Source organism: Tripterygium wilfordii, chromosome 20, assembly GCF_013401445.1.
Source record: "Tripterygium wilfordii isolate XIE 37 chromosome 20, ASM1340144v1, whole genome shotgun sequence".
NCBI classification, from domain to species: domain Eukaryota; kingdom Viridiplantae; phylum Streptophyta; class Magnoliopsida; order Celastrales; family Celastraceae; genus Tripterygium; species Tripterygium wilfordii.
The window spans coordinates 4,279,147-4,351,235 of NC_052251.1; the positions used below are offsets into that span (position 1 = coordinate 4,279,147).

Consider the following 72,089-nt stretch of genomic DNA (forward strand, 5'->3'; position numbering starts at 1 on the left):
CCAAATCGATCCCATGGCTAATGTCTCTCTCCAAATGAGTTTATGTTCGCTATTTCATGCAATCGATCCCCTGGTTAATGTTGCTCTTTCCTGAGAGGCTATTACTCTTTCTTCCTCACTCTCGCACTCTCAGATACAAGTTCTTTGTTTGGCTTTTTGTCTCCGAGGCGAGGTTTGGCTAATTTGGTAAGCTCATTAATTAATTTCGTTGGGTGTTTGATTTAGTTAGCTCATCTTCACTTATTGTTGGTGTTGCATCTGTGATTTTTGATCTTCGTCGTCGTTCTCTTCGTGAGCTTTGATTATTTGTGTAACGACGTCCATGTATCCAAGCATATATCACATATGGAGGAGATGTAAAGCATTGAATACCAGCTTTAGCAAGAGTATGAGCTAAACTTTGGTACTCGCCACCTCCATCGGTGTAAACCTTTTTGATGGTTGTTTTAAATTTGTTTTTTCAATTAACGTTTGAAAACTCTCAAAAATTATTGGAACTTCAGATTTGAGTTTGATAAGGTAGAACCATGTTTACTTTGTAAATAATAAACAAAAATCACACAGTACTCAAATTTATCAAATGAAGTAATCGGGGACGGCCCCCAAACATCTGAATAAATAACTTGAAATGGTTCCTGATATTTGATAGACGAAATTTTAAAAAATAACTTGTGACTTTTGTTGCTCAAACATGAGTCACAGTAAGACTGAGATGTAAAGGTTTGAAAACTGGAATGTGATGACTTATAAGAAGCTTTTGCTGAATAGGAAAAGATGGATGATCGAGTCGTTGGTGCCATAAATCAGAGGTGATGGTGAGACACGCAGATGGGGGAATATAGAAATGGATGTGAGCCATTTGTATAGATTATTCCTACTCCGGCCTTTCGCCAAGGATGCCCCCAAGCTCAAATCCTTCACAACGAAATGATTAAGAAAAAATTCAACAGATGCATTATTTTGCCTACAAAACTGAGACACAGAGATGATAATTTTGTTAATCGAAGGTGCACTCAAAATATTGTCCAATGTGATGGTGGAATCATGAACACGGATAGTTGTGGTAAGTTCTTTGAATTCATCTTCAAGACCATTAAGTGTGTGAGCTATCACCTCCTTATTGCTCAAGGGACGACCAATTAAGGCTAGGTCATCAATAACACTCTTAACCTTAGTCATGTATTCATCCACTGCGATTCCTGCCTTAGTTGTCTTCATTAAGGTGGATAACAAAGTGAGCATACGGGTATTAGAACGATTCACATAGCTTGACTCAACCCAGAACGATTTGCATAGCTTGACTCAAGTTTCTTCTAAGTTTCTGCAAAAGTTGTGCAATTGTTTATGGTAAGATCGATTTTACTATGGACAATTATCTTGAATTCCCATAAGCACAAGTCGGTCATGTCGAAACCCATATCGATAATATGGATCAGTTGTTGGTGGACATTGTCTCATGCCATCAACAAACCCTGGAAGTTTATAGCCAAACAACATATTGGTCATTCGAGATTTCTAGGAAGAATAATTTCCTCCTACCTTCAAAGTTTGAAAAGAATATGAGATGAGGCATTCAGGGAGATTAGATTATCTCTAGAGGAGGTGATATTATCGGGTTTAGTACGTACGTTTTGAGGAATAACCACGGTGTAGTGGTATTTGATCCTGATCCTAGAGATGAAGGACTCGACATTATGGCATATTATACTGAAAGAAATACGTGGATCAACTATTCTAAAGAAAATTCTGCGCCGATACCATAAACAAGTAGAAGAGTTGTGTACTACTGGCATAATTTTATTCAAGATATTTCACCAATATAAATACATTTACGTTCAACAAACATCCTACAACAAGGGATGTGAGATACAATATGTGTTGCCTACAACATAAAGATGATACATGATAAGATGTATATGACAACACAGAGGTGTCCCAAGGGAAGGACAAGACGGGAGGTCGCTCGGGGCTCCTGAGAACTCAGGTACACCACTGTATCAACAACCTGATACAATACAACAACCATGTAAAATTTTTCAAAGGGGAGAAGCCTTCCTTTCTTGGTTCGTTGTTGACGGGGACAATTTGACCGTAAGGCCAAGCTTGTTGCATGTTGTAATTTTAAGCAAATTTTGTGAACCCCTATTGATTTGAGAATTGCATAGTCTTTTGGATGCAATTTCTGTAGGAAGACTTTTCTCTATTTTAATTTTGATAGTCGCGTAGCTTGACTCACTCTATTGCCGGGTCGCCTAGGGTTGCTTTAGTTGAATGTGCAAGGGAAGCAGTTTTTCAGTATTGAAATTCTACATTTCACCGACTTGAACTTTCCTGATGAATTTCTCAACAGCAAATGTTAGCTCCAAACACATGCTTTTAGACACCTCTAGCAATAAACCCCAAATATTTTCGTCTCAAAAAAATAAATATTTATAGTCTACTCTCGAAAAAAATTATATTTATCAATAATGGACACAGTTTCTTTGAAAGTATTTTTTTTTATAATTTGGTGTTAAAAAACAACATATTCATCATTGGATTTTGACTCTAACCATTCAATGGTAGATTGAATGAGAGATTTTAATATCTTGAACTTTTTGGCAAAGAATATATTAAAGTTATACGCAAGTAAATTATCCACAATAATCATAATTATCCACAATAATCAAGTGTTTTTATTTTATTTTTCTTAACATGGGAAACGACCATCCTTAAATTTTTAGGTATGTACTAAGTAAATCGATGGGCTCGAACAATAGCCTTCAAGCTATGTGTGTTAGGCAAGCACATGGAAGTTACATATAAAGGATGAGTTAGGATGGAACCAAAAACTCCTTTATAACAAACCCTCAATGCTGACATTTAGTAGCGTACTTTTTTCTAAAAAACAATGGACAGATTTAACGTCGAAATCTTCCTACACACTGAGTAAAAACAATATATATATAGAGAGAGAGAGAGTGAGAGAGAAGCTAATATGAATTTTCCACACATGCTACCACCGTGACACGACTAATTCAACCTTTGTTGTAATGTTATATATATATATATATATATATATATGTATATGTTTGTTTGGTGTTCAAGGTCCGCGTCTTTGATTTTGCAGATTCAAACTTCAAACCGCGGCTTAAAGTCAACTTCGGCTTGTCCCTCATTAAGGTCAATCTTAAAATATATGTACGTATTGCATGCTTATATATATACACCCTCTCCTCCACTAACACAACACACAAACTCACAAGCCATCTCTGAACTCCTCCTAGTTGATTCATATACCCTCCAAGAAACCCATTAACTTCCTCCAAAACCCCAGATTCATTTCTCAAAATCCCAAATGGGTTTTCACAAAAACAACGTTTGTGGAACAGCATTCCTTGTTATCATCATCATCATCCATTCCATGTCATGTTTGCAAGAAACAATGGGAATTAGGACACTAGAGGGAGATCAATGGCTGGTTTTAGGACAATCTCTCCAGCGGGGTCAAGTTCCACCTTCCGGTGGCAATCCTTGCACCTATATACCCAAGCGTGGGAAGGGTCGATGTACTTTGAGTGAGATGAATATTGCTGGTCGTGCACATCCTAAAACATTTTCCAATCATATCTTAAATTTTGCGGCTTCGATTGCCGGCCGAAGTCAGAAGCAGGAATCTGAGATCTTCTAATCAACACCGTTCACAAGGAGTTATTGGGCAAGTTGTACATACATATAGTTGGCGCAAGTTGGGGAATCGGCAAGGCCAGCCCGGTATTGTCTCCACACGACATATATATATATATATAGTTGGAAGCAACAAAAAGCAAATTAACTATTCTTTTATTGTAGCCTTCATTCATTTTTTTTTTCTCGTTTGAGGAGCAAGTCTTTCAAATGAAAAAGACTTGGATTTGTAATATATGTAAAATTGTTGTAATCCATCCAGGGAGATTTAACCAGTCTTATGAATAATAAGGTCATACATGTTTTTAAATCTCACTGAAAGATTTTTACTTGTAATTTGCTTGGTCATGCTTGGGCAATCTTAAAAATTTAACCAAACACTAATTTGACCATCAATGAATGTAATGGTGAACTGACTAATAAACTTGAGGCCACATGGAAGATCCCGCAACCCCAATAGACCAATTGAAAGTTGGGCCGAGACCCAGAGCGGAAAAATAACGTAGTGTAACAATATTGGTAAACGCTGAGCTGAATAAGGGTTTATCTTACAAATTGTCATAATGAAAACACCCAAGGAATATGAACTCATGACCTCTTACCGACAAGTTCACCATTTCAATCAATGACCCCGTTGTTGTAATGGTCAATTTTTATGTGGCATAGAAATTCTGAAATAGACTTTGAAGCAATGACCTGAATATTTTTTAGAAAAAATAAAGTCCCACATGGAAAATAAAAAATAAAACCAAAAAGTATTCAGTCGACTTGTAGTAATCTTAGGTTGTAAAAATCAAACCAGATGACCAGTCATTCAACTTGAAATTTTATGATTCATGGTTCAATGGTTCAACTAGGATTAGATCGGTTACAACCGATTCAGCATAATGAAATATTAAACACATAATTTAACATAAATAATAATTAAAAAAATTCATACTTCATAATTCTCCCAGTATAGAAACGATTGTACTAATATAGGATTTTGCTGCTTGTTAGAGGTAAGTCGTACAGGTATAAAGTAAAGGGGTTTTTGGCCATAAGGACAAAACGTAAAAGTTATATTCCAACAAGGACAATCTAAAAAAACTTTAGAAAAAATGACAAAACCTAACAACTTACCAAAATACCCTCCCTCTTTCTTCTTCATCATCCTTTCTTCTTCTTCTTCTTCCTTGCGCCATCATATCGGAAGTTGACCGTCTGACCATCATTTTCGACGAATGAACTACCAAAATGAAGCTCTAGGTCAGCCCGATCAAAGTTCAGTCATCACCAACAGTAGAAAATCACTTGAGTCGCCGAAAAAGCTTCTTGAAATCAAGGCCACCGTTTGAAAAAGAGCTAGATCCGGCCAATACGGCCGACGTCGGCGACCATCAACACCTCCAATCAACTCCACAGACCAAGGCGCATCACCTTTGAGGTTTTATTGCTTTTTCGAACATTTTTTTTCCATTTGAAATTGGATCTGAATTTGCAGATATTATATCTGTTTCGTATATGATATTATATCTGTTTCGTATCTGTCAATATTATATATGTTTTGTATATGTCAATATTCTTCTGAAATCGAATATGAATCTGTAGATATTATATCTGTTTTGGATCTGTTCTGATATGTTATCGATTTTGGTCCTTTTGAAACTTCAAACAGATAACATTTCATTAAGGACAGAAAACATTTTAATAAAACAGATACATTATAACAGATATCAAATTAATCGAAACAGATAACATATCACATGTAGTCTGCAGATCTCACATTAGAACCAAAAGACCATGAAAATCACCATAGAAACTGTCGAAAATAATGATGTGATGACAGATAGAAGGAAAACAACAAGATCTACAAGTCTCGTGGTGAGTATGAGTAGATCTAGTTCGAACACAACAAAAATTCGATTGCAAAATCACTAAAAAATGCTATAGAACTCTCGAATAAGCCACGAGAGGCGGAGACGAAGCTTCCGGCAGAGAAGACAAAGCTTCCGACGGAGGTCCAAGATGAATCATGTGCAGGAGGCATGTGCCATGTTTGAGGATAAAGATAAGGGTATTTTAGGCAATAAAACCATATATTTTGACTTTTTATGCTTCTTAGAATATTAGTTCAAACTATATGGATTTTATTGAATAAGACTTTTAAGAGTGTCCTTATTGAAACAAAGCTTTCTAATCAGGGACTTATCCTTAATTTTCCCTAAAGTAAAAACTATAATTCACTACCCATAAGATGTTAGAAAAATATCTTAATGAAATAATATCTAAATTGAAACCAATTTTAATAAATTAAATATGTTGACTTAGGTTTTTTTTTTTTGCACATTTGATTTTGATCATTCCAATCAATTTTGATAAAATAAATATTTGAACCACATGTTTGTGTATATATATATATATATAGTTGTTTATACATTTTCGTATATGTTACTTTTTTTAACGATTCATATCAATTCAAGTACGTAGCTTCAACATCTCCTGGGCAACGTAATTTTAAAAAAAGAATAGTCTATTACTCCAAAGGAAAACTGCACCGAGTGTGGAAGTAAACTGAACATTTCTATTTGGGGGTTGGGGAAGCAACGTTGAATTCAGCGACAATGTTAATCGTTGTTGTTTTAGGTCAATCAATTACTAATCCAATCCATAAGGATGTCCCCGATACAGATCGAGATATATACATACGTAGTGCGAAAACAATGTAAATAGCAAAAGCATTGACTTGCAGACGTTTGATCCTGGTGGAGGGTTATGAGGCATGCCAGCTTTTATTTTATTTTTTTGTCAGTGGTGCACAGGATTCCTTATTGATATCTCAATATGAGATAAAGTTGGTTTTACGCCATGATTTGGTGACTGATTCAAAGTTGGCCTCTAATTCAGTGTCATAAAAATCAGAACTTGCTGGTCGATTAAACCGTAAAATCGGTGAATCCGTCATTAGGTCGGCACAGTTCAACTAAAATACAACATAAGTAATCAAACCCGAAAAGCCGATCAATAAAATCAGACTATTTTGTTTGAAATATTACATAATATTGTGTTGAATATTTGTTACATATTAATAACTTATGATGTGAAACTTGATTTACATATGTATTGGGTGTATTGTTTTGTATTAAATATCATGTTAACTTAATTTTCTGTTGTCTTACTTTTTTGATGGATGATCATATGATATTATTCTAGTATTTACTTTTAGCATCATTTTTAATATTAATATTTTTAATGTTTTTTAATTGAACCTACTCTTCGATTAATGACCACTAGTTGAACTAGTGACATGATCCCTTGGCCGGGTTGATGCCCGACATGATTTTTATAACATTGTTCTATTGAACACGTGTGGGTTCAGGTGACATTCAGGAGGAACAAGATCTATTAGAAATTGCAGAATCAAATTTGCAAGTCAGAACTTAATAGTTTGGATGCAATCGTGCAGGCGACACAAAACACGATTCACAATTTTATTGTAAATACAAACACGTCTCCACGAATAATTAGGAAGCAAACATATGATCATTGAGACACCAACATGCATACAATCAGGATTTTAGGAAGCCAATAGCGATTAAAAAGTGCGGAGTTGTCTTTTGTCCAAGCTAAATGATTAGAGCATCCACATCATATTTAAATAAAATAAAATAGATTGGGGTTATCTCCTCTTCAAAAGATAACTGGAGCCAAGAGGATTCTTGCTTTTGGAGTTGCTACAGATTTCATGGACAAGTACGTAAGAATTGTAGAAAGCACAGCTATAAAGAGTTTGAAAATGTGAAAGCAGTTATTTCTATCGTTGGCAATGAGTATATGAAGAAACCTAACAATGACAACATTGAAAGACTACTAGCATTAAACGAAAGTCGTGGATTTCCTGGGATGATAAGAAGCATTGATTGTACGCATTGACAGTGAAAGAATTGTCCGACTACATGAAAAGGTATGTATACTGGACATTGTCATGACCCAACAACGATTTTAGAAGCTGTTGCATTATATGATCTATGGATATGACTTGCATTCTTTGTACTACTAGGGTCTTATAACAACATAAATGTGTTAGAACGATCCCCTGTTTTTTTTTTTTGCACTAGCTCATGGACGTGCCCCTACAGTTCACTATTCAATTAATGGTCACTATTCAATTAATGGTCATAGCTATACAATGAGATACTAGCTATCACAAATAAACCCCTAAATAAAAAAAAAAGCTTAAAATAATACAAAATCGATTTTTTAATATTAAAAGAGAGAGAGCAAAACTACAGTGCTCCGCTAGCTAGTAGAGCTACAGTGTTCCGCTACATCTAGCGGAGCACTGTAGCTGCTCTCTATTTTAATGGGCCCATCCGCTAATATGCAGGAACCAATGGAGTGACCTTTTTGTTATTTTTTGGATCTTTATCCTGCAAAATAGGATACAAGATCATTTTACAAGAGCTAATGTGGCTGCTCTTACACACATAATACTGTTTTGCATTCTCAAGCTCTCTTTCTTCACATGTAAATACACCAAAAAGAAAGGAATAGGAGCTAAATATGAAAGGACAAAAAACACAAGACTGCTAAAAGGTAATGTCAATGGCCACACAAGTAACAAAATGGGGTTCATTGATTAGATGCCAAGGCACATATCATGATAACAGAAATTGAATAAAAGCAAATGAAAGAAAACTCTTATGAGGGTGAGACTGGTCATTCCTCTCTTAAATAAGGCAAGTAATCCCTTGCTTTATTCTTTACTCCAATTTGTAACATAACTGACGTGACTTCAAAATCATAGAGCTCATAACACCCACCTTTCCCATCTGGTGGTGTTGTGTTTGCATTGCAATGTCTGCTACTATCATGCTCGTTCACAGATCAAATCAGGTGCACCAAATCAATAATCACACCAGAGCTTCATTCTTCACCCTTCAAAGAATCATGTCTAGTTGTACGAAACAATATGAAGACAGAGCATTATGGTATATTTTGGTGCAACCTAATGATTTAACTTACAATTAAGCACAAACGCAGCTTTAATGTTTCACCAGTGTCGGATGATTCCTGTTTTAGATGGAATCCATATTCTGCATCCGATACAAGTACCAATTCTACATGCTCATCAATGAAAAGAATGTGAAAGAACTAGAAGATTACATTGCAGAAGACTGTCTGTTTGAAGAGTGCTCGTTCCCTTATCCATTGCTGGGGGAAAATGTGCCTGTCTCTACTTCCATATACTAATTTACCTAGTCTTATTTAGACCAGACAATTCTAATAATATTCGTCCCAGGAGGTCATGCCTTTTTTTGAGCAACTCACAAGCAGTATGGGCCATAACATCAAGTTCTGTATCGAAAATATTTGCGAAGAAAATGAATTCAATGTACAGCTGTAGGTAGACTGGTGCTCTATGAGATAAAAATGTATCAAATTTTGCGTAGATTATGCATAGAAAGTCCCACAATTATGCATGACAATGACTCAATTCTGGCATAGTGGAGAAATAAATCAATTCCCTTCACCATAGGATGCAGCTTCTATGAATGCACAATAGAAGAGGAAAGACAAGTAATTAGGTACTAAATATATGAATTTCACATTAGAAATGCCAATTCATCGCAGGACAAAAGTTATTCATAACTAATACTTTTGATGCAGGAGGGCAAGAGTTGTGATAGAGTCACCAATAAAACCAGAAGGCATAGTACCGGTAAGTGCACAATAATGATCCTTAACAGGATCACAGAGAAAGTTTTCTGTTAAAATTTATGCACTATCTAACTATGACATCAAATTCTGATAGATAACAAATGTTTTTTTTATTGTGTGAGTTTCTTGTTACATAATTCACACTTTGTTGAAGAATGTGACAGCACTTTTCGATGAATTCCCAAAGGCCACCAAATGTATGCCTAACCTTTACACAAAACTCTCGACATAAAAAAAAAATTTCAGTACTGTTGACTCTTTTTCTCTTTGCAGGATTCCTGAGGAGTTATCATGTCATTTTGCAGTTCTTGTCAAGGATATACAATGTTTCTTTTGTTCCTCTCATCAGTCTAGCTCTGTCAAGATAGGAAACCAAATCTAATCGCTCAATTCATCGGTTTTATATTCCACATGTTGCTCTACATTGTACAGATGTTTACTAGGTAGATAAAACCTACTTATATTTATTTATACGGTAAAACCAACATGAGTGAATAGATTTGGGTCACCTCTCAGTCCCTGTCATCATCACGACTTGACCACATCTCGAACAATGAGAGAGCAAGCAACGGTCCAACAACAGGTGGGAGTGGTGGAGGCCTGCTGTAGGCAACAATAGGACCAATCTTCTCCTTTGTCACTACTCCTCCTACTCCCGAATCATTGTCCCCTTGTTTCCTTGGAATTGAAATGGTCATTGCTCCTGATTCAATCAATATATATTGTTATTGTTGTGTGTAGGCAAAAGGAAATCATTGCAACAAAAAAGAGATATTCGAGGAAGAGAAGGCATTACCCCATGATCCTGTCACAGAATGAATTTGCCCAAATTTGTTTCTTGCAGCCAACAAAGCCCCTATTCCACGCATTTTCGACTGTAAACACCAACTAAGAACCAAGAATGCAATGACCTAGCAAAAAGGCAGAACAGGCACACATATTATTAGGAACTATACAAAGAAAAATCCTTGTTCGGATAACAATATGTTTCAAGAAAACATTGACTTATGAATACATAATTTCACGATCCGCTGCTAAATTTACTCCAATTTCATTATTCCAACAATAAGAAAAATTTAAGAGTAGATATAGAAAGAGATTGGTACCATTCTCTAGACAAAACAGGAACTGCAAATTAAAAGGAAACCTGCATATCACTCTCTAAGCCCCGAGGTTCTGTTTTTTCATCGAAAACTCCATCTCTCGATCAAGAAAACTTGCAAAAACCAGTAAGGAGAATCAAAAAAGCAACTCTCGCATACCAGTAAAATCCGATATTGTAGAGAACAAGTACTGGTAGAATGACAAGCGAGGAGAACAATGCCTTGAATAGAGAGACAAGAGAGAAAGAACAGTTTGCTTCCCCTGAATGCGAACGAAAGAGAACGGTATCGGCGGGGCGCGTGTTCCCTCTGATTTCAAGTCCAACAGAAGGTTCGGGAGTTTTTGGGTGCTTACGCGGCAAATGACCGACACCAAAGTGTGTACTTACCCCAAGTGTAGGGTATCGTCAAGTAATAAACCGGTAAGTCCGGTATCGATCCACGAGGAAGCAATGCAAATTTGAAGTGAATGATATGTACATGATTAGCCAACACTAATAAACACAATGAATATCAAATAAAAGCAAGTAAATGAAATGGGTCAAATGACTCGGTAACAAGAGCGATTTTGTAATCAAAGTACGCACGAAATGGATTTAAAACAATTAGTTAAAAACCTAGTCTCTAATCCGTCCCGGTGGCTACTCGGTTCTCATACTCAAGGTATCATTGCAAACACACACAACCATACACAATGCATTGTGTGATACTATCAATCATGCATATGCAAAGAGAATTAGGATATAAGACTTCAATTCATACATGTAGGCCATCGGGTCTCCTAACCTACGATGAACACAAAGGGATAAACACCTAATATTATGGATTAATGTTCCCCCTTGGGGCTCGGCTTGGCTAACACCCTAGTTTCACACTCAAAGATCAATTAACCATAACTCTCCCATGCACATTCCTAAATTAACCCAAAACCCCATCATCAATACACATAATTAATAGCCATGTAATGGAAAACTCAATTAATTAAGGAAATCATGCAATGGGTTTAGCAATCCTCAATCGAACACATTAGATGCAATCCCTAGACTAGACAATCCAAGAACACAATCAAATATGTCATTCTCATATATCCACTCACACAACTATCACAAAATTAAAAGAGAAGAATTGAAGCTACGATTCTTTGAACATACCTTGAGTAATCGAAACCTTCCATCCACCGTTTGGGACTAGAAACTAGAAAGGGAACTTAGCCACTCATCATAATGAAAAGAAACATCAATTTTATAGATGAAAACCAATGTTACCAATCAAGATCACAAGAACTAAGTAAAACCCTAGAGAGAAATAGAGAGAGAAAAACTATGGAGGCTAGATGTGAAGTAGTCTATGAATGAGGAAGAAGACCCAATCTTAGGGTTTTCCTCTCTTTTTACAATGAAAAATACCTAATTACCCTTACAATAACGTCCCTCATTGGTTACATAAATGATTTTCCCCAAATGCCCTGAAATTTCAGTGCAGAAACTTGCAGATTCGCGATAGGTGTCCGGACGGGTGTCAGGACACTTCATGCATCCTTCAACTTTGTGAGCCTCTGTCTCGATTTGTAAAGAAAGTGTCCGGACGGCTCTTGATGTGTCCGGACACCCACTGTCCGGACAGGTGTCCGGACACTTAGTGAATTTCAGCTTCTTCATTCAGCTCCAAAAGTTCCCAATTCAGTCATTTAAGCCCGATTTCCTGCAAAAGCACAGGAAAACATCTATAAGGGTAAAATTACTTTATTTAAACACAAATGCATTACTATAAGCACTAGAACCTCCTAATTAGATGGTATTAGGACCTCAAAATAGAGGTCCGATCACACCCCCCAACTTAGACGTTGCTAGTCCCTAGCGATGCAAACACTACCTAAAAATAAAAACCTAACTCACTGACGTAGGAATCACGGTTGCATTTAGCCTATGCAACAAGCCTTTAAACCCCTAGGTCACCCTAGTGGACGAGTTGTAGTCTCGTGAGGGCTTATCAGAGCGATACCCACAAACACTTGCCAAGGGATCCACCATTACTTTGAAAGCACCATAAATGATTCTTAAGTTCTCGCATGCAAGAAATAGAGCTAATCTCCCAATTCCCCTGCTTAGTCAAAAACATGCAAAATCTTTGGAAAATCAATCTCAATCCCCTTAAAAATGACCAAGAACATTTTATACTATGAAAAATATATGTGCAATCAAACTAGACAACTCAACACATTCACACAAGCAAAACCTTGTTATGGACCCTTTTGGTGTTCATAAATTCTCAATCCCAAATGTACACAAAAACATGAAAGCATTGTGCTAAGTGAATGACTTACACAATTGAATTAAATGTATGTGTTTATGAAAGATAATTTTGGATGGGCATAACTTTGAGAAAGAAATCACCTACAAGAGCAACTAATGCATTCACCAACTCACTTGCTTACCTTGGATCAAATTCATCAAAAGGTTAACTGGGTTGTAATGTAGTCATGGGACAAGGTAGGAAGAATTTGGATCTAGGTAACAAGTTGCAAGGTTAAGTTCAAACATGTGAGCTAAATTCTCATTTTGTCACCCCTTCCATTGTACCACAAATTCAAACACTTCTCATCCTTTACACACAAAGGATTCTTTATTGCATACATCTTCTTCTTTTTTTGATGTTTTTCTTCTCTTTTCTATGCATTTTTTTCTTTTCTTTTCTTTTTCTTTTTCTTTTTCTTTTTTCTTTTTTTTTCTTCTCGAAAATGAACAACATTTATACAACAACCCTCAATTTTTTTCAACATAAGAAAGGGTAATATCACTACCAACTTATCTTTTTCAAGCTCATACTCAACCTTGCAACCAAAGGTGGGAAGTATTTAAGGAAGTGGTTTACACAAGGCTTTGTAAGTGAAATCAAAAAACTTAAAGAAATTTAGGCTTATAATCACTCACAAATGAATAGGCTAGGCTCAAATCTCTCAACCTAATGAATCATTCAATCCTAAGTTCACAGGCAAGTGGCAAAATACAAAAATCATACTTCTCAGTAATCAAATGTAATGGATGCAAAGCTATTGAAGAACACGCACATAAGATGTCAAATGAATATCAATGAAAAGCATCACCCGAAACCCAATGTATATCAATGAAGAATGGTTCAAAAGAATGAGAAGGGTAAAAAGGTAATTTTTCAGACAAAAGGATCCAAAAAACGCAGTCATACAAATGCTTCAATGCCAAGATGTCTGCTTAACTACACAATTTTATATCAAACTAGGTCCCAATCATCCCAAGAAAGATTGATTACAATTATCCCACTCAATTTCATGCATCGATTTAGCAAAAGAATCCAAGGAACCTACTTTACACTTGCACGTGTGAACAAGAATAAGAAATTAACAGTCAAATTGGTAGTGAATCCCCAAAAGCACCTACCCGTCCCCTCCTAAAGTCCATCTAGCATGTATGAACAATAAAGCACAACACAATAGGATAGAGGGTAGGAAGTCATACCATACTCTTTAAAAGTGGTCAGAATCATGAGAAACGAAGCATGTCCTGAAAAAGTTAATACCAACCACACTATCCAAGCATGACACAACAAGACTTTTTTTCTTCCAAATTTTCAAATTTTTGATATTCACAAAAGCACACCAAAATAAAGCAAGTTTCACAATGGATTCACAATTCCCTCACCCCCCAACTTAATTGAGACATTGTCCCCAATGTCAAGAATGGAAAACAAGGCAAGAACAAATTTTGAAATGCATTGTGAACATACAAAAACACACCAAAATTAAGGGTAAGAAAATCACAACATAACACACAACCATTTCACAATTCTCACCCCCCAACTTCAATGAGTGCACAAGGCGCGGAAATTGTGAAATAGATTGTGAGCAAAAAAAACACACACAAAAATTGAAATCAAATCAAAACTAATCACAACCATACTATGGTACAAGGGTGGAGTCTCCCACAACTAGGTGGGGGTGGGATCCTTTAGATCCCGGGGAACAACCAAAGCATCAAAGTTCTCCATGAATGGTATCAAACATTGGTCATTCACCTTAAACACTTTTCCTCCACTAGTGTCCTCAAAATCACTACTTCCAAGTTGAGGAACATGACGAACATCTAAAGGTCCATTCTCCTTGGGCCTCAAATCTCCGGGAAAAAATTGTACCCGAGATATGGGCCGCCACACCTTCCTAACTTTTTCAATGACTTTTGGCACAAAGTGGCATTTAGGAGACTTTTTCACTCCACTTACTAAAGGTTTTCTTTCTGGTCTTGGTGGATGCACTTGGGATGATTCAACTCTAAGTGTAGGAGGCTCTAATTCCTCAATGTCATCTTTCTCATACAAAGGTTGACTAACTTTCGCACCCAATGCTAGCACACCTTCAACCGAATCCTTTGCAAGGGTTAACTCCAAATTATCCTCAACATGGGCATGGATAAAATCTACATCCCTTATATCCTCACACTCACCCATAACCTTAGTCACACTAAAGATATTCATTTCCATGGTCATATTCCCAAAAGAAAGTTGTAGCACCCCACTCCTACAATTAATTAAGGCATTGGAAGTTGCTAAGAATGGGCGACCTAAAATGACCAGAATGGAAGTGCTAAAGCTAGTGGGAGGTTGAGTATCTAACACAATGAAATCCACGGGATAGTAAAAATTGTCCACTTGTACTAACACATCTTCAACAATACCCCTAGGAACCCTAACGGATCTATCGGCTAATTGTAGGGTAATCCTAGTGGGTTTCAATTCACCTAACCCCAATTTTTGATAGATTGTGTACGGAAGGAGATTCACACTTGCTCCCAAGTCTAACAATGCTTGCTCTACCCTATGGTTCCCTATGACACATGAGATAGTAGGGCAACCGGGGTCTTTGTACTTAGGGAGGGTGTTGATTTGAATAATAGAGCTTGCTTGCTCCGCTAGAAAAGCTCTCTCCTTAACATTTAATTTCCTCTTTACCGTACATAAATCCTTAAGAAACTTGGCATAAGAGGGTATTTGCTTAATTGCATCTAAGAGAGGTATATTGATCTTAACTTGTTTAAATAGCTCAAACATCTCCTTATGCAATGCCTCATTGGTGTTATTTCTTAGCCTTTGGGGAAAGGGTAGCTTGGGGATGTACTCACTCTCCTTGCTAGGCTCTACTGTATCCTCGCGGTCTCTTTGTTGCTTAACTCTTTTTTCACCAAGCAAAATTTTCTCATTTTCACTATTCTCTTCCTCTTTCTCTTTCACACCATCACCAAAGTCTTGCACCACATCATTTTTATCACTATTCTCAAAGGGTATAGGTCTATCCACAACTCTTCCACTCCTTAAAGTAAGAATGGATTGCACTTGCTCATGTCCACTAACCTCTCTACTCCCACTAGATGAATTTATCAAATTGGTTTGCTTTGAAGGATTGGGGTAAGGTTGAGCCAGAAATTTTCCTTTTTCATAGGTGGTGAGAGCTTGTGTGACCTTGGTGATTTGACTCCTAATATCCTCAATGGCCCTGTTGGTTTGTTCTTGAAATTTGTTGGCCTTTTGATTCTCCCCAATTTGAGCTTGCATGAAAATGTTGAGAGTGTCTTCAAGAGATCTCTTGGGGGGTGGAATATAAGGTTGTTGAGTTGGTTGTGCAACACTTGGAGGAGGCAATTGTTGTTGGGGTGGATTGGGGAATGATTGAGATTGATCATTCCCATCATTCCTCCACCCAAAATTTGGATGATTCCTCCAAGGGTAATTCTCATTGTAAGAATTGTTGCCTTGGTTATTGATAGGGTAGGGCTTCCTAAAGTTTTGAGAATTGTTCCCATTGTAACCTTGCCCAAATAGGACTTCCTTACAAGCCGTAAAGCATTACACTCATCCGTCCTATGTTCCCTACTTTCACACAAAGTACAAGCAACTTGTCCATCAACCCCAACCACATTTATAGGAGCCTTTAGGGACTCTAGGGACTCCAATTTCTTGGACAACAAAGCAAGTTTAGCATGTACATCATCATTTTCATTCAACACAAACTTGCCACTAGAGTTTGGCACAACATCATGTCGGGTTAGTGGAGGAGCTTCCCAAGATCGGGATTCCTCCGCTAACCCATCAAAGAAAGTAAAGGCCTCATTGGCATCCCTATTCAAAAAGTCACCTTGAGTCATAGTGGAAACCAATTTCTTCAAAGATGGAGTCAAAGATTTGTGGAAGAAATTCACAATTTGAAAATTTTGAAATCCATGGTGGGGGCACATAAACAACAAATCCTTAAACCTCTCCCAAGCTTGGAAAAAGGTTTCATGCTCTTTGCAATGAAAATTCATGATTTGTGTTTGATAAGAAATGGTACAATGGGAAGGAAAATATTTGTTGAGAAATTCTTCTTGCATTGCCGCCCAAGTCGCAATGGATTGGGGGCGCAAGTTCTCAAACCATTGTTTTGCATGATCCTTCAAAGAGAATGGAAAAAGTTTGAGTCTCAAAATTTCTTGTGAGCATGTGACATCACCAAAAGTAGTACACACCGATTCAAAATCACGCACATGTGAATATGGTCGTTCCGATTCCATTCCATGGAATTTGGGAATCATTTGGAACATTGACGGTTTAAGGCTCACATTTTGTTGGTTCGGTGGCATGATGATGCAAGAAGGTTGGGTTTGCCTTGCGGGATGTGTAAGCTCCCTCAAAGTGCGATGCTCTTGGGCTTGGGCATGAATGTTTTGCCCATAGGGAGCATATTGTGGCACATGTGGCATTTGGTAATACATGGGATGCATATAATTATATGGGGGAGGCATATGGTATGCGGGAGGCATATTGGGAGGTGGGTAGACATTTTGTGGGGCAAATTGCGCCGCATTGTCTTGTTGAAGTGGTTGAGGTGCATTTTGCAAAGCATGCTCAACTTGAACATTTTGCAAATTTTGGGCATTTGGTGCATTTTGGGCATTGCCAATTTGGACATCTTGCCCTTGCACCGGATTCATCAACTCATCAATATTCACATGTTGCAAAAGGCGACGCAATGCATCAAAATTCATATCACCCCCACGAACACTCCCCGCATCACTCACATTTAGATCACCACCTCTCCCATCTCTATTAGACCCACGCCCACTAGCATTATCTCTAAGTTGAGACATGATGGCAATGAACAATAGCAAGTAGCACACAAAAGTAGCAATCAACCAAGTCAAGTAACACAAGATTTTCAATCAACAACAAGAACAATATCAAGTAAGAACAAGAGCAAGGATAGGAAAAGAACAACAATCCACCTTAGAACAAAATCACACCAAGATGTAGCAAGTAGTGATAGAAATAAAAGTGTGCAAAGCTCTCTCAAACAACGTATCACTACCAAGCAGCAAACAAGGTGGCATCCATCGCCCACAGGAATCTAAGTTAGCCCCATCCGCCAAGTTCTCCTCAAAATTTTTTTTTCTCTTTTCAGCAACTACTCTAAATCACTACACTAGAAAGCAAGTAAAAGGGCGGAACGAAGTTACCCTTGAAGCGTGACCGTGCTCCTTCCTTATTTGATGGCGTTTAATAGTATAAAGCTAGCATCTACAAGCCACCCAGCTCCGTCTTTGACACTCGCTTCCCCGGCAACGGCGCCAAAAACTTGACCGACACCAAAGTGTGTGTGTGTACTTACCCCAAGTGTAGGGTATCGTCAAGTAATAAACCGGTAAGTCCGGTATCGATCCACGAGGAAGCAATGCAAATTTGAAGTGAATGATATGTAAATGACTAGCCAACACTAATAAACACAATGAATATCAAATAAAAGCAAGTAAATGAAATGGGCCGAATGACTCGGTAGCACGAGCGATTTTGTAATCAAAGTACGCACGAAATGGATATAAAATAATTAGTTAAAAACCTAGTCTCTAATCCGTCCCGGTGGCTACTCGGTTCTCATACTCAAGGTATCATTGCAAACACACACAACCATACACAATGCATTGTGTGATACTATCAATCATGCATATGCAAAGAGAATTAGGATATAAGACTTCAATTCATACATGTAGGCCATCGGGTCTCTTAATCTACGATGAACACAAAGGGATAAGCACCTAATATTATGGATTAATGTTCCCCCTTGGGGCTCGGCTTGGCTAACACCCTAGTTTCACACTCAAAGATCAATTAACCATAACTCTCCCATGCACATTCCTAAATTAACCCAAAACCCCATCATCAATACACATAATTAATAGCCATGCAATGGAAAACTCAATTAATTAAGGAAATCATGCAATGGGTTTAGCAATCCTCAATCGAACACATTAGATGCAATCCCTAGACTAGACAATCCAAGAACACAATCAAATATGTCATTCTCATATATCCACTCACACAACTATCACAAAATTAAAAGAGACTAGACAATCCAAGAACACAATCAAATATGTCATTCTCATTGCCGGGATATGGGCAAGAACATAATTGGACCAAGAAGAGCATCTTATGGGATTTGCCTTATTGGCAGAATAATCAAATACGACATAACCTTGATGTTATGCATATTGAGAAGAACGTCTTTGATAACGTTTTCAATACGTGTATGGACATTAAGGGAAAAACAAAGGATAATGTTAAGTCACGATTAGACCTTCCCCTTTACTGTAAACGCAGAGTTTTAGAGTTGGTGGAGAATGGAAATGGCAAAACTCTCAAACCGAAAGCACAATTTTGTCTCAACATGGAGCAAAAAAGGGTTGTTTGTCATTGGGTCTCAAGTTTGAAGTTGCCAGACGGCTATGCCTCCAACCTCGGCAGGTGCGTAGACATAAGAGAAGGAAAGCTGTTCGGGATGAAAAGTCATGACTGTCATGTTTTCATGGAGCGACTTCTTCCAATTGCATTTAGGGCATTGCTGGAGCCCATTTGGGCTGCCATTACTGAGCTGAGTCACTTTTGTAGAGATATATGTTCAACTACATTGCGCGAGGATCAATTGACCATCATGGAGGTGAATATTCCTGTGATCCTTTGTAAATTGGAGCGTATATTTCCCCCATCTTTCTTTGATTCTATGGAACATCTCCTTATACATCTACCATTCGAAAAAAGGATGGGTGGGCCTGTACAATACAGATGGATGTATCCGTTTGAAAGGTATTTTTATTCATATTATATGATTTGTCATATTATTATGTATATGTCAATTGAATTAATTTTGTGGTCAATTGATTTTTGTTATAGGTTCCTTCACTTCCTAAAGAAGAAGGTTAAAAATAAATCTCGTGTAGAAGGATCTATTTGTGAAACATATATAGTCGAAGAGACATCAACATTTGCTTCGTATTACTTTGAACCACATGTGACCTCTCGACGAACCAGAGTGCCTCGAAATGATGAAGGTGGTACTTTCAACCCGGAATTCCCTACCATTTCAATCTTCAATCAACCTGGTCGTCTTGCTGGTGAGGCTGGTAGGCGCTACCTCACTGATAAAGAATATGATGCAGCAACATTATACATGTTTCTGAATTGTGATATTGTCCAGCCATTTATAAAGTAAGCTACTATAAATTGTGTTCGAATTATAATGTGATCATATTGTAAGCGAATGATTGATGTGAAATACTACATGTGTTGCAGCATGTTTACAGGTTTTGTGCGAGCATCAGCACCTACGTTTAATGACGATGAAGTGGACTATCAAATTGAGAAGGGTTTCGCATCATGGTTCAGACAATACGTAAGTATCTGTCTATTTTAATAACATAATTCCATTTATTTAATTGTACCAATATATTGTCAATAAATTTATCATTTTTATGTTTAAGGTATATGACCCACAAAACATGATTGAGGATGAACTCATACGAGATGTGTCCAGAGGACCATTAAGGAGGGTTGAGATCTAGAATACGTATTATGTCAATGGATACAAATTCGACACTGATGCCAGAAGTACTTGTGAAGGCAAGTCAACAATCAACAGTGGTGTATGCATATGAGGGACTGATTATGGACAATCAGAATATGACTACTACGGAATATTTGAAGGAGATTGTTCAATTGGATTTTTTAGGACTACCAAAAAAAAAAATTGTTCTTTTTAATTGTGAGTGGTTTGACCCAACTCCTAATCGAGGTACGCGAATCCATAGACAGTATGGGCTTGTCGATGTGAAACGTAGAGGGAGGTACAGAAAGTTCGATCCATTTATAATTGCACAACAAGCGGAGCAAGTCTACTTTGCTCCTTACCCGGAAGGGATACGTGATCGGCAAGATTGGTGGGTCGTGATTAAGACAAAAGCGAGGCACACAATTACTGCACAATTAAAGCAAATGGATGATGCCTTCCAAGACAATGAAGTACCAGTTCAGACAGTTAGAGGAGATATTGATCAATTAGAGTCTCTCGTTGATAATGAAGCTGAACCTGATGAAGTGGATGAAGATTCTACAAGGCAAATAATTGAGGAAGATACTGATGATGACGATGAAGAAGAAGAATCGGAATTTGATGATTCTGAGACAGAGGAAGAGCCCGAAGATGATTAACATTATGTGTTTATTTATTTGACGAATATTAGACTTCCGTTAACTTTTATGAATTCCTTGTTAATTTTAATTCGTATGACAAAGATGATTGCAGTATATGTTATAAAAGGCCTTTGGGAAATATATGTTATACATCCTTATTTTAAAAAATATTTTTTTAAAAATTCCCAAATAAAAATAATAAAGGCTTTTATAGTCCATATTTTTAAAAAATTATTAAAATAAAAATAATTAAGGCTTTTAGGGACTCAAGTGGATGTGGTCGAAGGTATATATATATATATATACATAAAAAATATATCATATAATTTTAATTACTTTCAAATTTCAATTAGTCTGGGCGGTATTAGTAAAATACCCAAATTTTCAATACAGTACCCACACACTCTATTCTCCCTCTCTGCGCTCAAACGATTGCGAAACCTACACTTTTTCCTCTCTCCAAGCTATCTCATCGTCACTCTCACAATCTCTCACTCAGCCAGACACTCGCGTCTCTGGCTCTCATCTCTCGCTCTTATCTCCGGCTCTCGTCTCCGGCTCTAGTCTCTGGCTCGCATCTCTCGTCTCTCGAATAGTCTCTCGCTGCTAGGGTAAGTGATTTGTGGTTTATTGGGTTCTATGTGGGGAATAATTTTGGGTGCTGATTGTAGACAGTGAATGATACCCTTTTGTTTTGGCCTATTCTAGGGTTTTGAGCAGAGCTTGTTAACTGTAAAAGAAAGTTGCTTTTAGGTCCTCAATGCATGATTGAAACACAGTTTTCGCTAACTTTAGGACCTTAATTATTGTCAATATGATTGTGATTTAATTGTTTTGAAAGAGGGATTTGGCCCCGTTTCCCGTTCTTAATTGGAATTCCTTAATGAGTTCTGACATTTTCCCCTATCAAATGTCAGTTTACTTTGACATTTGTAGAATGCTTCTCTGCTTGCAAACCACATTGTCTGTTCTCATGCTGCATATGTGATATGTTCAATCTACTTGCATTCCATTCATGGGCTCAATATGATGTGTTTTGCACTTGCAGTATTAGATGATTTGCAAACCCAGCTTTGATATGATGGCTTACTGTTTTCCTTGTAAATGGCAAAATCATGTTTAATTGTTCTCGAACATTATATGACCTGTTTTAGTTTACTTCGAGCCACCTTACCTGAAACAATTCTAGTTACTTTGACATTTGCAGAATGCTTCTCTGCTTGCAAACCACATTGTCTGTTCTCATGCTGCATATGTGATATGTTCAATCTACTTGCATTTCATTCATGGGCTCAATATGATGTGTTTTGCACTTGCAGTATTAGATGATTTGCAAACCCAGCTTTGATATGATGGCTTAGTATTTTCCTTGTAAATGGCAAAATCATGTTTAATTGTTCTCAAACATTATATGACCTGTTTTAGTTGACTTCAATTTTGAGAGAGGTGGCTTATATACTTAGTATATCGAGTTTAACGTTATATGTATTCTTTCTTTCTCTATCTTTACATACATTCCAAGTCATTACTAACCGAGCCAGCAGGTATCTAAATATATTTATATTTTTTTCATCATTTTTTTTAATTATTTTGGCTCCCCTAGTTTTATCAGAACCAAAATCTGTTTGTATTTTTTTTGTAGGATATGGATAGTGATCAGTCCATCGACCATGGCCATACTAGGTCCGGTCGAGGTCGTCCCTCTCGCCGTGGTAGACCCATCATAGCGAATGTGGAATATTCACCCACTAATGCCATAGCCTCCTCACCATCCTCTGTAAATTCTATTCAACCAACCATCCCATATCATCCTACTTTATCATCTCCTAGTCACTTCACTGCTGATATGTTGACAGGGTCTCCACCTCCACCTAGCCCCCATATCCCACATGCACCCAGCACGCAGGGCCCACCGCTGGACACACTGGGTGCCAGTGGCTCTTCGTCCCAGAATATTGGGGTTGTGCCTCCTCAGAATAGTCGTATCTTGATACGGCCTGTTTCGGCTGCTCTGTAAGTACATTTTTCATTACTCTTATTTTAGTATACATTTATTACAAAAGCATTTACATCACTAATATGTTCTCATTCGTTAATTCATAGTTTTGATCCTTTTGATGTTACTCGGAAGATAAGCGAGATCATAAAGACCAAGTATGAACGAGCCGTGACACAATGAAGTTATTTTACTCCCGAGGAAAAAGAAGGTTACTTTAAGGAGTTCAAGGTGAGTATAAAATATAAATAATAAGTGTTCTCCTTTAATATATTTTTTCACCAATGCTTCACAATGTTAACTTTTTCTTATCTTGCAGAGTAAATTTACATGGGACCCTGCTCATGATATTGCAATAAAGAAATTATGGAATAAGAAGAGTGGAGAATTATTTTGGGGCATGATGCATAGGGCACGAGAAAACCCCACCAAAGCTGTTTGGATCCCCACTGCAGTCCTTTCTGAACTTCGTCGTATTTGGGATGGACTAGAGTACAAGAAGAAAAGGGAACAGGGAAAGAAAAATCGAGCATCTGAGGATAGTTGTTCTCACACTGGCGGCTCTATTCCTCACACGGAGTCTAGTAAGAGAATGGTAAATTTTAAGTAAATTTAACAATTTCAATTTTTATCTTGTTTAAAATTCAAATATCATATGCCTTTTGTAATTTTAATTGTAGAAGGTGGAACTTGGCCGGGATCCTACCAAGGCGGAGGTGTTTGTTCGCACTCATCGAAAAAATAATACACAACAATTAGTCGATGGACGAGCAACAATTACATTTGTAAGTATTTAAATTTATATATATAGTACTAATATAGAGCTAGGTTGTTGGCATCTCTTTTACAAAGCTACAATGAACCCCACTAGTTTGTTTGGTGACTCTTACTTTTTAATTTCTCTCTCTAATTGTACCTTTTTAAAAACAATTCTAGTTACTGGTGGATTGGATATGGAAGCTGAGCTGGTCCGTATGTTAATTGATTTTGTTGATAAATGGCCTTTTATTGATTTTGTTCAAAAACAATTCTAGTTACTTTAACCCCTTTCCATCTCCTAGATTAGTTTCATTCAATGTTTTGTGATCTCAATGCTTTTTTTCCATTGAAGCTATATGTCTCTTGCTGCCAATATTGTGAAGATGTCTAAATTTATTCTCTCCTTATGCTCAATCCTTGCATTAGAAACCTATCATCATGAGCATTAGTATCTTCTTTTGCAGGAAAAATTTAACAAGCTGAAGGAGGACATTCTGACACAGCGATCAGTCTCCTCCACCAGTGAGTCACCTCTTGAGCCGTTGGACGAGGATCCTATATTCCTTAAGGCAACTGGTGGGAAGAATAAGAAAAATCGCATCTACGGGCTTGGATCTGAGGCAAGCTTTTTGCCTAGTTCTTCATCTTGCTCCAATGGACATTCCAGATTGTATACTCAGGCGGAGTTGGAGCAAGAGGTAGAGGAGCGCATCGCTCGGATGAACTCTGAGTTATTGGATGAGGTCGGTGACTTGCGGCAGCGGATGCAGGATCAGGAGCGGATGGTGCAGCAATTATTTTCTCAGATGCAGATGCGATCCCCCAGAAACAACCCTGAAGTTGATCGTGCATCACATGGACACCTTTCTGATGAAGATTAAATTGTATTTCTTAAAAATTATTGAACCACTTATGTATAATATTAATTTTTATTACATGTTATTTCTTGCACATTTTGATAATATATTTTTAACGGAATTATTAAATTGATAATTATATTAAACTATAATAATTTCGAATTAAAAAAATCATTATTATAAAACATAAAATGAAAAATAATATAAATATAATATTTTTGTATAAATAAAATATATTTATTTAAATAAATTAAAATTTAGAAAATAAAAATTTTGCTACAGAAATCCCGTCGTAAAAGTCGTGGCAAATTTGCTCCACAAAAAAATTTAATTTTTAAAAATAATATATTTTGCGACGGAATATGTAGTTGCAAAATGCGTGGCACATTAGAGACGGAATATTCTGTCGCAAATATTTAAAATTTTGTTTTTATCTATCAATTTGCGACGGAATATTCCGTTGCAAATTCCGTTGCACAATAATTCCGTCGCTAAAAGTCCGTCGCTAGTCCATCGCTAATATCCGTCGCAAATAATCCGTCGCAATTTTCCGTCACTAATTTTTAGCGACGATTGTTTTTGCAACGGAAAAAATTCCGTCTCAAATAGTATTAGCGACGGAATTTTGATTATTTGCGACGGAAAATTCCGTCGCAAAAAAGATGTTTTCTTGTAGTGGTCTATGGATTCGCGTACCTCGATTAGGAGTTGGGTCAAACCACTCACAATTAAAAAGAACAATTTTTTTTCGGTAGTCCGAAAAAATCCAATTGAACAATCTCTTTCAATATTCCGTAGTAGTCATATTCTGATTGTCCATAATCAGTCCCTCGTATGCATACACCACTATTGATTGTTGACTTGCCTTCACTTCTGGCATCAGTGTCGAATTTGTATCCATTGACATAATACGTATTCCAGATCTCAAGCCTCCTCAATGGTCCTCTGGACACATCTCGTATTAGTTCATCCTCAATCATGTTTTGTGGGTCATATACCTTAAACATAAAAATGGTAAATTTATTGACAATATATTGGTACAATTAAATAAAATGAAATTATGTTATTAAAATAGACAGATACTTACGTATAGTCTGAACCATGACGCGAAACCCTTCTCAATTTGATAGTCCACTTCATCGTCATTAAACGTAGGTGCTCATGCTCGCACAAAACCTGTAAACATGCTGCGACAGATGTAGTATTTCACATTAATCATTCGCTTACAATATGATCACATTATAATTCGAACACAATTTATTGTAGCTTACTTTATAAATGGCTGGACAATATCACAATTCAGAAACATGTATAATGTTGCTGCATCATATTCTTTATCAGTGAGGTAGTGCCTACCAGCCTCACCAACAAGACGACCAGGTTGATTGAAGATTGAAATGGTAGGGAATTCCGGGTTGAAAGTACCACCTTCATCATTTCGAGGCACTCTGGTTCGTCGAGAGGTCACATGTGGTTCAAAGTAATATGAAGCAAATGTTGATGTCTCTTCGACTATATATGCTTCACAAATAGATCCTTCTACACGAGATTTATTTTTAACATTCTTCTTTAGGAAGTGAAGGAACCTATAACAAAAATCAATCGACCACAAAATTAATTCAATTGACATATACATAATAATATGACAAATCATATAATATGAATAAAAATACCTTTCAAACGGATACATCCATCTGTATTGTACAGGCCCACCCATCCTTGCTTCGAATGGTAGATGTATAAGGAGATGTTCCATAGAATCAAAGAAAGATGGGGGAAATATACGCTCCAATTTACAAAGGATCATGGGAATATTCACCTCCATGATGGTCAATTGATCCTCGCGCAATGTAGTTGAACATATATCTCTACAAAAGTGACTCAGCTCAGTAATGGCAGCCCAAATGGGCTCCGACAATGCCCTAAATGCAATTGGAAGAAGTCGCTCCATGAAAACATGACAGTCATGACTTTTCATCCCGAACAGCTTTCCTTCTCTCATGTCTACACACCTGCCGAGGTTGGAGGCATAGCCGTCTAGCAACTTCAAACTTGAGACCCAATGACAAACAACCCTTTTTTGCTTTCGGTTTGAGAGTTTTGCCATTGCCATTCCACCAACTCTAAAACTCTGCGTTTAAAGTAAAAGGAAAGGTCTAATCGCGACTTAGCATTATCCTTTGTTTTTCCCTTAATGTCGATACACGTATTGAAAACGTTATCAAAGACGTTCTTCTCAATATGCATGACATCAAGGTTATGTCGTATTTGATTATTCCCCCAATAAGGCAAATCCCAAAAGATGCTCTTCTTGGTCCAATTATGTTCTTGCCCATATCCCGACAATGATAATAGACTCGTATCAGTAATCTTTGGAAAGTCCAAACTCTTGCCAACACTTCTTCCCCATAAAAATATGGAGGAGGTTCTGATATCTCAATTCGATTCTTTAAAAATGCATCTTTATTCCGTCTAAATGGATGTGTCGTGTCCAAAAACTGTCTGTGACAATCAAACCATGAATTTTTCCTACCATTTTTCAAAGTAAACGCCTTTGAACGTTCCATGCAGCAAGGACATGCTAACTTCCCCTGTGTCATCCATCCAGACAGCATACCATAGGCAGGAAAGACGTTGATAGTCCACATTAGTGCAGCTCTCATAACAAAATTTTCTTTCGCACGCACATCGTAGGTTGTCACACCTTCGCACCACAATTGATTGAGCTCGTCTATCAGTGGTTGTAGATAAACATCGATTTTACTCTTCGGATTTTGGGGACCCGGAATGATTACTGTCAGCAACATAAACTCCCTTTTCATGCATATCCCAGGAGGTAAATTATAAGGAGTCAAAATGATAGGCCAACATGAATAATTCTTGCCAGATTGTTCGAAAGGAGTAAAACCATCCGTGCACAAACCTAATCTTATATTTCGTGGGTCTGAAGCAAAATCTCGATATGTTCGATCAAAGTGTTTCCATGCTGCTTCATCTGATGGATGACACAGGATATTGGACTCGCTTTGATGCTCGTAATGCCATCTCATCTCCTAAGCTGTAACTGTTGAACTATAAAGCCTTTGAAGCCTTGGAATTAGAGGCAGGTACCACATACGTTTAATCGAAATATCCTTATAATTTCCTCGTCCAGTTCTCCGAGGTTTATAACGGTCTGCCCCGCAAAATTTACACTGCGTCTCATTCGCATCATCCTTATAGTATATCATACAATCACCGTACAACAATCGATTCGTTCATACCCAAGTCCGAGTTTAGACACCGACTTCTTAGTTTGATAGAAGTCCGCAGGCATCCTATTATCTTCCGGCATAGTCTCTTTCATTAGATGAACAACTTTATCGAAACAACCTTGGGGCATATTGTAGTCAGCTTTAATGCTTAATAACCTCATTGCAGCAGACAACTCTGAGTGCGACTCGCATCCGTCCCATTGTGGAGCTTGGGCAGCAGACAACATGTCAAAGAAAGCTTGCTCATCGGGATTAGGAGGTTCCGGGACAAAATGTTGGTTGTTATCCTCTCCTTGTAAGAGCTCATTCCCAACCGAAGGTCCAACAGTGTCCATCACCATCTGCTCGTATGGATTGAAATTAGTCTAATTATTGTCTTGCCAATAATAATTTACAGCATCTGCTTGCACATCGCATTCACCATAGTGGGAATTTCAGGCATTTCTTCACCATGAGCTGTCCAGTAATGATATCCAGGCTGAAAACCTTTTCTGTATAAGTGCACCCTTATATCATCCAACCCCTGAAATCTTGTGCATTTACACCTCACGCATGGACACCTTATAGTTCTTGTGTCCACAAATCGTGGATTATTTTCACACGCATAAGAAATGAACTCCTCAACACTACTAAAAAACTCATCACTAGGTCCCATTCGATTTGGACCGACCCTGTTGTACATCCATTTACGAGACTCAGGAACCTCCATTATCAAAGGAAAAAGATGAAGCAAGAAAGATGAAGGGGAAGAACAAAATGAACAAAGGAAAAAATAAGCAAAATAGGCAACAACAATATATTATAATAAATTTATGACATATTAGCGACGGAATTTGCAACGGAATCAAGTCCGTCACAAACATTGTGATAGAAAAGTATATTCTTGTGTCAGAAGATAAAATTTCGCAACAGAATTTGCAACGGAATTATTTTCGTCGTTAATTTGTGTCAGAAAAAGAAGATTCTTGTGTTAGAAGATAAAAATTAGCGACGGAATTTGCAACGGAATTATTTTTGTCGCTAATTTGTGTCAAAAAAAGTAGATTCTTGTGTCAGAAGATAAAAATTAGCGATGGAATTTGCAACGGAATTATTTCCGTCGCAAATTTCAACCATAAAAGTAAGATTTTCTGGGAATGGTGTCAGAGGATAGGATTTAGCGACAGAATTCGTGTCCGTCGCTAAATGCGTTGCTAACGTCCATTGCTAAATATGTTGCAAATGTTAGCGGGAATTTGCTCGATAAACTGCAACGACATTTGTGACGGATTTATTTGCAACGGAAATTTATGTCGCAAAGTCCGTCGCAAAATGTTCTCAAATTTTAATAAACTTTAGCGACGGAAATAATTCCATCGCAAATTTCCGTTGCTAAATAGCTGTTTTCTTGTAGTGAAATGCGTTGACCTTCTATGGTTCAGACCCAGTCACAATAAGGTCATTTACGTACACCAAAACATAAATTATGCAAGCAGAGGAGCAATGAATAAATAGGGATGCATAAGAGTGACTATGTCTGAAATTCTGAGTTTGAAGAAATGAGCTGAGTCATTGGAACCAAGCGCGAGGAGCTTGCTTAAGCCCATAGAGGGCCTTATGAAGACGACAAACATGTTGTGGACGAGAGGAGTCATGAAAACCAAGAGGTTGTTTCACGTATACCTCTTCCTACAAGTATCCATTCATGAATGCATTTCGAACATGAAGCTACTGAAATGGCCAGTTATAGGAAATAGCGAGAGCCAAGATGGTGTGAATAGTGGCAAGTTTGACCATCGGGTTGAACGTTGCCAGTGGTTGTATTTAGAAGTTTGAGTGAAGCTCATTGGTTCAACGGATAAAGGAGTATAGTCTTCGGAAACTTGTAATCTCATTAGCAAAGAAGTAGCTTCTCATAAGGAGACGTGTTGTCAAGCTGAGGAGTGGGTAAACGATTTATCAAAAAAATCACTGTTGAGAAAGCCTGCACCCAAAAATTAAAAGGCAAACCGGATTGAGCTAGCAAGCAAAGGCCCATCGTGACAATATGACGTTGCTTTCTCTCCACTACCCCGTTCTGTTGTGGAGTGTATGGACAAGATATTTGATGCCTGATGCCACATTCCATAAGAAACGCCAAGAAAATTTTGCTTGTAAATTAACCATGGCCATCTACCTGCAATTGTTTGATTGTGGAATTAAACTGATTTTCCACCATCCTTTCAAACATAATGAATGTAGACAATACATCTAATTTCTTTGCCAAGGGATACAACCAAGTAAACCGAGTATGATCATCCACAATAGATAAGTAATATCGATATCCAAAATTTGATGAAACTGGTGCAGGAACCCATAAGTGAAGATGTAAAAGTTCTAATAGAGATTGAGTATTAAAATTTCTTCATTCAAACGATAATCTACAAGACTTTCCCAAGGGGCAAATGTGATAAATTTTATTCGAAACCATTCAACCTTCAAGTGGTAAGTGATACTTATGCAGCAATGTAGTAAAAATAGAATTAGATGGGTGTCCAAGCCGAGCATGCTAGATGTCTTGAGTCGCACGTTCTCCATAGAATGCAATCTGACTGGGAACTTGTGAAACTGTCCGAATATGATAGAGACCGTCAGAGCTACGACCAGTAAGGAGTATCGTCCCCATCTTGTTGTCCTTTACACGAAAGCCATTAGTATCCAACTAAAAAAAATAATCATTATCACAGCAAAAGCGATGAATAGATATCAAATTCTTTCTTATTGTAGGTACGCATAATACTTCATGTAATTTTAAAGGATGTTGTAACCCAGATAACTTAGAATTAGCAACATGCGTTATTGTTAGCTGACTCCCATTTCCAATAATAATAGTATCAGTACCTGTATAGGGTTGAGCATATGACAGTGAAATTGAATTAGTTTTCATGTGGTGAGTCGCACCAAAATCAAGACATCAATTGAGACTTGTCCCATCAGGTGAAAACTTGGTAGTTTCAACCATGTATGCATGAGGACCATGATATGGACAGAACCGAGTGATGTGTCCAAGCTTGTCGCATCGAAAACATATCACAGTGGAGCGTTGGGTAGTTGGATTAGATTCATAGGGTGTTGGAAGTAGTGGGGGCGTCCATCAGTAAAGTGTACAAGAGGAGAAGGAGATGGATTTTTCTGCCATCACGGTTTGAAAGCCAATCTCCTTGAGTTGATTTCCATTGATCAATTCTCCCTGTTCTACAACCACCATGTTCTGTACTCCAATTGTTATTGCATCCACATCCTCTTCCAGACCTGTGATGTTGGTTTGGATTTCCACCATTGAAGTGAGTTTTGTTGTGTGTGAGATCAGCGGACATAGCTACTCCGAACGCAACATTAAGTGACATTCTTTTCTGTAAATGATCCTCTCTCAAAACAAGATCATATAAGTTGTCAAAATCCATGTCTAGATGTAAATGAAGCATTATGGCCAATTCCTTGTATTTGAGACGAAGTCCATCTAGGAAATAATTGATGAATTCATCATCATCCATTGTTGCACCTGTTTGTTTTAGGGAGTCAAAAAGAGATTTTTTGCATGATTACGATAATCAGGTACCATGGTGTTTCTATCTTTACGAAGAGTACGAATTTGATCTCGAAGGAGTAGCACATGACCACTAGCAAGTGGTGAGAGATGCTTGGCCAACAGGTTCCAAGCTTGGCTAGTGGTAGTGTAGTGGATGAGAAGATTCCTTAGATCTCTCTAGTTTCTTCGACAAGATTCACGGAGTAGTAAGTCTCTCTTGTTTTTCCTCATCTCCTCTGTTTGGGTTGTATTCATTATGCAACCTTAGATTTCGATTAAGTTTTTGAGCAAGGCTCAATCTGTGGTGAAACTCTATGCTTTGATTTTGACTGCCTCATACTACTCGCGTGCCACACTGCTATTTGATTTTGAAAGTCTCGGTGATCTATCATATGTAAAGTGTACTACCTACCGCACTACTATCATATTCGTACCAATTGGGGCATTTGCATCCAGATACGTAATCTGTGTGAGTATTCTCTCCTTTAATTAGATTTAATTTCTTCAATTTTGCCATTAATTCCTTCAATTTTCTTCCATTTGTAGGGCAACAACTACTTAGAGAATTCATCTATTTTTTACTTTAGCTTCGCCGATTCCCATGTTCTCTGTAAGTATTCAACTAAATTTTTAGGTCTTAATTTGGTCGCTACGATGTTTTACCAGTTTCTATATGTTTAAGTTTTTTTATTGATTTTTTTATATTTTTATCTGCTTTTATTAATCATTTTAGGGATATGTCTTGTGTTTTCTATGGCTTTCTGGTTGCTTGAATCCCTTTTATGTGATGTCACTGGAACGGGTGTACTTGTATAAATATGAATTTGTGATAAGTGGTGATTGATGCCCTTTTAGAAATAATTTCTGTGAAAATTTCAATTTGTGGATGCATTGTTTGTTTCGTGGTAGGTTGTTTGTGGCTCTTTGTTAAACTTGGCCTTCTTTGGTTAAACTTATTAGTTGCATAGCGATTACTAAATTATTGAGGAATTTCTTTGATTGTTAGGCCTTGTTCAATTTTGGCATTTTATCTTCTTTCAAATTAGGATTTACTCATCAAAATAACTTAATCAAACTTTTTATGCCTGCTTACCAAGTATAAAACTAGATACAAGTAATATGGGGCAAGTTGAATATGTCCGATACCTTTTATAATAGAAAGGAGAAGTTAGTGGCTTCAGTTGAATCTGCATGATTACTATTTGAAGGTTACAGTTTTGTTTCCATTCTTTTGATCAACCAGCTTTGAGGGCTCCCTTGGTCCAGAACATCATATGCATCTGTTTTCATTTTTTTTTCTTTATGTGGCTATTGAAAGTCATCAGACTTTGTGTAAGTTCTTATTAGAGTATGTGGGAGAATGGATTTTGGTTAGACTATCTTGTCTTTTGAAGGGATGAAATGTTAGGTGTTTCCTACATTTTGGTACTTGTAACTAGGTCATAAAAACTCTACTAACTAATTGTAGGTATTATTGCATGTCCATCAATATGTACAAAACAATCCAAAGAGAGTATAATTCTTATTACTTGAACAATTGAATTCAACTAAAACAAAGGCACAACAGAGATGCTCACTGGATGTTAATACTGCCTTGAATTTACTTGTATATGAGGAAGCAAACGCATAGTTCTTTAACTTTTATATGACTCGTTGTGGTCTAATCTTTAATGCTTTTCATCTGTCAAATAGTAATTGGATGAACACTTATGCTTATGCTGTGATTGAATTGATTTCAGTGGAGAATGTGAATTGATTTTGTTGATTTAAAAGAGTATTTTTGATCCCTCAACTATTGATCGGGTTTCATTTTCGTCCCTTAGCTTTTTTTTCCCTTTTTCATCCCCTTTTTTCCCTTAGCTTTTTTTGCCCCTTTTTCTTCCCTCAACTATGGGAAAAAAAAGCTTAGGGACAAAAATGAAACTCACCCCATAGTTGAGGGACGAAAAGTATCTTTTTGCCATTTTTTATTATTTCTTAAAATTTAAAGTGGGTGTTCTTGTACAAGAAATCTCCAAATTTTGACCACTAGAGATAAGAGTGTTTGGATTGTTGATGATGTGTTTGTTTAGATGTGCAAGTAGGAGATAGAAGACTAACACTGGAATGAAAGAACTTATATAAACGAAATGAAAAGAAACTACACATCGCTGGAATATATTGGGATTTTTAACTCGGAATACATTCTAGAATGTATTGAGTGGCGTGCTTTACAAGCTAAGACGAAACATTGTCGCGGAGGCTACAACCATGAAGGCTTAAAAGTAAATAAATGGGCTAAAAGATAATTGACTGGAGTCATGCTAAGAAAGTAATAAAATTTGTAGATGCCAAAATTTGTGTTGGATGTAGGGTGTTTGTGAACTTCTCTTCTTCTTCTTCTTCTTCTTATGGTCTTCATGATCTTCAATGGTTACCATTATCTCCTATTTTCATCGTTGTCATGGTCCATCATGGGAAACCATCTTCTTGCTTGGGTAAAAACTCTTCATAATTATGACATCTTCAGTTATCCAGCTAAAATCTCCTAAGCCTTCTCTGCAGTTATCCAGCTAAAATCTTAGTTTTCATCTAACAAATTGGTTTAAAATAGAATAAAACAATTCTAATAATAAATCACTTGATTGTAACCTTTCGAACATAACTCTTCAGACAGTCTTAATTTCTATCAACTACCTCATGGATTTTAGCTCAAATAATATTAGAATATCTATAAAATGAACAAACATTAGTTTAAAATCTCCTTGACTTCACCAATTGTCACGTGTTAGTAGGTGACTAGAGATAAGTTATGGTATAAACAATGTTCCCCTTAAAACCTTTTTTTATTTAAGGAGAAGGATTTGAAATTTTACTTGTTGAAAATGATAGTTATCTCATAACTTTTGAATTTTTAGCCTAATATTTTATCCAATCAATAAGTTGTCATGCTGTTAGCTACCATTTACTGTAGACGTTTCACCTCCCCAAAACCTCTAACAAGCCTTAAACCATTTACGCTTCCCTCCGCCTCTTCGTTTTTCACTATCTTCCAGTCTATTCTTTTCTATATTCCCCTTCTAAATCCCACCATTGTTTGTCTAATGGAAACTCGTAGTACCAGCCATCTACCTTTAGTCCTGGATATCAAGTTCAGGAAATCATTCTAAAAGAGGAAATACCTATCAATGCTCACTCCCTTCTTACGAGTGTCAATCCTTAATTTTGGACCTGAGTGTTATGGCCTAACTCCTTCTTTCCCTAGCTTCTTTCCTAAATCTCTTGAGCCATACTATAGCCTATATGGCTAGAAAGCTTCTTTTTAAGCATACCCACTCATGGAACACCTATTTCAAGTTCTTTTCTCTCCACCTCTGGCCTACCGAGGATCCCCGCTATAGAGCCTGGCTGGTCGCTTGTACACTCAGTTTGAGAATCTATGAAAAAGTTGGCCATGATTTACTTTTCATCAATGAACAGAAGATTCACGTAGACAAAACCCTCCCCTGTGCTACTGCTCAATTTTGGAATGTAGGTACCAACTCTTTTCACTTTTGGGTCAGATTTATGAGCCTTACTCTTCAAGACTTAGCCTTTATCCTTGGAATGCATCTGGATGGCCTAGAAGCCACCAATGCCATAAAAGCTCCATAAGGTACTTCTTTCACTTATCCTAAGGTTAGGGATATGTCCTACTCCTACTGGCTGAAAACCTATGTAGAGAGTTAATAAACTATCTCAGAAGAGGAACATAACTGATTTCTAATTTTTTGCCTCAATAAGTTTTTATTTTGTGTGAGCTTTTTAAAGATCACCTAGGATTTCACTAGGCTTACCTTCTCCTAGGCCCATGGCATTGTATACTCCTTTGCGCCAATGGTTCTAGTTTTGGTCTACAAAACTATGAGGACTTTCATAGAGTCTAGTTTTGGAAGCTGCCTAGGACCTATTTGCATTAAGCAACTCTGACTGTGGGTATATTTAGACCTTTTTCATTTAGAGCATAGCCCAAATGCCCGTAATCTTAATTGCTTTGCTCCACTATATAAAGGACTGACCCCTCTAGATCATGACTTCAAAGATTGCTTCTTCTACTTTTATTAAGATTTCACCAGTAGGGATGACTTCTCTTGTTTCCCCTTTGACCACAAATAGGCTTTAGACCGGCTCAGCACAGATCCAAGTGATATTGAGTTGGTTGAAGAACCTGTGAAAATTATGCTAATGTGGATAAACCTTATGTCTTCACGAGACCAACCATACTACTTCAAGGAGTCTCCAAACAACAACAAAGTTAGAGTGGTATTCTACAATGTTACTAAACTGGACCAGCAGTTTGGGCTTGTCCAAATGGTTCGTCTGCCTCCATGTCTCTCATAGAACAAATTCATTACAAGTATGGGGTGTGGTCAGCTGATGTATTGAGCAATATTTATTCCATGTCTGCCTCCATCATTTCTTCTGTAAAGATTTCTTCTTTCATCGAATGTCATCGTGTTACCCCAGACTTCAGCCTCTAGTGGATAGAGTATTTCAACAAATAGTTTGCTTATGATTTGGAAAAAGTACTGGCTGTTGTGTCCTCTGACCCTAGAGTGAATGGTCTAATGTCTTTGGTTAGCTTATGATACATACTACTTTTTGATCATTTGGTATAAAGCTTGATTGCTTCTTTTTTTTTACAAGATCCTCCAATTACGCCTCCAAAGGTGATGACAGTTAGGATGTTGAGGTTGACTCTACTGTATCTGTATGTACTCAGGAACTGGATTGTAGGATGTCTCTAGTATGACTATGAAATCTCCACATGAAAAAATCCAGAATAGCAAAAGCCCTTCTCTTAGTAGAAGGTAATAATCATTTCTACACTGTAATGGTTCTAGTAGTTGCCTTGTGGTATCTTGACTCTTGTGGCCACATGAGAAAGCTCGTTAGCTTTTGTATTGAATCTCCTTGGAACATGAGAGACAATTGCATCGTCAAAATCTTCTGACAATTGCTTGGCTGCCATATAGTGAGCTGTATGGTACGGACTATGACATTTGTAGGTGCCTTCTAAATGGTTGATCACCAATTGAGAATATCCAATGATTTCAATGGATTGTGTGCCTAGCTCTCTTATGATCTTTAGGCCAATGATGACTACCTAATACTCTACTTGGTTATTAGTGCACTCAAAATAAAATTAGAAGAACATAAGAGTTTTCTGACCTTTAATTGAAATGATAATGATAGCACATCCTGACACAAAGTTTCTTATGCAACCGTCAAACATAACCGTCCAGGGAGTATAGAATATAGAAAATGTCCTCAACTATGGAGATTATGTTTCTTCAATATCTAGACAAGGATGATCAGCAAGAAAGTCTAGAAGCGCCTATTCTTTCACCGCCTTCAAAGGTATGTATTGAAAAGAAAATCCCATTAAAGCGATAGATCATTTATAATGCAGCGCGACCTCACCGAAGGCATATTTCTCTTCCTTAAGGAACGTCACAACCCTTACTCAAGGAAGACTAGAATTTTTTTTGGAATTTAGTTATTTTTTATTTAATTAGAATTTATTTTTAATCTAAATAGGGTTTCCTTAGGTTTTGCTTTCACTATTTAAGATTTTCGCAAACCTTACTTTTCTTTAGTTCTTGGTAGATTGAACTAGTTGAAGTTGTGTTACAATCTTGAAATTCTCTTAGTTCACATCAAACACTCCATCAGTTGGTATCAGAGCTTTGCACATTCCTAGTCATTCCGTCAAAGAGGCAAGTTACAGTCAGGCAAGCACCTTTGGAGGAGATGTAGGCATGGGAAGAAGCTACCAAAGAACCACAGATGAGCAAATCATCAAACGAAAGATGTAAACGTTTGTGCAACTGATGGATCTGGTAAACCAATGGCTTGATGCGATGTCATTCCAACTACAAACCCACCACCAAATCTGCAGAAGGTAGACGAGGCTGAATTTGACGTAGTCTTCTCCAACCTTTTTTGATGACGAGGGCACAAGAGAAAGGAGACAAGTTAAAAATCCCGATCCAAGATGGTGGGAGGTAGGAGTATGAATTTGATGAAAGTCAACCAATCTATGATTCGATTCGGAAGATGAGGAGGATGATCTAGATGAATTAATAATACCTGTCTTCGATGAAGAAAAAAAGATGAAGACTTGAACTTGAAGTTCAGTATTGAATGAGTATCCGGATGAAGAAGATCTATTAGTACAAGAGTATATCAAAGAATAAATCGTGGAGGATAAATCTTTATGTGCATAATCAAATATTATTATGGTAGCAAATCACAATAATATATGGTGTCTAGAGGATTCATTGAGTTTGTCATTCCATAATGGTTTAACAAAGTGGAAAATATCTCTATTCTGTAGGAGATAGCAACCTACTGTGGTAGTATATCGCCTGTTCTTTGCGACTCTCGTTGTCTTGAGTTAATAGACAACCAATAGATCATTCTGTTGTTGAAATGTAGAGCTTCAGAACTTCCCTTGGTGCAAGAGGAGTATGTATAGGAGGTAGTGCTAGATACTCCTTGATCTTTTGGAAAGCGTGATGATGCCTCGTTTCCCAGATGAATAACTCTTCTACTTGAGTTTTAAGAGTTCAGAGGATATCTAAACTTTCCCAACAAGATTGGAGATGAATCTTCTGAGAAAGTTGATATGCCTCATAAATCTTTGGAACTCATTCTTGTTGCTTAGAGGTTGAGCTTCAATAATCGCTTTGGCTTTGTTTTTTTTTATCAACATCAATGCCTATTTGATGAACCAAAAATAGCAAAAAAAAATCAGTTGAAACTCCAAAGGCACATTTCAAGGGATTCATCTTCAAACCATATTTTCTCATTCTAGCTAATTCTCGCATGAGATATGCAAGATGCTCTCTGTGGATGGAAACTTGACAACCACATCACCAATATAGATTTCCATAAAACGACCTACTGTATTGTGGAAAATAGAATTCATGGCTCTCTGACATGTAGCTCATGTGCCTAGACGCCATAATGCAATTTTGTGTGTACCTTTTGCAACTATGAAGATTTGGTTATATCTTGAATGCTCATCCATGAAGAATAGAACTTCATGTTTGGCTGCTCCGTCAACCATCATATAAGCATAGGGTACTCTAGACACTTAGATATCTTTGAAGTTTGAGATTTTTTTGTTGGAGAAGGCAACATGAGGAAGGATGTTCACTAGGAAGAATGAAGATTTTTTGTATGGATTATTGTTTGTTATGTGCAACTTTGATCCATGGTGGATATTTGTGAAGTTTGACTCTCCGGAAAACTGGAGGAACTGTCCGAACGGTAGACGAGACCTGACATTTTTTAAGTTATAATTTTTTTGGATCGATCAGTTTCGAAGTGAATATTTTTTTTGTTGGGAGGAATTGGTGCTGTTATTTCGTTGTAAAGGGGGTCTTAATACATATCATCATATGAATAAAGCATCTTGTGAAACTCTCTCCACTTCTTCTGTCTTTGGGAGAATCATATTTTTAACATACCCGACCATATATTGAATAAGATTAAGCCTGATTTTTATATGTAGGCCCCGTTTGGTGAAGCGGATTTGCTTTCGCGGCCCGCTGCACCGAACACATCAAAAAGGAGTTTTTTCTTGAGCGGTTCACAGCCTTTCATGGGACCCACGCCAAAAAAACTTAGGTCCCACATCTAAAAGCTGCAGATTTGCTTCTTTTTATTTTTTATTTTTTCTTGTGTGGTTCCCAGGCCACAGCCTTTATATTAAATACTCTACATTCATATTATATTTAGACAATTATACTTATAAGTTAATAATATATTAATAATTATACTAATAAATTAATAATTATACTTATTAAAGTATTATTTAAATATTAAATTAAATTAATTATAACTCTTACCTAATAAATGATACTTATAAATTACTAATAATACAAACAAAATATATTTTATATACCTTAATCGCTAACAACCGTTAACATTTTTACCAAACACTTCATAACTTATTTCAGAGTTCTAAACTCAACATTTTTTTTCACAACTTAATTGCTAGCATTGAAAATCAACACAACAACTCTGTCAAACACGCACATAGTTGAAGATTATTGACAGCCCAGCACAATGTGGGTCCAAGGACAACATCTACTGTACTTTGGATTCTTTGATGATTCTGGGCCACTCACCACTCACTAGTTCACCATATTTGTGGATCTGAGAGGAGGTTGAGATGGTCAAAATAATTATTGACATCTTAATTACCCATTAAATAATTTTATGGACTTTAATTTCTGGAGACAACTCACCCCTTAACTTTAATTTATACCTAATCTTGCTATGCTAAAAGGGGTTGGTGCAAAGTTACACATCGGTGGTGGTGGTGGGACTTCAAAGTAAGACTAAAGGCATTTAACAGGAGGAGAAAAAGGAAAAGTAGCTTAGAAGCAAATACTGTATAATAGCTTGCTTATTGATCATAACACATGAAAATGTATGCACCAATGCACCATTGATCAGTGCATGCACCATATGGTAGTTTACAAGGTATTTTTTTATAAGAAAACAGGATGGAAAGTAAATAAATTAGGATGATAGAAAATTATTAACAAACGTAAAATCCATTATAGGACAATTGGTGATATTGATTCAATGGCATTGTAGCAGTTGCATGCGACTTTGAGCCCTGAGTTGCTCGTAAAATCTTCTGATGAACTCCTCAGCTTCGTGGTCAACCTTCCCACCTCCTTCATCAGCCTCATCATCTTCTGATGAATAATTTGACACCCGCACAGAAAATGGTGATGCATCAAACATTCTGTTGAATGTGTACTCTGGGGTCTTGGGTACCAAAGCAACTGTGGCCGTGGACTTTCCTTCTTCTTCTTGTTCTTCTGCTTCTTGTTCTTCTATAACTGCAGGGGGATTGATGCAGGGGAAGTAAGAATGGTGTTTGCGCTTACTGTTTGCAACATGGAAAAAAACAGGATTGGGGCTGTTACTGCAAGAGAACTCGTACTCCTGTATGCCGAAGCTGCCATGTGCCGCACTTCTCGAGTGGTGGTGGTGGTGGTGGTGGTGAGATATGAGGTTGGTGATGGATTTCCTGAGGAGCCTACCTCGCTTGATCATGAGATTAATATCCATTATCAACTTCCTCTTCCATGTCAGTCCCTTCCTTATCGTGAAGAATGTGATCCTCAACACACTCCATAGCCGCCTTGCTATCACCAAGCCCTCCATTAAGATAAATAAAAGAGAAAGACCAAAAATTTAGGATAGATAGGAGGGTTTTCTTGTTTCTGCGAGGCCTTCTAGTCCTCGCAGAAGAAAAGAAAACCCCTTATGAGAAAATGTTGATGATGCAAGGATATATATACACACATACATATGAGGGTGACATTGATGAGCTAGCTTAAGAGGCTTCTGCCATAAAGAAACTTTTGCCGATATAGAAATAAAATTAGATATAGAACAATAGAATAGAAATATATTGTTGAAAGGAGGAGACATCACATCACTAATTAATCAGACATGGACTCAGCATCCGCTCCTCCCCGCGTTGACTCGTAAAATAAAATCATGTACTAGTTTCAGAACATAAACACAATAGTTTATTCTTAAAGCCGAAAGTTATTATATGAATAGATGATCATGTATTTAATAGGTTCAATACTGCTAGCTAGCAGCCTAGCACAACGAGTTTAAAATTTAAATATAGAGGAGCGGGGTGATTTGATTACTGATTAGTGGATCTTTATTGGAAGGTGGAGGGATATGGTGTTGCTTTTTTCAACAAAATGACCTAACTCTAGTCTTAACTCTAACTCTGAGAATTAAGCAAACATATTAAAGTTCATATCAATGAATGAATAAATATCTATGTCAAGTTAATGCTTATTTTATAGCATGATGAGCTTGACTAATGTTCAAGGCGTCTGGGCTCTAGTTATTTATGCGTACCATAATTCTTCTTAGGGTCATAAACCCTAAGATAAAAAGCAATTGGGTCATGAAAATTTTAAATGCTTCTTAGGATTTATGTAGATGTGTAGGTCGTCTTCTGCGCTGGATAGGAGATCTCCTTATTGTGGCTCGCTGGAGCAGTAGTGTTTGATCCTAGAATGTGATGATGTGTGTTGTAAGCGTATCAGGACTTGTTGTCGGTCCAAAAATTCATAAAATTCGCTATGTTGTGTGTTATGTTACAACATAGCCAATTTTACATTTCTTGGATCTTATTCATTATTTTTTGCGTTTAGCTCTTTAATTAGTTGTTTGCATTCATCCACCAAAATTACATTTAGTTTCCGTGTGGATTCGATACCGGTCTCACCAGATTATTACTTGCCTACTACCTTACACCTGAGGTAAGTTCACTACCCATATTTTGGTGTCGATCACGTCACGGAGTTAAAAGACTTCTTGGAATGTCCTGAGAATATCCAACTTAATTATTTTGCACAGTACTGAGGCAAGTAGATTTCAAAACCACAAGTCTGGTTAGGGTGATTAAAAGGCACCTTTGTGTAAGTATCTAGGAGTAAGAAAGCTGCCCCAAAGTCTTACCATCAAAGATATCAAAGTTTGCAGAAGTGATAACCATGTTCAACCAAAACGGACCAAGATTGTCATTAGAAACTGTTGGCACCAAAAATATGTTGGGCCTAATGGGTTTAGAATATGTGCAAGGCCCATTGTGCTACCTATTATGATTTGGATTATTATGGCCCATAAGCCCATATTATTGAAGAAGAGAAGCCCAGTTGATGAGTAACTACCCAAGGTAGAGTTGTGCTGGAAGTAGCCCATGAAAAGTGGAAGAAGTGGTGATAGTTACCTCAAGGTGGTTCAGGTGGCAGCTTATGAGAGAAGTGAGGAAAACTGATATGAAGAGGTGGTTATGGCTTCCAACTGACAAAAAATGACACAAATGAAGGGATAACTGCAGTAGGATCATGGTTTATGGGGATAATTTTGTGCAAGACAAAGAGTATAAAAGCTGATAGACAGACAGAGATGGGGACACACACAAACAATCAGTCAAACAGACAACAAAAACTCAAGCCCAAAGGCACTTCCAAGCTTCCTAGCATTTCAATTACTTTTCCAAATCCTTGTCAATTTCGAGCAAATATGATATTGTTCATTCCAAATTCTCTTGTATTTATTTCTTGTCAAGTTTCAATGTCAACCATCGTTGTGTAAATTGTTCTTGGTGTCTAGTTAGTCTTCTTCATTTTAATCTCAACAAACGCACTTCAATGGAGTTGGGGAACCTAGAACTATTGAGGTCCCAAAGATAGTTCGTTCAATTGTCTAGATAGAAGTCTTATTTACATTTGTTGCATTTCATTTCATTAGTGTAGCAACTATAATCCTTGGCACACCTGTAAATCATCATCACCTTAGGCCATAGTTTGGTGACAACAACCTTTTTTGGCACACCCGGTGGGACTAGAGAAGAAGCATATGAAAACTACCATGGCACCGCGCACTCGCTTGTCAGGAAAAGAACCAATTGCTAGGGAGAATCCGCAGGAGGAAAACCCACTGGTTGAGATGGAAGAGGCTGCCAATGATGGTAGCACTGAAGAAAAGAAAGAGCTCATTGAACGACCAGCTGGCTTATCTGATGAAGCCCCCATTTTGCTTGAACATTTGGTCAAAACCATCAAAAATCTGGAGGTACCTTTTAACCAAACAATTGAAGATGTCATGAAACAGGTGGAGCAAAAGTTGGAGCAGAAGTTTGAAGATAAGACTACGGGGGGGCAATTCCCATTATAGAAAGGAACAAACTACCAGGTTGATGGTGGTTATAGCAAGTACACTCCTCCTCCAATGCGCTCTCCATCTGGTAATGGTCAGAATTTCAGTCCTGTTACATATGGAAATACTAATCCTATGAACAATCCAATTGCCTATACAACCACTGAACCTGCTGGACCAGGAGGTAGCGTCGCTGCGGGGATGGGTGCTGCTTGTAAGGTTCAACCTATTATTCCACCACAAATACCACCTGCTGATCTGGAGACTCTCAAATAGTTAGTTCAAGATTTATATGGCCACGACCTTAGACAAGTTCGTCGGCCAGAGTATCACAAACCCTATCCAGCTGTTGTGGATAGGGAGAATCCTTACCCACGAGGATTTAGAGTACCTGATTTCATTTTATTCTCTAGGGAAGAAGGGCTATCCACCATGGAGAATATTGGCCGTTTCACTGTGCAATGTGGTGAATTGGCGAACTATGACAACTTTGATAACCTTCGTCTCAAGTTATTTCCAAACTCTTTGACAGGAGCTGTTTTTACTTGGTATTCCACATTACCAAGAAATTCCATCAACACATGGTGGGAGATGGAACGCTCATTTCATACTCAGTTCTTTAGAGTTGAACCAGAGGTGTCTGTGGCTGAATTATCCAGATTGGTGGAAAAGGCAGGAGAAACCACCGATGCTTATATTGCTCGTTTTAAGAGGTTGAGGAATAGATGCCGCATCTATTTACATGAGTCAGAATTTGTCAAAATGGCCCAGCAAGGATTGGACATTAAATTGGGCAAAAAGTTTCAAGATATGGAATTTTATGACTTTTATGAGATGGCAACGAAGGTCGTAGAGTATAAAGAATTGTTGAAAGAAAAAAGTAGGAGAAATAAGTCTTCTATGGGAACTTACTACTAGGAGATGGAGATGGCTGCTGCAGAGGTGACTTCAGAAAAGAAAGTGTGGGTTTGTCCCGCATTATCCAAACGAACGCAACTGATCCAGCAAAGAAACAACCCATGGGTGGTAACATCAATTATACTTTTGATGTGACAAAAACAGAGGAGATTTTTGATTTTTTATGGTAGGAAAAGTTTGTTACATTTCCGGCTGGATACAAAATACCATCTTAGGAGGATACGAAAGGGAAGGAGTATTGCAAATACTATGACCTATGGTCTCATACCACTATGCATGCAATTGATGTAGATCTTCGTGACTACCTGGAGCTTAAAAGGAAACTGAAGGAGAAGTCTCAGGTATGGGAATCAAAAGCTCAAAATTCTCAAAATTCTCAGGTCCACAAGGAGAAGAAGGGATGAAAACCGCGCTGTGTGCAACCACCAGCCAACACCAATACCAACAGATGGCAGTTGGTGAAACATAAGAAGTTTCCAGCATCTCTAACCAGAACTCAGTTGAGGAGAAAGCAGAAGCAGTATGCTGCCTATATGAGGAGTCACTACAAACCTACAGTGATTCAATGCAAAAGCTGGACATGGGTTCGTAAAGAAAAGAAGCAAGAGGATAACCATCAAGTGAAAAAGGATCAACCACCTACAAAGTTCATGGTGGGAGCAATCTAGGTACCATATGAGTGTTCTACTACTACTTTAGTTTTGCAAGCTGCTTGGCAGGCTAAGAAGTACATAAAAGAAAATCAAATGCCAAAGCTTGACCGGCTAGGGAAAGGTGATCAACCTTTCAGTTCAGTGACGGTGCAAAAAGTGGATGAAGAGACCCCCAAAAGGGTGATTTTGGAGAAACCTTCAATCCAAATGTCACAGCACATCAAGCCATTGTATGTCAGAGCATAGATGAATGGCAAACCTATAGACAGGGTCTTGGTGGACAACGGTTCTGCAGTCAATACCATTCCACGATCAGTTATTAGACTGCTGGGTAAGAAAGAAGAAGATTTAATTCCAACTGACGTGACTATGGCAGGCTTTACAGGTGAAGTTACTAAGGTAGTTGGAATACTGCCAGTAGAGTTGACTGTCAGGCAAAAATCTTCCATGACTGCCTTCTTTGTCATTGACAGTCAGGCCAAATAGCAAGCTTTATTGGGAAAGGATTGGATTCATTCCAATTGGTGTATCCCATCTTCATTGCATCAACTCTTGGTGTGCTGGAGAGGAAATGATGTAGAAATCGTTTTGGCAGACAACCAGCCATTCAAGACTACATCAGATGAGGTGGAACCTCGCTACTACCATGCCCAATGTGGACCAATTCAGTTCGCAAACAAAAAGGAATAGATGCAGAAAATTGCAAGACAATTATTGCAACAAACGGCCATTGTTCCTACAGGTCGAGGGGATCAGAGCCAATTATTGAAGAAGTTCCACGAGGTGGTCGAAGGAAGAAGAGAAGATAGTGGCGGCTGCAATAAATAAAATTGTAGTACAAGCTGCCATTGACATAATTGTAACAGAAGAAATTAGTGAAAAAGAAATGATAGTAGAAGATGATGGCTATTTTGCCAATAATAAAGAAGAAGAGTTGAACTGGAATAATTTGAAGATAGCACCGGCCAAATTAGATGATTTGAAGGTCGAAACCCAATATCCTTTCGAAGAAGTGAACTTGGGGGGGCAAGAAGAGTCTAGAATCACTTACATAAGTTCTACCTTGGATCCATCTATCAAGGTTAAACTGATAGCTTTACTTCACGAATTTCGTGATTGTTTTGCTTGGGATTACCAGGAAATGCCAGGATTGAATATAAAGGTGGTAGAACATAGACTGCCTATCAAGCCAGGATACAAACTATACCAACAGCCATCTAGAACAATGTCTTCAAAAGTGGAGTTGCGTGTCAAAGAAGAAATACAGAAGTTGGTAAGGCCGGCTTCATACGGCTAACCAAGTATTCTGAATGGCTATCCAATATTGTATCGGCAGTTAAGAAAAATGACAAAATTCATATCTGTGTTGATTTTCGTGATTTAAACACTACTACACCTAAAGATGTATATGTTATGCCAATTGCTGATATGCTGATAGATAGCATGTCTCAACACGAGCTACTATCTATGATGGATGGTTATTCTGGATACAACCAGATATTTATTGTAGAAGAAGATGTTTCAAAAACGGCATTTAGATGTCCAAGAGCATTGGGTACCTATGAATGGGTAATGATGCCCTTTGGCCTAAAAAATGCCGGAGCCACCTACCGACGGGCAATGAATGCTATTTTTCATGACATGATATGTAGGAAATTGGAAGTTTATATTGATGATATTATTGTCAAGTCAGTTAAGGCCAATGACCATATGGCCGATCTCAAACTTGCATTTGAAAGGATGAGGCAGTACCAACTAAAGGTCAATCCTTTGAAATGCGCATTTGGAGTTAAAGTTGGAAACTTCTTGGGGTTTTTGGTTCATCAGAGAGGCATGGAGGTTGACCAAAACAAAGCTAAAGCCATATGCCAAGCTCAACCATCGAAGAACAAACAACAACTCCAAAGCTTTCTTGGTCAGGTAAATTACCTTTGAAGATTTATTTATAATATTGCAGGTAAGACCAAGGAATTCTCAGAGTTATTGAAGTTAAAGAAGGACGATGCATTCAGATGGGAGCCAAAACACGAAGAGGCCTTTCAAACCGTCAAGGCTTACCTAAGCAAACCTCCAGTCCTCATGCCACCCAACAGGCACAAACCATTGAAATTGTATATATCAGCTACTGATGATTCCATTGGGTGCTTATTGGCCCAGGATGATGATGTTGGAAGAGAAAGGGCAGTCTACTACCTGAGCAGATTGTTGAAAGATACTGAAGGGCGATATTCCATGGTGGAAAAACTCTACCTTGCATTACATTTTGCATGTACCAAGTTGAGGCACTACTTGCTTCAAACTAAGGTGTACGTGATCTCAAAGATGGATTTGATCAAGCACATGCTGACCAAGCCATTGCTAATAGGAAGGATAGGATGATGGTCATTGGCCTTGACAGAATTCAACCTTAAATGGAGACCACAACAGGCAGTTAAAGGGCAAGCACTTGCTGATTTCCTTGCTGACCATCCATGCCTAGAAATTCCTAAGACCTTACAAGGTATGATAGACGCGCATACTACACCAATCTTTGAAGATGAAGGTGAATGGGTGCTAAAATTCAATGGGTCTAGCACTGAGATGGCTGCTGTAGTTGGGGTCGCATTCAATCCCTAAGAGGTACAAAAACTACCTTAGCTTCTAATTTGGATTTTGATTGTACTAACAACCAGGCAGAATATGAAGCACTGATCATTGGCTTAGAGATCTTGCTTGAACTAAAAGCCAAAAATATTCTGGTGGTTGGAGATTCTTAATTGGTGCTAAAACAACTGGTTGGAGAATACAAATGTGCTAGTTTTACATTGGCTCCAAACTATAGTACAGCCTTGCAATTGCTTGATGACTTCTAGGAGGTGGAGTTGAAGTACATTCCACGAGAACAAAATCATGAGGCTAATGGATTGGCCCAACTAGCTTCTAGTTTAATACTTCCAGAAAGTTTGATACAACAAATCATCACAGTGGAAAGACGATTTCATCCATCTATCAGAGAAAGGGGCATGGCAGTTGAATGCCTAACTCTTGACGATCAGATGGAAGATTGGAGGAGAGATATCATTAACCATCTAACATATCCCAATGATCCAGCATCCAGAAAGGTCAAAGTGTTGGCACAGAGCTATGTAATGATCGAGGGTGAACTCTTCAGAAAAGGAACTGATGGTTTGTTACTTCGCTGCCCTAGTTTTATTGAAAGTATGAAAATAATGCAACAGGTACATGAAGGTATCTGTGGCGCACATCAAGTCGGTCCAAAGATGAGATGGCTGATCAGGAGGCACGGCTTTTATTGGCCGATCATTATGAAAGATTGCATTAAATATGCAAAAGGCTGTCAACAATGTCAGAAATTTGACAACATTCAAAAGGCACCAGCGGCGGACATGCAGTCTATCAGTAAACCATGGCCATTCAGAGGGTGGACACTTGATATCATTGGAAAAATCTTTCTTGCCTCATCTAAGGGTCATCATTTTATCTTGGTGGCTACTGACTATTTTACAAAATGGGTAGAGGCAATACCCTTGAAAAAGGTCGAACAAGCAGAAGTGGTAGATTTCATCAAAGAACACCTCATTTTTAGATTTGGCATCCCAGAAACTATAACAACTGACCAGGGGACAATGTTCACTGGAGGGGAGGTCAAAGCATTTCTAGAAGATTATGAAGTCAAATTGCTCACATCTACTCCATACTATGCTCAGGCCAATGGACAGGCAGAGGCTTCAAATAAGGTGATCATCTCTATCTTGTAGAAAACCATCGAGGAAAATCCCAGAGCATGGCACAAGTTACTACCAGAGACATTATGGGCCTACCGTATATCCAAGAGAACAAACACTGCGACCAGCCCTTTTGCTCTCACTTATGGGCATGATGCAGTACTGCCTATGGAGTTGGTGGTTCCATCTTTGAGGATCATGAAGCAACATGATCTATCTGTTGAAGAATATTCAGAAGCTATGAACATGGAGCTAAAACAATTGGATGAAAGCAGGATGGAGGCTTTGAATAGGATGATAGTCTAAAAGAAGAAGATAGCAAAGGCCTACAGTAAAAAAGTGAAGAAGAAAGTGTTCCATGAAGGCCAAATGGTGTGGAAGGTGATCCTACCACCAGGAATCAAGGACAGAGAGCTAGGCAAATGGTCTCCAAATTGGGAAGGACCCTTCAAGGTCCATAGAATCCTCAAAGGCAATACGTATTGGCTGGCAGACCTAGATGGTCAGCCACTTAAGAGATTATCAATGGCAAATACTTAAAACCATATTTCCCAAGCATTTGGGAATCTACATCTGTTATGATATAAAAAATGTAAAAGCAGGCTTTTAAGCCGCAGCCATGAGCTAGCCTTAGCGGCCGCATATTATGAATAAAAAATATTAGATGGCCACAGGCCACACACAAAAGAAATTGCAAATAAGTGATTACCAATTATAAAAGAAAATATCCGAAATTAAGGCCAAATAATGGCCAAAGTCAAGTACTAGAAGCCAATACAGATGGCAATAAAATCATTTCTAATAGACCAACCAAGGCAAAATAATGGCCAAAATCCAAAAATCAAGTCAACATATGCTTCAGACCCGACCAGGTATTCTGATGTGCTTGAAGGCATGCTTGAGTTAGCTGCAAATCTGAAGACTAAGCTTGAGCATCTGATAGTTTTGACTTGATGGAAGCACCCAGAGTACTGAGATTTTGCTGAGCATCTTGAAATTTCTCATGCACCTGGTTTCTTGCATCATATTGCTGCAAAATCTTATCTTTCAAACCTTGGATCTTGAGCTCTAAAGCCTCAATTTCTTCTTGAGCAGTAATGATATCTTTCTGAATCCCAAGGTCTTCAGTAGCCAGATTCTCAGAGTTGGCAAGTAAAATTTCATAAGCAGCTCGATCGTTAGATAAACCTTCCAACTTGCTAGATAAAGCATGGTCTTAAGAATAATCTTGACGAAAGGCAGTTGGTAGATGATGCAAATCATGCTCCAGACGTATGAGCCTACTTTTACCCTCAGGGGTTATCTGAGGATCTGCCAGCAGAGTCTTCACATGCTTTAAAGCTCCCTTACTGTCTGCTTCTTGAACATCTGGAAGATTTTTCTCAAAAAGCTGAACCAACCTATTGGTGGCATGCTGTAGTTCTTCCTCAGTTGGCACTTTGCTAGCAAGAGGAGGCGGAGTTAGGAAGGAGAAATCCAGACCTACCAATGGATTTACCACGTTGGTTAGAATGATAGAGGTAAGCACTTTAAATGATGTTGCTGCCTGCATACATAAAGTACTGTCATAAGGATCAAAGAATTATTTGTGATAGCAAAATAAAGAAAATGAAAGATATCAACCTGAGAAGAGAAAGGAGTAACTAAGCCAGAAGGTTGGTTAGAAATTTTGGGAGTGACAGTTGGCTCATCTGATGAAGGAACTCCTGTATAGCTGGTGGAAATCTTTTCACTCTCATCTCCAGAAGCTTCACTATCATCATCTCCTGCAATTGTAACAGGCTCTGAACTGGATTGGGTGGTCTTTTTAATTCTAGTAGAACATCGTTGAGATCTTCTCACAACCACCACCTTCCTATTGATTTTTGGCTTTTTCTTGGGGGAGATTGACTCACTTTTAATGTTCAATTTTCTAGAGGAAATTGGAATAGCAGGAATAGCTGCATAGTATGTTACCAGATCAGAATCTCATAGACAGACAAGCAAATAGAGAAAGAGGTGAAGAAAGCATACCAGGCGTAACATCTGCAATGTCTGCCTTAGATTCAGTATTGAGAGGAAGAAGCGGATCAAGTGGAAGCAGACCTGTGTAATACCTTTTCCTCCAAGATAGGTAGTTAGAAGTACAACCAGGACTGAAAGGTGGTAGCAGTTGAAACACAAATCTTCTCAAAGCATTATTATTTGCAGCCACCTGGTTCTCAATCCTTTCTCTGGACTGAATACTGGTCCTATCTTCTCCAAGAGGGTTGTAATGGGAGAGGCAGTTAAGAGGTACATTTTGGGTATAACCCAACTGCCTAGCACAAAGGTGAGGATTGTAGGCCTCAAAGCCACAAGTAGGGTTCATGGGTTATCAATATTAGCACCTTCATGGAGGTATCGGGGTGTAATAAGATTGGCCCAAAAATCACGAAGGATATGGTCCATTACCATAGATATGGTAACTTTGGAAGATAATAATGGCATCAAAGGACCACCAGGCAAAGTATCAGTAAACAAGAAATATTCAGAATCCAGTCGATCTGAAGGCAAGGACAAGAAGAAATTGAAGATTTCTACAAAAGACCTATCACTGGTGCAAGCCAAAACAGATTGTCCATAAGAAGTGAATTTGGTAGGTAGTCGATAGCCATAAGCACGTAAAGTAGGGAAATAAGTAAACAGCCAAGGCTGAAGAATCCAAAGGCTGCCAGAAAAACGATGGTAGTAGGGTTTCTCAAAGGTGAGCAAAGAGAGACAGTGATAAATACGGCCTAGCCAAATACTCCCTAAAGCTACATTTTGACCTTCAGCTAGGGCACATGCAAGGGGAAGATAATCTTTGGCAGGTTGATTAGCAAAAGTGCCGAAAACATACCTGCAGAGTAGACACCACAAGAACAGAGCATGCTCTTCGAAGGTAGGTTCTCCAAGGTGCTTTGTGGAGCTCAAACCCTGGTAGGAAAAAGTTTTCTTTTCCTCCATTACTCCTACCTCGGCGATTCTAAGGGAAGTAAAGAGGCTGGGAGCATCTGGACCTGTAATGGGCAGCCCAGTTAGGGCATACATATCCCTCAGTGTGATGGTCATATGGCCACCGGGAAAAGTAAAAGAATTTGTCGAACTGGACCAAAAACAGCAGGCCACCGAAATCAAAGCTGGGTCAAAGGGAATTGGCTCAAGAGTCATGTCAATAAGTCGATCGAGTCCTTGCTTCGTCCATTGGACACCGAAGGTAGTTCGAAGTCGATTGAACCAGTCTATCCATCCCAGAGGTGGTTTGGGCCAAGAACGATGTCATTCCAATAGCGGTAACTCATTTGTATGGTTGGAAAGGAGTTCTTCACGAGAGAGTGGTGAAAAGCTTGTCATCTTCTCGGTGGAAAGATAGGAGGCAATGGGAGCAGTATTTGGAAGGAAGGAAGCCATCAATTGACGAAGAAGAGAGGAAGAGGTTAGGGCTTTCTCAAATAAATTTAGAAGTAAAAAGGCGTGTAGGAGTGCGAGAAGCCTTAAAAGCAACAGCTGATCAAATTAAATGAGGTAAGTGAAGAGTTTGAATTTTAAGTAGATATTATTTGATAGTAACTGATATTTGAGAAGGATTTGAAGAAGGGCCGAAAAATCAGCTTGAAATCCAACTTTGAACAGTTGAAATTCAAGCTGGGGGGGCAATTGTTGGCACCAAAAATATGTTGGGCCTAACGGGTTTAGAACATGCGCAAGGCCCATTGTGCTACCTATTATAATTTGGATTATTATGGCCCATAAGCCCATATTATTGAAGAAGAGAAGCCAGTTGATGAGTAACTGCCCAAGGTAGAGTTGTGCTCGAAGTAGCCCATGAAAAGTGGAAGAAATTGTGACAGTTACCACAAGGTGGTCCACGTGGAAGCTTATGAGAGAAGTGAGGAAAACTAGTATGAAAAGGTGGTTATGGCTTCCAATTGACAAAAAATAGCACAAATGTGGGGATAACTGCAGTAGGATCATGGTTTATGGGGGAGAATTTCATGCAAGACAAAGAGTATAAAAGCTGATAGACAGACAGAGATGGGGACACACACAAACATCAGTCAAACAGACAACAAAAACTCAAGCCCAAAGACACTTTCAAGCTTTCTAGCATTTCAATTACTTTTCAAATCCTTGTCAATTTCGAGCAAATATGATGTTGTTCATTCCAAATTCTCTTGTATTTATTTCTTGTCAAATTTCAATGCCAACCATCGTTGTGTAAATTGTTCTTGATGTCTAGTTAGTCTTCTTCATTTCAATCTCAACAAAGCGCACTTCAGTGGAGTTGGGGAATCTAGAACTATTGAGGTCCCAAGATAGTTCGTTCAATTGTCTAGATAGAAGTCTTATTTACGTTTGGTGCATTTCATTTCATTAGTGTAGGAAACTATAATCCTTGACACACCTGCAAATCTTCATCACCTTGAGTCACTTTTTGGTGACAACAGAAACAAGAAAGTTAATAGAAGGATTATGGAATGGCATTTCATAGAACAAATTGACATCATATTCAAAAGACTGGTCATAATAACATCCTGATACCATTTGACCATAAGAGGAAGAGTTGGGATACAGGGTAGAGTTTTCACATATCAAAGATGGAAAGTAATTGAAAAGCCACAGCGGCAGAATCCATAGACTGTGAGTGCAAATTGAGTAAAGAGTAGGAGTGAATGTCAGAGAGGCCATACTATATATTATAGAAACGGCTTAGAAGCAGAGAACCGAGAGCCATAGATTGGTTGAGGGCCAAGGCTTTTGCAATTAGAAGATACTCTTTGGTGGGCTAATTGGCCCTAGAAATATGGTGTGTTCACTAAAGTTCGTTTTCCTGACCATCCATACCTGGAAACCTTGTCGTAGGTGTTGATGTTCTTTACCAAAGAGTCCAGGTCATTAAATTATTTTTCAAAACAGCTACTGTCAATAAGAGTGTGAATGTCATGACCAGAAACAAGTAGGCCAGTTAGAGTGGTGATATCTCTCAAGGTAATGGTCATAAGACCAAAAGGAAATATGAAAACATTACAAGTCCTAGACCAAACAAGGGGGACAACACAAATCATTCTATTGTCAGAAGAGATTTTATTTTTTGGTCCATTCTATAAAGTCCTACGTACCTAGAATGCGCCATTGCTTGCCAAAGTGTGCGAGAGGCAGTTCAAGTGTGATTATAGGAAGGTTAGAACTGCTAGATGGACTAACGGGGCATTTGGTTCATAATTGTGTGAGATGAGCATGAGATGAAGAGGAGATGAGTGTGAGGTGAGTGTGGGATGAGTATGGGGTGAGCATTGTCATGTTTGGTATAAAATAAAGAGTGAGCATGAGATGAAGAGGAGATGAGTGCGATGTGAGTGTGAGATAAGTATGGGGTGAGTATGATCATGTTTGGTATAAAATAAAGAGTGAGTATGAGTGTGAGAATATTAATAGTACAATTTTCATATTACCCTTTTTTTCTTTATAAAAAATAACATAATATTTTATAACAAGTGTAAAAGAGTCTTTTATACTTCAAAACTCATTCTCCCTTATGGAGAGTAGACATTCTCACCATTTTGGTGAGCTTGGCTATTCCCCACAACGGAGAATAGAGGGTGAAATGAGTTTGAGATTTCACTCTCCGAAACGCAACCAAACAAGAGAATATATTGATGAACATTATATGCACCTTGAAATTTGCTAAGTACATCCCCAATCTCAATACACTCCACTTAAAAACATAATATTATGTAGTGCACCCCTTTTATTGATTTTTCAAAAAAGAACCGAAGTGCACCCCAAATTACAGATGCGGACCTTGTACATTTCGGTAGAACAAAAAAGAGTATGTTTTGTACATTCAAATATGCGAAAAAAAAAAGAATAAAAATACAAGTTCGATCAATAGACCAACTCCATAGTCGCTATGTTGCATGACTTTGAAGAAGAAAGTACAGTGAATTTCTCAATCCTGGAAGCAAACTTTTTTGGCCAATTTCTTGCATCATGATGATGATGATCATACCACATTTTTTATATTGGAGGCATGAGACTATTTGCTACCAGCTCCATTCTGATGAAGTGAGAGTCATTGATGTACCCAAAAATCATTACACCCTGCTTGTACTCAAATGGCATTGGATTCCTGAGTGGGAAAAAAGTGAGGCATTGCTCCTGTGAAATGAGTAGAACTACAATATTGTAACATGTGGAGATGACATTCCCCATATAAAGCATAATCACCAAACTTTTTCTATCTGCCATTACTGTATAACATTCAACATTTGTTAGCAACTCTGTTATGCTACAGAAAGGAGACAAGAGGTTGTTATACTGTTGTGCATACATGTGCAACTCATTTACAAGTTCTCTCCTAACCACTTTTCGACCATCATTCTCTCAACCAAAGAAAGATGCCACCACCCTGAAACCACAATGGTCATCTCCCGGAACATCAACAATGAAAGGGACACCCAATTCTTTGTGTTCACATGCCTGGTTCTATGGACTTTTAGTTTTGCCTTTGGTTTAAAAACCAGACCTTATGTAGTCTGCAATTATGAAGACTGATCGTGTTTCAAACTCTGACCCTGTGAAGCATGATTCTACCCAACATCATCGAATACATGAGACTGTTGTGCATATTCAAAGGATGACCACGCTTCGTTGATTTATCCACTTCTTTCTGCTCTTTCTTTCTCCTCAGATTTACCTTTGGTTTTGGCTCCAATAGAGTAGTACTACTTGGCTTGCCTATTGTTTGAACTTGCCTTTTTTATCTCAAGCTTCTGATGTACAGTTGCAGATGCAAACATCCTCCTAACAATTTCAATGTCAACCTTAATAGACAGCTTATATTTGGGGTATTCACTGTAAGGTTTAATGCACAATTGCTTCCAATAATTGTGAACATCACTGAGTAGGATACTCCTCCCTTTAGCTCTATACTGTGTTAGCATATGGGCACATGGAAAACCAAGAGATTTGATAGTGTTGTGATTGCAATGGTCTTCGCTTACACCATTGTTGCCAATAATAGCCAACTCACTTTCAATTTTCTCCAATGCAGCAGTGGAGACCATGTTCACCAATTCTTTGTATAAAGGTGTTCTAAAACTAAGTGGCACTCTACTAAGACTTTCTTCAAATGAAGCTTTTATATCAACCACCTAACCTTGGAGCAATAGGTTAATTTTGTTTAAAGACTGAGCAAAGTCACCAACTAAGTTGGAGAGGTATTTTTTTAAGTTTTGAATGGCCACTTTCAACTTTGTTAGTAGTGGTGTTGCCTATATGAAAGAACTAATCAACCCATTCTGGCACAGAATAGGTCTTGTATTTAGACAACCATGAGTCATTGATGTAACTCAAAGCTCTTGGATGATCTTTGAACTTAGTTTGCATATTCTTCATTGCCTCTTCATCCTCATTCTCTGTCAAAGAATGCATCAGATTAGCCCAGCATCCCATGAAATCATCGAACTCAGTTTTAAGACAAAACAAACCAACACAGTTGCTTAACACATTCCTAGAAATGTGTACTTGACATAGCATATTTTTAGCATCTGGAAACACTACCTTTAGTGCATTCATCAAGGCAATCTCTCTATCATATATGAAGACACCGGCCACTACACCATCAAATAAGTCTTTGAAGCAACCTAAAGCCCCAACATAGTTCTCTTCTTTCTTTGCACTCAAGTAACAAAATGCCACAAAAAATCTTCTTGGTGGATGTCATGATAAGCTCATATATTCTCTCATTTTAGTACTCTTTAAACTTGGTTTTTGTTAGAGGATTGGCTTTAAAAAAGACTTATTACTTTGTTTTCCTCATTTTCAGTTTTCTCGAGCACTTGGATGGTTTTTGATGGAAAGGGGTATATTTTGAGTATTTTGAAGAACCGTCAATTGGAGAATAAAGCTAAGACCTTGAAGAATGTTGGAGAATATTTTGGGAATTTTCGGTGAAGCCAATTAACCCAGAATTTGAAGACAAGTTGACCTAAAATATGATCTCGTCAGAACTGCGCTATCTGTGAAGAAGTGGGTCTAGAAGATTCCACATAATTTTTCTAGAGACGTGTGAGATAGCCCTGGAAAGCTAAGACATCAAGCTTCAATTTACATATTTTTGGAGATTTTTCTAAAGGGTGTAACATGGGAAAAACGTCCGAGACATCCAGCAGTCCAGTTTCCTAATCAAAGAAGAAGTCAACCTCTTTCCTTTTTGTTGGGTTTATTGTTTTGGAAGCCAAGGGTAAATTTCCTTGGAGTTTTAGTAATTGTTGTAGAGGAAGTCTAGGGTTTGAGAGAGCTATTTAAGGAGGACTTCATAGGATTCTGAGGAACTTTTCGGGGGGTTCAGACACTCAGATATTCAGCCGACTTTTCTAGGGTGTTCTCCAACCTTTCTTGTGGTTTTCATTCTTGACTATGTGTAACTAAACACTTTGGCTAGGGCTTGATGAAGTCTTAATATGATTCTCTAGTTTGTTTATTGTTCTTATCTTTGATTGCTCTTTTGATGTTGGATTTCTAATCACCGTGCTATATACTTGTTTGATTGCTTGGATGATTGGCCACCAACTAAGTTTTCAATTAAGTAATTTGATGCAAGCTCACGTAGATACCATACGGGGTTTGGGACCAGCTTCTTGTGATTAGGAATTGGGAACGCCTAGGGTAGATACCATACTCCTAGGGTTTACATGGCATGTTAATGAATTCTTGAACTTAAGGATATCTTGCATGTTCATAATTGAGTTAGATACCATAACCAAATTGCATGTTAAGATAAAGGAATTAGCCTAGATACCATAGGTAATTCACGCCTTAGTGGATTCGCCAACAACATCGATTGAGTGGATTAAAGGTGAGGTAATCAACAACTAGAGAGGATTAATAAGATGGATTCATTGTCCTAGTGCTTTCATAAATTTGCTTTCACAACCAAAATCAACAAGTTTGTGTTTCCTTTACTTCGTTGCTTTAATTTCGTTACCTGCTATCCAAAATCAATCATCTCCCAATAATTATTTCTTTTGCTAAGTTTAGTATAATAGTTAATCGTATTGTTTGTCCAATCCCTGTGGTTCGACCTCGTTCTTGCATAACCTATTCTACTACGGTCTTGTGCGCTTGCGAGTATTTTAATTTGGGATTTTTGTTTGCTTATTTTAAGCGATCGAAAATTGCTATCATGTCACACCAAAAATCTACAATAAGGGAAGATGATATTTGTTCATCTTATAAGTGCAGCCTAGCATGGACATAAAGGGAAAGGCTTTGGCAAGCTGGATTGAAGTAGAGCTACACCAAAACAAGTCCTTAACCACCTCAGTTGTTTCCTCAAATCGATGCCTTGTTATATAACCATTCTCAATACATAACTTGAGCAACTACTACATATGTGACTTGATGTCTCATGGATTCTCAAAGCAATCCTGGCATTGTACAATGTCTTCATAGTTGATGCATTTGTTGTTCAACTACTGCATATGTGACTTGCCTACTGTCTCATGGATTCTCAAAGCAATCCTGACATTGTACAATGTCTTTTATAGTTAATGCATTTGTTGGATCCTTCAGCTTCATGTGATTCAAAATATCTCTCGTCGTCACTCTTGTCTTGCTTAGCCTTTGAATTGTCTCCTTCTATTCTTTATTTAGATGACTAGCATATGAATGACCTTCAAATGTTCTAGCCAGTGCATGATTGTGCTTCCCATTCAAGACAACTAATTTCCATGTCCCAGTCAGTGTGTCCACCATATGTGCTTTCATGGATAATGGCATCCACATTTGTTTGTTGATATTAGAACTTTTAACTACAACTACAATTCGATGCCTACGACCATACTTTCTTGCATAATCAACAACATCCTCCTTATTCTGAAAAACCTACACAATACATATAATTCAGCAACAACTTTGACATTATCACCTACATCAAGAAATTAAGAAATCTAACATGTTCGAAATAAGGAAATCTAGGGTCAAATCTATAAAAATACCTAATCATCCTGAAAATGCTCTATTGTGCCCACTTCAATCCCCATTGGAGTAAATACCTCGACCACTTTGGACTGTCAATAGAATGAAGACATGCAATGGCGTTTCTTAGGCTCCAATATGAACGGGTTAAACTAACCTAGGGAAAAAATAAACAGAAATGGTGGAACTAACATGTTCCTCCTCATCAAACTCTTCTCCGTCGAAGAAGTCGTCGTCTCCTTCGAAGAACTGCTCGTCGTTGTCCATCTTCTTTTGTCATCGACACCGGAGTCGCAGACAAAGATGAAACGAGGGTTTGGGTGGGCTTTTGGGAAATGACAAAGAATAGAGGAGGTGATTTTCAGAGGATTTCGCGCTTCTTCGTTGTAGGGACAAACGGGGTGTTATATGGGTAGGCCTTTTGGCGAGAATTGGGGTGTGCTTAGTAAACTGTGGGATGCATATGGTGCTCATTTATATTTATCCCACCCTCATTCCCCCCTCAAAATACCAACCAAATGCCCCGTAATAGTTCGAGAGAAAGACAAATGGGATTCAGCTGAAAATTACTAAATTACCCCCTTTAAAATTTACTAATAAAATATATATAAATCATATATATATATGTATATATTATGGCTGCCCCTGGTCCCTTCAATGTTAATTGTTGCTACTCAATAGTCAATACCCAATTGGTTATAGCCCATTCTTAGAGATGGTGAGCCCAAGTCTACATGTCCAATGTTGCATAAAAGCCCAACATCCACATCAAGTTATAAACTATACCAATAGTGGCTCGGCATCGGGAATCACTGACTTTTTAAACACCCGAAGGTAGCCGCACAAACCTAAGAGAGAGTGTAGGGGGTGCTGGTTCCTTCATTATTTTAGCAAAAGTTAATGTTGTTTCTATCCAATTGATTTCTCTATAATAGAGCTTTTTTATATGCAAAGTAATGATACATTTATAGAGAGGTTCATGGGATTGCTAATTGATGTGAAATATTTGCAAGCGCACAAATCACACAAGTAATAAAGAGTGAATAAAGTATCGTTCCCATCAGGAAGTATTGGCAATTCACATTCAATTCAATTTAAGCTAAGATTATACTAAATGGAGAAGCGAAGAGTGATTTTGTGGTTCAATTAACACTAATATAGGAAATTAAAGAATTAACTGAGAGATTAACTAATGGAGTCAACCAATTCAACAAACCAAGCAAAAACCGAGTAATTTAATCAAGTACGCAACACTAAGGCATCTAATGTCACCACCACATATCCTATCAAATTACCTTGGTTCATCAATCCCCAATTTCTAATTCAATATTGACAATCGATTTCCCTTCCTATTCAATGCTCCGTTCTCGATTATATCGAAAGTATTTTCAATACCAATCCCTGTTATTCCTAACAATCGGACTAAATATCAAAAACCCATTAAGTAAAGTGGATAATCATGTAGCGATTGCATAGGTCATTCACGTATATTCCTATGGTTCATGTAACATATGTCATCTATGGTGAGTGCAACCCTAAGTATCTCCTTCCGGTCTTAATCTAGGCAAAATATCATTCAAATGGTGATCAAGCATTCAAAAGTATTAAGCGCAACCGCAGATAATCAACAAATAAAAAGGAAATCAAGATTAATAAACCAAGTTCATTCAATATTCAAAGGTGGGGCTCCATTAGAGCCCTAGCAAGAGGATTAGTTCCTCATATCATTCAAGTACATGATAATATCCAAAATAACAGTCATAGAATCAAGAAAAAAGAAGAGATACAAGAAAACCCCTGAAACCCTACTTCTCCTTGCTCCTAAGTTGTCTCCCAAGAGCTTTTCCAAAACCTAGCCTTCAAGAAGTGTGTAAAAGTTCCTAAAACCCTAATCCCCAGAGTCATTTTTCTAACAAGCCTATGTCATTTTGGACTGGACCCGCTTGGGTTTTGGGACATTTTTGTGGAACTCAATCTGTAAAATCACGAATTTGATGAAGTCCGATCGATCGAAAATAGATCCCGATCAATTTGAAACTGGCGTGGCTTGGAAACAATGCAATAAACAAACTTGATCCGATCGATCGGAAATTAGGCCCGATTGATCGAAAAAGTCTCTGGTTTCAACTTGTCCATTTTCGCCTCTTTTCGGTTCCTTTCTTCTCAAATCATGCCTTTATGCCTGAAATGCGCAATAGAATTAATCTGACAAAATCTATCATTAATCATCTAAAAAGGACATAAGATCATTGAAAAGAGTGCCCAATTGTATGTATATAATTGGTACATCACTGATCTTGCGGAGAAAATGGTTGTGACAAGGTATAACTTGGTGTATCCGCATGTGTATAGGCTAATAACACTAGCATTGGCTTTGCTTGTGACAATTGCAATAGTAAAGAGTTTTTTCAACCATGAAGATTGTGAAACAGCAATTGCGAAATCGAATTAGAGATGAATCACTCAATGATTGTCTAGTTATATACATTGAGAAATAAGTATTTGATTGAAATCTCAATGGGTTTTTATGCACTATTATCAAAAGATGAGAACTCTAAAAAAGTTGTAATCAATTTATCAGATTTAGGGATATGGTTTTTAGTTTTATCAAGTGGTATATATAGAACCCCAAAAAAAATTTCGGAGGCATTATCCCCGGATCCCACATAATATCCATCCCCTAATATCCGATGATGGTTCTACCCCGTACACTGCATTCTCTACTTACTTGAGAGCTCCAAACTAAGAGTTCTCAATCTCCTACTTTCTCACGTTCTGACTTAAGTATTAGATCTTTTTTTCGAGGAACATACCTCAGGGGACCTCTTACCTTACGATTGGGATTCAACCATATCTACAAGTGAAAAAAATTACTAAGTTGACCCCTTAAAAATATTTAATAGTAAAAAAAATTTAATAATACAAAATATAAATCATAAATATATATATAATGGCTTCCCCCGTCCCTTCAATGCCAATTGTTGGTACTCAATAGTCAATACTTAATTGGTTATAGCCCATTCTAAGAGATGGTGAACCCAAATCTACATGTATAATGTTGCATAATAGCCCAACATCCAAATCAAGTTATAAGCTATACCAATAGTGGCTGAGCATCGAGAATCACAATATCACAAGGTAACTGCACAAATCTAAGAGAGAATGTAGAGGGAGCTGGTTCCTTCATTATTTTAGCAAAAGCTCATACGGCTCGATCCAACTTATATCCAACTGATTTCTCTATAATAGAGCTTGTGACACTTGAGAATCAGTTGGAGAGTTACATTTTTTATATGTAAAGTAATGATAAATTTATAGGATTGTTGGGAGAGAATGATTGTGACAAAGTATAACTTGGTGTATCCGCATATGTATAGACTAATAACACTAGCATTGACTTTACCTGTGTTAAGTGTGGAGGCTAATTATGTTGCTGATATATGATATGTATTGTTTTGATGTTGTCATCGGGACGGAGGTTACAGCCATCGGGACGGGGGTTATAGTCATCGGGACGGCCTTGGTGCATGGAAATGGCAGAAGAACCTTACTTGAAGATACGTTCGGATGATAGTATGGGCGTCCGGACTGGTATGCTCCGTCGAGACGGGTGCGATGGAAATCAAGTGTTGGAGTGCTTTCCGTCTGGACGGGCCAAGTAGACATCCGAACGACTGTCGGGTATCCTTGTTCTTGCTTGATTGTTTGCTTGTGTTGTGTTTCTGAGATTATCTGGCATTGACGTTAGTTCTTATCTCTATTATTCCTATTGAATTTAATATGGGAGAGGGTTAAAACTCCCAACAACCTGTGACAATTGCAACCATAAAGAGGGCATTTTTAGTTATGAAAATTATGAAGCAACAATTGCGAAATTGAATGGGAGATGAATGTCTCAATGATATTCTATTTATATACATTGAAAAGAAGTATTTGATCAAATTTTCAATGGATTATTATACACTATTATCAGAACATGAGAACTCAAAAAAAAAAAAAACAACAATTCTAATCATTTTATCAAATTTATGGATATACTTTTTACTTTTATCAAGTGATATATATAGAACCCCAAATAAAAATTTAGAGGCATTACCCCCGGACCTCGCATTAAATTCCGCCCTCCTAATATCCGATGATGGTTCCACCCTATCCACTCACAATTTACTGTCTTCTCTACTTACTTCATAGCTCCGAACTACGAGTTCACAATCATCTATTTTTTCATGTTCTGATTTAAGCATCGGATCATTCTTTAAAATAACTTGATATTCTGATTGTATTGCAGGTAAGAAACTACTGAATCAAGAGATAAGAAGATAGCATGAAGGAGAAGAAGAAGGAGAAGGAGAAGAGAGAGCTAACAACTGAACACATGTGATGTTATTCAATTGTAGTAGTTACAAACGGTAACTACAAGTGCAATATATACAGGTTACAATACCAACCAAACGGTAACTTTGATGGGACATCAATACAGACATTTGAATTACATGTATATTTGAAATGCATGAATAAAAAGTATTAAACTAAGATTGAGATGAGCAGCCCATAATGATAGGCCCAATTCAAAATAATTAAAACACTTCAAAGGAATGAACCCATTTTGAAATAAGAAGGCCCAATTGTCAAAGACCAAACCGGTGAGCTTTGTAAATCATCATCCCCAATCTTCAGTATCTATTTCGCATCAAACGCCCTAGGAGACGCGAACCAGACACATGAAACCAGAGAATGAGAGGAATAGTGAGATCAATTTATCACCCCCCCGCAAGCTGAGCAGGGGATCTTCGCATGTTCAGCTTGTCTAGGAGATGGTGAATCCGCTGGACAGATAAGGGTTTTGTGAGGAGATCGCTCGGTTGATCTGCAGTTCTGAGGTGAGCCAATTTTATTAATCCTTCTTGAACTTTGTCTCGTGTAAAATGCAAATCCAATTCGATGTGCTTTGTACGCTCATGGAATACTGGATTTGTGGCTATGTGAATAGCCGCCTGATTATCACAGTATAGGTCCATAGGATAAATAGCTTTGATTTGAAGTTCTTTGAGTAGATTGTGAATCCAAGACATTTCACTGACAGCGGAAGCCATGGCTCTGTATTCTGCTTCAGCAGAGGACCTGGAAACTGTCTTCTGCTTTTTAGATTTCCATCCAATGAGAGCATCACCTAATTTGATGCAGAACCCTGTTACTGATCTGCGTGTATGAGTGCATGCAGCCTAGTCTGAGTCACAGAATCCTCTAACCTGCAAGACGTTAGTGGCAGGATAGAAAAGACTATGATCTAAGGTGCCTTTGATGTATTTGAGAACTCTATTTGCTGCATTCATGTGAACTTGAGTTGGTTTTTGCATAAATTGACTAAGAGTATTCACAGTATATGTGATATCAGGCCTGGTTAGGCATAAGTACATTAATCTACCTACTAATCTCCTATATCTAAGAGGATCATCTAATGGTATACCTTCATTAGGTGATAGTTTACTATTTGTGTCAATAGGAGAGTTAATGGACTTAGCATCATACAGAGCAGTGTCTTCAAGTAGGTCAGAAGCATATTTCTTTTGACTAATTGTAATGCCAGTAACATTATTTTGAATTTCTAGACCTAAGAAATATTTTAAGGGTCCTAGGTCCTTAACTTTAAAACAAGAACCTATGTAGTGTTTAACCTTGTTAATCAAGTTCAAATTATCTCCCCCTATAGGCATGTCATCTACATAAAGAAGTAGAAAAACTTGATGACCACCATTCTTATAAAAGAAAAGTGAATAATCAGCTCTACTTTGAATGAATCCAAAATCTATAAGAGCTTTCTTACACTTTTCATTCCATTGTCTAGAAGCTTGTTTTAGACCATAGATGGATTTATTTAATTTACACACCAAGTTCTGTCCTTGATGAGAATAACCTGGAGGAATTTTCATGAAAACATCTTCCTCCAATTCTCCATTGAGAAAAGCATTATGTACATCAAGATGAAATAGAAACCATTTATTTAGTGTTGCTAAGGCTAAGAAAATCCTAACCGTGGTTATTTTAACCACTGGAGCAAAGGTTTCTTTGTAGTCAAAGCCTTCACTTTGACTATAACCTTGAGCAACCAGCCTGGCTTTATATCTTTCTAGAGAGCCATCTGCATTGTATTTGATCTTAAAAATCCACTTGCAGCCTATTGCCTTCCTATTTGGTGGTAAAGTAGTTAAACTCCAAGTTTTATTTTCTATCAAAGCTTGCATTTCATCTTGCATAGCTTTTATCCAATTTGGATCTTGTATTGCTTCCTTATATGTGTTTGGTTCTTTCTGTTTTACAATTGCAGAAATGAATGATGCATGTGAATGATCAGACAGAATGTTGTTATGCACAGAAAGTTGCTGGGAAGTCTCAGCTGTATTGCAAACATAGTCTGCTAGGTATGTGGGCTGTGTCTTCACTCTAGAATGCCTATTTAAATCATTGTTATTCTGAATGGGATTTGATACTGTATGTTGTTCCGGATTTTTTTGTGCAAGAGATGGTGCTGGTATGTCTTGTGTAGTTTTAAAAGGAAACTCTGTTTCTCTGAAATAAACATCTCTAGAAGTGAAAACTTCATGAGTTTGGATATTTAAAATTTGATAACCTTTGGTTCCTAGAGGGTAACCTAGAAAAATCCCTAGAATAGCCTTAGACTGAAATTTAGAGTTTGGTGTTTTGTTTGTTTTAGCAATACAGAAACAACCAAAGACTCTAAGATCATTGTATTTGATGTTTTTGTTGTAAACAATTTGATATGGTGTTTTTTGATCTAAAACTCTTGAGGGTAGTCTATTAATAAGGAAAGCTGCTGTTTTGACACAGTAGGACCAAAATTGTTCATCTAGACCACTTTGAATTCTAAGAGTTCTAGCTAAATTAAGGAGAGTTTGATGTTTCCTTTCCACTATCCCATTTTGTTGGGGAGTGTAAGGACAAGATTTTTGATGAATAATGCCCTCTTGTAAATAAAAATCTGTCATGAGAAATTCTTTCCCATTATCAGATCGAATTGTTTTGACTTTCTTTTGAAACTGAGTCTGAATTAACATGATGAAAGCTTTGATGTATTTTCTTGTTTCCTCTTTGGACTTCATAAGATAAATCCAAACCATTCTTGAATGATCATCTACTATGGTAAGAAAATACCTATAGCCATCTATGGAAATAGTGGAGTTTGGTCCCCAAATGTCCATATGGACAAGATCAAAACAAGAATGAGACATAGAGTTACTAATAGTAAAAGGGCGTCTTTTCATTTTTCCATAAAAACATTCATTACAATCCTGTGAAGTGTTTGCCAAAAATTTAGGTAGCATTTGGCTTACAGAATGAGAAGGGTGACCCAATCTCATATGCCATATCCTACTACTAGTTACAGAATTAGTGCTACCAGAGTACAAAATAGTATGTTCTTCATCAGGATTGTAGAGATAGAGTCCTTTAATCATGCTGCCCATGCCAGTTTTCTTCAAGGTGACTGGATCCTGCAGTACACACTTGTTTTTAGAAAACAGGACATTATGATGACTCATGTTAGTAAGTTTACTTACTGAAATTAGGTTAAAGGCAAAACTTGGAACACAAAGGACATTTGTGAGCGTAACTTGAGGAGTAAGTTTGATTGCACCTATGTGACTTATGCTATGTTTTTGACCATTAGGTAATGTGACATAGGAATTATGCACAACATGAGATGTATGAAATAATGATAAATGACATGCCACATGATCAGATGCTCCAGAATCAACTATCCATTTAGTAATTTGTTGAATAGGATACCTGAAAGAGCAGAAGCTGCAGCAATGTGATGCTGAGACTGTGAAGAGTTGGAAGCATCTCCATTCACCTTAGTTTTGAGAAAATCAATAAGTTGAAGGCATTGGACATTGGAGAGATCCATAGGTTGAGTCCTTGACTCATCAGAAGAGACAGAGACTTGGTTAGCAGAGTAAGATCTACCATTGTTATTTGGTTTCTTCCTTGGAGGAAAACCAAACAACCTGAAACATTTCTCTGTGTTGTGGTTGTCCTTTTTGCAGTGTTTGCAATACATTCCTTCTTTGTTGGATGAAGAGTTCCTGGAGTCAGAGTCTCTTTTTGGCCTGTCAGATTTGAAATTTTTTTGAGTAGTAAAATTGTTTGGCTTGTTGAAAGCCAAAGCGATAGGAGTTTCAGCCATTGTCTCTGTTTGATACATCTGCTGTGTATTCTCTTCTTGTCTGATCAGATTGAAAACTTTGTGAACATCAGGGAAGGGGGACATGAGGAGTATTTGACTACTTACATGATGGTAAGAGTCACTTAACCCCATGAGAAACTGCATTACTTTCTCTGTCTCCCTTTGCAAAATTAGAGGCTGAGATGTATTGCAAACACACTGACCACATTTACATTGTGGTAAAGCTTGATGATTTTGTAATTCATCCCAATAGCTTTTGAGCTTAACATAATAGTCAGTAACTGACAAAGAAGCTTGCTTTATATTAGCCAAAGCCCTGTATATTTCAAACACACGAGTCTTGTTTGTGACTGAGAACATATTTTTCAAGTCAACCCACAAATCCCTTGTTGATGTCCTACCAGTGATACTGGCTAGAATTTGTGAGGATAGACAATTGGTAATCCAATTTTTGATCAGACTATTGCCTTGTTTCCAAAGGGAAAAGTTGGGATCTTGAGGGTTAGGAATAGGAAGGGTACCATCTATGAAGATAAGTTTATTTCTTGCTTCCAAGGCAGTTAACATACTGGAACTCCAAATATGATAATTGGATCCAGTAAGTTCAACAGCAATTAATTTGCTTATAGCAAAATCATTAGGAATAAAATGATATGGGTTAAGAAAGGGATTGGTCACTGTGTTAGTGACAGGTGTGGTGTTTATAGAAGGGAGGGTAGAATAAATTGAAGGTGTGGGTAAGAGAGGTGCAGTAGTGATGGGTGGGTTTGAGAAAGGTAGTGATATACCATTTAAAGCTGCTGTTGTTATTGTGTGGAGATTAGCTCCAGAGTTGAGGCCTGTCACTGCAGTGTTCCTCATGAAATTGTTGGGTTGAGCGGCACCAATATCTTGTGTTTGTGGATCCATGTTTGCTCCGATACCATAAAATAACTTGATATTCTGATTGTATTGCAGGTAAGAAACTACTGAATCAAGAGATAAGAAGATAGCATGAAGGAGAAGAAGAAGGAGAAGGAGAAGAGAGAGCTAACAACTGAACACATGTGATGTTATTCAATTGTAGTAGTTACAAACGGTAACTACAAGTGCAATATATATAGGTTACAATACCAACCAAACGGTAACTTTGATGGGACATCAATACAGACATTTGAATTACATGTATATTTGAAATGCATGAATAAAAAGTATTAAACTAAGATTGAGATGAGCAGCCCATAATGATGGGCCCAATTCAAAATAATTAAAACACTTCAAAGGAATGAACCCATTTTGAAATAAGAAGGCCCAATTGTCAAAGACCAAAACGGTGAGCTTTGTAAATCATCATCCCCAATCTTCAGTATCTATTTCGCATCAAACGCCCTAGGAGACGCGAACCAGACACATGAAACCAGAGAATGAGAGGAATAGTGAGATCAATTTATCATTCTTTCAAAGAACATATCTCGGGGGACCTCTTAACTTATGTTTGCTCCTCTTTCAAGGAAGCCATATTCAGCATACAAAAGGAAACGAAGAAGCCTGGTTTAACCATCCTGATATGTCAGCAAATCAAGCAACATTTCCACGTCATCACATTAAGTAAATTACATGCAATTTTTCTTGTTTTCTTTTCTTTTGATAAGAGTTACTATTAGTTGAAACTATAAACACCGGTGAAAACTTTTGAGTACAAATTGTAATTAAGGTCTCTTCAAGACTCATACAATGTTCTGACTGAAGTTAGATTTCACATACATTATCATTTTCATTACGGTTGAATTACCACACACTTTTGGCACGCTCGACACTTGTAACCAATCACCGAATTTATTTTGTAAGGGCATAAACCTTTCACAATCCTCTCTACCAAGGCTTAAGATAGACTGACTGGCCTTGGTGGTACAGGTAATTTGTGTTAGGCAAGAGTATCGGAAATCGACATAATACTCGAATCCAAACGATCGAACAAACACTCGCAACGACAAAACAAAAATAGGAATTTAATTAAACCTCTTCAATTTTGTTGCTTACCTAAAAGTTGCCACGTGAGTGGTTCTTCTTATCAATTCGAGCATCTTATATATATGATGATATAATATACATGCTTTATTTAGGAGTGACAAAACTCTGTCATGTCCGGATGACCAAATTTGTCTGACCCGAATTAAACTAAGTTTGGACAGAAGTTATATGTCTGAAATATGGGTTCAAACACAGAATTTTTATTTGGTTTAAAACAGAGTTAGGGTCCAAACACAGAGATCTTATCTGATTTATGTGTTCAGATCCTAACCCGGATTAAGTTATTGTCCGATTTAGTTGTTTGAATTTAAATCAATATGGGTTTGGTCAATCAAGTACGTTCGAAATTCAATCCAGGTTAGGGTCCGGACATGTAAATATTTCATAAACACGTGCTGTTGTCCGATCTGGAGGTTGGAGCCGAATTTTTGCCACCCATAACTTTAGCTACTAAATTAGGTAATGATGTGCCAAATATATACATACATTTGCACATCCTTTACACATGAGTTCATCTCATTTTGAGTTGATTAAGAGTTGATATTGCCTAAGAAAAGTATATTTGCATATTGTAGGTGTCAAGGCAAGAAATGGAGGAAAAGAGTGCAAAATGAAGATTTGGAGTCCAGAACTGATTTCCGATCAATCGGAGCCATTCCCGATCGATCGAACCTGCCAAAATACCCAAAAAATTATGGAGGCAGATTGTATTTCCGATCGATTGAAAATATTCCCGATCGATCGGAGGTACTATTCACAGCACGGGCAGTTTTGCGAAAAAGTTCCGAATTCACGTGTTTTTAAGCCAAAACGACCCCAACTTGTTTTGGAAACGACATAAGAGTTTGGAGAAGTATAAAAGGGGAAAAAAATATGGTTTTGGGGGAGTTCTTGGAGGGGGTTTCATTCGACCACCATTGGAGAGCTTGGAGCCACCATTGGAGCTTGGAGAAGAAGAGGGTCTAGAAGGGGGTTTTCTCTCTCCTTTTCTATCCTAGTTTCTATGGTTGATTTCCTTTGTTTAATGATGTATTTTGCTTCCATGAGTGGTTAGATTTCTTACTAGGGACTTAATATAACCAAACCTTGAAGATTCAATAAACTTGGTTTCCTTATTTCTTGATTTCTCTCTCTCTCTTGATTGTCTATGGGTGTGATTAATGCTTTTGAATGTTTGGTCATCATTCAATTGATTTGTTGCCTAGATTGAGACCGGAATGAGATATCTAGGGTTTGCCTCAAGCCATAGATGACATAGGGTGCATGAACCATAGGAATATAGGTTTGTGACTTATGCAATCGCTAAATGATTTCCATAGTTCTTAATGGGTTTTTGATATATTAATCCGATTGTTAGGAATAACAGAGATTTATGTTGAAAATACATTTGATGTATCTAGGAATAGAACATTGAATAGGTTGGGAAATTGATTGTCATTATAGAGAGAGGAATTAGGGATTAAGGGACCAAGGGAATTGAATTGGATAGGTGAGGTGGCGTTAAGTACCCTAGTGCTTTCCGTCCTTGGTTTCATACTTGTGTTTGATTTGTCTTTGCTCTTTTGCTTTAGTTTAGTTTAAAAACAAAATCAATCTCGAATCCGTTTCCCCAATTTGCATAGTTGTTACTAGTGTGACATTGATCTTGATTGCCAACACATCCCTAGTGGAAACGATAATTTACTCATCTCTTTATTACTTGTATTATTACTTGTACGATTTATGCGCTTGCAATTAAATCCATATCAGGTAACATCAATAAAAATAAACAATGATGGATTGGGTCTCCCTACTACCACCACTACTAGTACTAAATTAACTAAACCCGTGAAGATGACAAATGGTCACGAGGTGCCATAAACCCATAGTACCGACAAAAGGAAGCGTGAAGAATATACAACTATAGATCCCACCATCACCAATCGTGGTCCGAGTCATTATCAACCATGAAGGTTTTTTTGTACTACCTTTGCTTAATTTCCTATTGGTGGCCAAACTCCAACCGATCGATCAAATATTCAGTGTTCAAACCATTAGATATAAAATTACTGTATGAAATGGTCTCAATTCAACTTCAACTTCAACTTCAACTGATTAATACCCATGTTTTATGGACCGTTAATTCAGGCAAAAGCAAGGGCTTGTGACTACCATTGGCGTGTTCCAGTAAAGGAAGCTTTTGACTTGGCGGGTACAGCACGAGAAGGAGAAGGTTTTGCTTATTGGTGTGGATATTACTATGTCTGATCGACAACATATGATGCAGAAAGTCCTTTAATAGAAAGTGACTGATTATTCTTTCCTTCCCCTCCCCCTCCCCCAATTGGTCTTTGCTTTGAGGGATGGACAAGAAACAAACCTAATTTTCGGAAATCAACCATAAATTAATGCACGTAATTAAGCTTCTTCAACTTCAACGAAACATTGTACTTGGCGACGTAAGCGGTATACATTCTATTTATATTAATGGTACATTGATTTATAGCAAATACTGGACCACAAAAATTAATTAGCTTTAGCTCCATGTGCTGTAGCTGTGTAAGATTGAAATTGTTCTTACTGAGGAGAGCAGTCAAATTTAGGTTACTTGTCCAACCTTCTAACATAACCTCCCAAATAATACTGTTATTGCTGAGGCACCAAACGTAGTTGATGATGCCGTTGACCCACCCCACCCGCCTGTTATATCTCGTTATTTTGGACTGTATTCTATTCACTTCGTAGAGCTTCTATTGAATCGAGAAATAGGTTTGATTGTCCATCTTTTTGACAGAATAGATAGAAGACATCCTCTTGATAATTCAAATTGAAGCAATTGGATGTCTAATTCGGGCCTATATGACATAACCGATCAATAAAAATACTCCACCTTTGTCATATATTCCATATATAACACTAGATAGACTTTTTCAATTGAGAAGCAACTGGGTTTATGTTCTTGTGATCAATCCTTCTAATTTTCAGTTTAGTCCTTAATCTTCGTTGATGAAATAAATACAGTGCAAATTTCGTATAAAAAAATAATGACTTGAATTTTTCAAAGGAAATGATTCTTTTTTTTCTTGAAACGGAGAAAGAGAGGTTCAAATCCTGATCACTAGAGGGATACACACCAATCTTAACCAAACTAGTTGTTAGGGTGTCGAAGGAAATTATTTTCCTTTACACATCAGTGTTATTTATAATTAATTAATAACTCATATTTGTAAAGACAATTTCTTCTATTTTTAAAAAGTCACATTATTGTTTTATGTACAAATGAGTTTTGATTGAATTTTATTAGTCATGTCAACAAAGTTGGGTTTTTTCTTTCCTTTCTTTTTTTCCACACTAAAGTTTGGAGTTGGAGGACTAAATTGACCCAATTAAAAATTTAGACTAATAGTGTATTTCTCCTATTTTTTCCTTTTATATTTATGGATAAGTATTTTTTTTACTTACCCATCTAGGATTTATG

General features: G+C 37.6%; 4 protein-coding genes and 1 pseudogene across 9 annotated transcripts; 2 read left to right on the plus strand and 3 right to left on the minus strand.

Moving 5' to 3' along the window:
* Positions 1-8,232: 8,232 nt before the first annotated feature.
* Positions 8,233-10,769, minus strand: LOC119986707. Of its 6 annotated transcripts, none has more exons than XM_038831374.1 (4): positions 10,514-10,768; positions 10,163-10,277; positions 9,876-10,069; positions 8,233-8,642 (listed from the first exon to the last, which is right to left on the minus strand). In XM_038831374.1, the coding sequence occupies exons 1-3, from the start codon at positions 10,517-10,519 to the stop codon at positions 9,879-9,881; spliced, it is 312 nt and encodes a 103-aa protein (XP_038687302.1). In that variant the 5' UTR covers positions 10,520-10,768; the 3' UTR covers positions 8,233-8,642; positions 9,876-9,878. The 6 variants fall into 6 exon arrangements, with proteins under 6 accessions (XP_038687302.1, XP_038687301.1, XP_038687304.1 ...); XM_038831373.1 differs by lacking the exon at positions 8,233-8,642 and adding an exon at positions 8,781-9,003; XM_038831376.1 differs by lacking the exon at positions 8,233-8,642 and adding an exon at positions 9,010-9,194 and having other exon boundaries at positions 10,514-10,769.
* Positions 10,770-16,706: 5,937 nt separating this feature from the next.
* LOC119987586 lies at positions 16,707-16,806 on the plus strand (annotated as a pseudogene).
* A 4,739-nt stretch (positions 16,807-21,545) lies between these two features.
* On the plus strand, positions 21,546-24,712 carry LOC119987341. Its single transcript, XM_038832224.1, has 6 exons — positions 21,546-21,598; positions 22,630-23,000; positions 23,091-23,214; positions 23,303-23,578; positions 23,664-23,768; positions 24,207-24,712. The coding sequence occupies exons 4-6, from the start codon at positions 23,384-23,386 to the stop codon at positions 24,621-24,623; spliced, it is 717 nt and encodes a 238-aa protein (XP_038688152.1). The 5' UTR covers positions 21,546-21,598; positions 22,630-23,000; positions 23,091-23,214; positions 23,303-23,383; the 3' UTR covers positions 24,624-24,712.
* A 615-nt stretch (positions 24,713-25,327) lies between these two features.
* Positions 25,328-27,649, minus strand: LOC119986883. The gene is made up of 5 exons (XM_038831574.1): positions 26,987-27,649; positions 26,273-26,730; positions 25,871-26,185; positions 25,751-25,775; positions 25,328-25,597 (listed from the first exon to the last, which is right to left on the minus strand). The coding sequence occupies exons 1-5, from the start codon at positions 27,647-27,649 to the stop codon at positions 25,328-25,330; spliced, it is 1,731 nt and encodes a 576-aa protein (XP_038687502.1).
* Positions 27,650-40,019: 12,370 nt separating this feature from the next.
* On the minus strand, positions 40,020-40,613 carry LOC119986885. Its single transcript, XM_038831575.1, has one exon. The coding sequence runs from the start codon at positions 40,611-40,613 to the stop codon at positions 40,020-40,022; it is 594 nt and encodes a 197-aa protein (XP_038687503.1).
* Between the last annotated feature and the right edge of the window lie 31,476 nt (positions 40,614-72,089).

Excerpts from the sequence above, each read along its gene's own strand:
- LOC119986707 (XM_038831374.1), bottom strand. Across the intron at positions 10,070-10,162 it reads TTCTGTGACAGGATCATGGG|GAGCAATGACCATTTCAATT; the intron begins GTAATGCCTTCT and ends TGATTGAATCAG.
- LOC119987341 (XM_038832224.1), top strand. The coding sequence starts at position 23,384 with ATGATGCATAGGGCACGAGAAAACCCCACCAAAGCTGTTTGGATCCCC. Across the intron at positions 23,579-23,663 it reads CGGAGTCTAGTAAGAGAATG|AAGGTGGAACTTGGCCGGGA; the intron begins GTAAATTTTAAG and ends TTTTAATTGTAG. Across the intron at positions 23,769-24,206 it reads GACGAGCAACAATTACATTT|GAAAAATTTAACAAGCTGAA; the intron begins GTAAGTATTTAA and ends CTTCTTTTGCAG.
- LOC119986883 (XM_038831574.1), bottom strand. The coding sequence starts at position 27,649 with ATGAGATGGCATTACGAGCATCAAAGCGAGTCCAATATCCTGTGTCAT. Across the intron at positions 26,731-26,986 it reads GGGAAGAAGTGTTGGCAAGA|AGTTTTAGAGTTGGTGGAAT; the intron begins GTTTGGACTTTC and ends CTTTAAACGCAG. Across the intron at positions 26,186-26,272 it reads TGGATGTATCCGTTTGAAAG|GTTCCTTCACTTCCTAAAGA; the intron begins GTATTTTTATTC and ends TTTTTGTTATAG.
- LOC119986885 (XM_038831575.1), bottom strand. The coding sequence starts at position 40,613 with ATGGAGGGCTTGGTGATAGCAAGGCGGCTATGGAGTGTGTTGAGGATC.